Consider the following 72,089-nt stretch of genomic DNA (forward strand, 5'->3'; position numbering starts at 1 on the left):
AACTATTCAAGCATTACTTGTAAGTTGACACTCCCCTTGACTGCAGTCTGAATCCCAACACCCCCTCCTGAGATTTCCATGCTACCTCTCTGGTGTAGACCCTTAACATTTTCTATGCATTTGTGTGCCTCTGCATACACGTGATGGTGATGATGATGTTTTACAATAAGTACATCATCCTCTATATATCTTTCTGCATTTTTATTTTTTTTAGATTTTATTTATTTATTCATGAAAGACACACACACAGAGGCAGAAACATAGGCAGAGGGAGAAGCAGGGTCCTTACAGGGAACCCGATGTAGGACTCAGTCCTGGGCCGGGGTATCACTCCCTGAGCCAAAGGCAGATGCTCAACTGCTGAGCCACTCATGCATCCCTCTTTCTGCATTTTTAAATTTTGATTTAAAAGCACAACTTAGAACTATTTTTGTAGTAATATGTGTTCATTCACCTCAATCTACATGTATGAAGACATCATTATTTATTTAGACCCTTCTCCATTGTTGGACAACTGGCACCCATCCATTTGGTTTTGTCGATTATAGTAATGAGTCTGTTGTACCCGGTGCCAATATGGGGCTTTCAATGACTTTTCACTCAATAAATATGATGCAGAGATAACCCGTGGTGCTGGTCGTACTCATGCTGTATTTCTCTTGGGTACTTAGAATTGAGATTGCTGGGCCAGAGGTTATGAACATTTAAAATGTTAGTACAATCTGCCCAAATTGTCCTCTGTAGTGACTGGACCAGTTTCCGTCTCCTCTGTACTGCATGAAAGCAACAGCTTTCTTCTGTCCTATCCAACACTCAATGTTTCCAGCCCTCTGGAAATTGCTGATCTTATGAATCTAAAGTGGTCTCTGTTGTTTCAATATAAATTTTCTATTTACTTCTGGGATGATTGATGCTGTTATGTATTTTGTTATCAATTTACATTCTTTTTTTTCTTGTGATAATTGACTGTTCATCTCTTTTGCCCATTTTTTTCCATTAGATCTTTTATGCATTTCTCATTGATTTTCAGAATCTCTTATTTCTCCTCTCCCTTTCTCCTCTGTACTTAAATATTTTGTGACATCTTTGGTCACATAAGAATTTTGCCTTTTAAAAAATTATTTATTTAGGGGATCCCTGGGTGGCGTAGCGGTTTGGCGCCTGCCTTTGGCCCAGGGCGCGATCCTGGAGACCCGGGATCGAATCCCACATCAGGCTCCCGGTGCATGGAGCCTGCTTCTCCCTCTGCCTGTGTCTCTGCCTCTCTCTCTCTCTCTCTGTGACTATCATAAATAAATTTAAAAAAAAAATTAAAAAAAAATTATTTATTTATTTGAGAGGGAGAGAGAGCAAGCATAAACAGGGGGAATGGGAAGAGAAAGAAGAAGAAGCAGACCCTCCCCCCCCACTCGCTGAGCAGGGAGTAAGATGTGGGACTCAATCCCAGGACCCTGGAATCATGATCTGAGTTGAAGGCAGATGCTTAACTGACTGACCACCCAGGCACCCGGATTTTATCTCTTAATGTAGACAAATTGATTATGTGTCACTCTATGGACCACTGTCTTTTTTGTCTCAGTTATGAATCCTTTTCCTAGTCTAACATACTGAACATGTTTTTGTATTTGTCAAATAGTTTTTAGTTTTTTTTTCTTTTTTTTCTTCTATGAATAATATGAGATAGGGATATAGCAAATTGTTATAGGGATATAACTAAATTGTTAATTATTCTTTTGGAACATAATTGATCGGAATATCTTCTGCTTTCCCCACAAATTATCATGTACTAAAACCTATGGGGTGTTTCTGACTCTGTCTTAGATGTTGATCTACTTTTTATTCCAGTGCAATTATCATATTCTTTAAATATTATAAGAAAAAATATTTCAACTTTATTATTTTGAAATGTATTTTAGGACTGACAGTAATGATTTTATTTTTAAGTTTTTTCCATGTACTATATAAAAATATTACTATTGTTACCTCACTGCCAAAACTAGTTCCAATAAGTCAATCCATTTTTTGCAAATTGAATCTTTCCTAGAAATCACTGATGTTTGATTTCAGTCCCATTTATTTCTATATTTAAAGGCAAGATAGCAAATGGTATGCAAGGAAATCTTTCCCAACCTGTGTAAGACACAGAACAGTTGAAGTCTTCACAAAGTGTCCTGGGAGCATGAGCAAACTTTATGAATCCACAGGTAGTCTTGGATTCAAAAAATTATATGTAATTTCCTCAGTGGGCAAAACCTGAAATCTCCTCCTTGTTTAATTGATGATTTTCTAATAATCCAAACAATCTATCCTAAGTATAGCACTTACCTTGAACTTGAAAGGGATTAAGAAGAGTCATGTGCCCATGTCTGTGTGAATTTTGATTGTATCAATAAAAATGTCATAGATCCTTAGATCAACACCACTTAAAATTTAGTACATTGCTTTTTTGGGGGACAAAAGGAAAATTTGAGGACAATTACCAGAACATGCTGTTCCTCTTCTTCAAAGGCTCTAAAACCATGGCATATGCTAAACAGAAGAATTTAAGTTTATAAGTTAGATGACTATTACCAGCCTACATGAGAGAGTTACCATTTACATTTGTTATGTTATAATGGGAATTTATAGTGCTTCTTCATTCTCCAGAGGCCTGTTTTGGATAATAAATCCTATGACTGCCCTGTGCACGAGGTTAGTAAGCATGTTTGTATCCACTTGGGCCTGCAGTTTTGCTGGGTGAGGGAGTGAGGCCTCGCTGTTATATTCAGAGGTGTTTGAGGATTCATGCATGAAGTTGGGCATGAGCTCAGGGAAAATGTAGATACTAAGGATGCAAATCCATCATTTTTTGCTAAGAAAGGATATGGTAAAGGACAATAGGATTGTTGGGTTGTAGACATCTGCCTCAGGGGCTCTGTATTTGCAGGGAGTTTGGTGAGCACCACAGGCATGGAGACTTTAGAATAGAGAATCTGGGGCTTTGACATAGCAGGTAACTGTGCCAAGATCGGAAAGCATGGAACTTGACTCTTAGATCTGTCACCTACTAGCTATGTAACTTTAGGGATGCCATGAAGCCTTTTTGAACTTCTTTAAAATGGAAGAATAATGCCTACTTCACAGGATTGTGAGAATTAAGAGGTATAAATGTGTGTGGCGTGCACAAATGTACTTGCTGGAATTGTCCAATGAAGAAGGGAATGGAATGTCTGCCAGATGAGGACAAATGCAATGACTTAAAGCTTCAAAATATGCTTTGGAAATTAGTGTAAATCTCTCCAGCAGTTTTAATGTGGATTCTCTTTAAGTGTGGGGTGGAGGAGGGAGAAGGAGGAGAGATCTTTGTTACTGTGTCTAATTGCTTTGAAGAAAATGGACTGAAACACCCAAGTTTGACCTTGATATTTTTGTTTCTGAAAACACTTCAAACCCTACCGTTCTGGTTTGACAAATTCAATAAGCCTTACACAACACCTCATTGTTTGGTGACTGGAGAGAGTTGAAAGCTGGATATACAGAACACTCTCAACACAGAGAAGTCTGTGCACAGTGTAAGTGCTGGTCCGGGAGCATGATTCAGAGGGCCCTCCTGCAGGATAATAACAGAAGTGCCACTTGTGGTTCAAAGAAGACCATTGTAATTAAAAAGAAAAAAATAATTATATGTATAATCAAGTCTAGGGACTATATGCCATTCCTTGTCTGCCAGCAAATTTATCTGCTCAATGGGCACAATGAACAGCAATTATCTTCTTCAAGCTATGAAAACCCAATAGCAATTATCAGTGACAGTGGCATCCTACTGGCTCACAGTTTGAGGGAGCCTGTGACTGGTAATCTCATCAGGTCCCCTCCCTGGGTCAAGTTATGATTATGTTGCATCAGGTTTTCTTCTGCATCCGAAACATGATTCTCATAAAGGCCACAGCTTGCCGAACAGATGAACACATGGGCTTCCAGCCTCAATTCTGCTGGACCAGCCAGTTGTACGTTTGACCTTGCACCAAAGTAGGGCAAATTTTATGATGAGCCATTGCTTCAACTTCAAAACACCTAAACGATTACTGTGGCACAGGAGATTTATTTCTCTTCTGTGTGGATATGGCCCGAGGCAGGCTCTTTACCCTTTTCCTAAGCCCACTCCCAGCATTGCCCTTGATTCTAACCTCTCCATGTTGGGGGCAGGTCAATTTAAGAAAGAACAAGACAGCCTGCAGGAAGCAAAAGAGGTTTTCTTCCAATAATTGCATTTTTAAAGCCCTCATGGTACTGTTCTTCCCCTATGAATGGGCCTCAGTGAATGTTCTCAAACTTGATGAGTTTGATAGCCTTCCTCCCTGATTGTGGAATCAGAGAACAGCCCCATAGAAGATGCACCTTCTTCTAGATCAGAGCTTCCCAGCTGGTTCTGCAGTGGGTACACTCTGTTGAGATATTCATCCCTCAGGGTAAGAGGGACTCCTGGGCCTGGTTTTTGTTTTAACTGGCATATTTTACAAATACTATTTTCTCTATGAATCATAGCATGAAAACTCAGGGAAACTCTGTTCTAGCAAATATCGTCTAGCATTTTTGTTCTTTTCTTTGTCATCCTGCTTGTACTAACTTCCAGATCCAGTTTCAGTTAGGACGTTGTCCTGCCCACTTAGATTGGAAGATCTCTGGAATGTAAGAAGATCCTATAGTCTCCACCATGGAAACCTTCTCCAACCACACTCTGCCTTCATTTATCTATCTATCTATCTATCTATCTATCTATCTATCTATCTATCATCTATCTGTCTATTATCTATTTTTTTAATTTTTTAATTTTTAAATTTTTGTTATTATTATCTATTTCTTATAAAAAAAAACATGGGGACCCTAGATCAGCACTTTGAGAACTAATGACCCTTTGGTACTGATGCCCCATGTTTGTGAAATAGCTCAGGATCAAACATTACTCAAGTTTGCCCACAAAGCCTGCTCTGAAGTAAGCTGACTAGTTGCTTCTATTCCATTTGTTAATTTATACTCAACAGCATTATCAGTGTCCAGGCTCATAGACGTATAAAGTATACCAGATTTGAGTGACAACATTGCTCAAAATATATGTCAACCCTGAGGTTGGATGCCATGTTATGTAATGTGATAAAGCATATCCTTTACCAGCAGCTCATCTCAAAAATGAAATAGTTTCTCACCTTTCCACGGAGAAATCAGAGAACAAAAGGATCAATTTCTTTCCCCCTCAGAGACATTAAACCTGAGAGATACACAAAGTATCTTGTCTCCCATATGTCTCCCTGCTCAGCCCCCCGTTGGAAGAGTATGTCTGAGTGCCTGGTTAGAGTCTGTTCCTTTCTGGAAATTGTGGTCTAGATCTTCCTGCATTGAAATGGACACAAGGCCCCAGTCTTGAGAACTTAAAATCATCCACAACCACACAGTTCCTCTCTTTACTGGTACGATTTTATTCTTTGCATCGGCACAATTTCCTATTCCAGGAAACTTCCAAGAAACTCTTATGTAGGAAGATGAAGTTGCCAGTGACTTTATGGCTTATATTAAGATCTTCCCTAAAATCTATTTATTTGAAGAATAGACCAGTCAATTAGTCCTCATTATCCCCCTCTTGGCCAATAGATTTCTTACCTCCTCTCATCACGCAAGTCTTTTCTCACCAAACAATTGCATATCTTTATGACTCTCTTTTTTTTCCTTTCTATGTCCACCAATTTTAACCTGTAACAAATGAACTTAATCCAATGCGATGACCAATGCACCCCCATTAACATTTAAACATTTAACATTGACATTTATTTTAAAACACCACTCCAGCCAAAACCTTTGCCCTCCTCTCAAATGCTCCTAAGACACCGTCAGAACTACGTAGTAGATTCTCTCACTGCCCTAAGCAATAAACTCAGCTTTACTTTGTCAATGGGTTATGTTAGTGGTCTTTTGGGAGAATTGGCAGTTGATGGTTTTACCCACAAAATATAGAAAATATAAATAGTTACCACATTCAAATGTTACTATCAAAGCAATTTGTAATCTAAATACCAAATTCCTTATATAATAATATTTCTCAGACATAACATTCCCAAAGCCCAATAAATAAAGTCATCTGGAAATTCTGGTCAACAATGAAAATCTCTGGACCCACGTAGATGAATTCTGATTCATTATGTCTGGGATGGGAATTGGGATTTTCAATTCCAACCTCATAGGTAACAGGCTGATGGTCCCTAGACCATTTTGGAGAAACAGTAATCAATACCCACATGGTTGTTTGCACCCACACACAATAACAGATAGTAAGTGTAACCTGGGGAAAGAAGTGAAGGGAATATATATATTTTCTTGTTTCAGCAAAATAGAATGTGAGTCACCCCCCTCTGGACACACTTAGGTTAATACTATGAACTTGAACTCAATGAAGAACATAATCTTCTATCAAATGGTTGATTGAGATCTTATGCTGCCATTTTCTGTGTGGCAGGGTTGGAGTTGGCATATCACCACTCATAAAGACTATTTTCCCTGAGTGGCATTTAAAAACATTTTTTTTCAAACATAATAAAGAAAAGTGCTACACTGACATGCATAGTTCTCAAATATTTCCCTTTCCAATCTCATATTCTCCTCGTATTTCTCTAAGTTCCGTTTTGCGCTCTAACATCCAGTATTGCCAAGCTCAATCAACTCTAGTCTCTGACAATGGACTTGACTCCACTTCCTACCTGAACTCCTAGCGGACAACATTCTCATCCTTGCATCCTGCATAGTTCTGGGTCCCGGTCTTTCTACATTTGTTCATTCTCTGGTAGGATGTCAAGGTTCTGTTGGTCATTGATAGTCAGATGCCTGCTTCCTTCTCAGGCATGAGGCGGGCCTTGGCATCTGCCTGACATAGAACACTTTCCTTTTGCCCCTTTGTGTTTGTTCTGGGCAGAGCATCCACCTCAGCGCTTTTATGACATGCACATTCTCAGTCTCAGGAGGTCTATGTGGGACAGACATGCTTATTGTTCAGTTGCTGGGCATTTAGCCACACGCACTACATCCCTTGCTTGAGGTACATCCATTTGTTCTGACACACTCTGTACTTGTCGCATGCCACCTCAGTGGTCACTGCGATTACATCGATGGGATCCGAGGCTGTCTGGTGCATTCTTTATGGTGCAGACCACACCCACCTTGCTTCCTTTGGGAGAGTGACTGCACAGCAGGTGTACTCACCACACCAAACACCTAACCCTGAGTCCTGAACTTACCTGGCTCATTTTGTGCCTTTCCCAACACAATCCACTCCTGGGAAGCCCCCTGATTCCTGAAGTCATCTTTACTATTCTTCCAGACGTTCCTTCTCAAATCTGCCAAATTTTAACTGCCACTTTGTGTGGTGCTCACTCAGAGTGACCAAGGAGACCAGTCCAGGGCCTTTTGCCCACAGGGCTGCATACGCATGAATGCCCTAGGTGGCACACACTGAAACTCAACTTATCCCCAGCTGATACATTATTTACATGTATAGAACTCCATCTCTTTGACATTTGGGTATGGGACTGGTTATTTATTTATGTGTTATCATTGTTTTGTGCAGCCTGTGAAGGCCACCCTGTGCCTTCCCAATTGGACAGATCTTTTAACCATGTGTAGGAACTGACTTATGTCAGGGGACCTTCTGGGGCTTTGGGATTTAATTCTACTATTACAATATACATCTTTGACTTAAAATACAGATACTAATTGGTTTGATAGGGAGCCTTTTCGGTCACTTGTATAAGTTAGCTTCTTCAGAAGCTGACCTTAGTAGGAGGGGTCATGAGCAGGTATTTAACAAGAAAGCACTCTCCAGGGAGATCCAAAAGGAGTGCAAGCAGCATGCCAGAGGGGCCTGGAACCAGTGTTTGGATCATGTCATTGGGGGGTGGGGGACATATGTCCTCTGACTGGGACAGTTGAATTGCCCAGACCCAGGATGCATCTTATGTGTTCTACTTGAACTCTGCCCTTTCATAATAAAAACCAATTACACGTTCTGCTGAAGAGAGGCACCTCAGCATAGATTACCTGGAGCTGAAGAAGGAGACTCTAGGAAAAATAGAACATAGAATATTCTGTGTCATTATTCCACTGTCCTCCAGGTAACATGGCCATTTTGTGTCTTTGAAATGGTGTGTGTATACTGGAAATGAATATATTCTTCTCCGAAATCCCTGAAATTATTAAACCTTTATAAAGCCTATAACTTCTAATTAGTTCTAAATCACCACTTCCCAAACTGTAATCTAGTACAATCTTCCATTTCCCATTTTGCTCTATTTTTATTAGAAAACATTTGGATTTTCCTAAAACATATTTACTGTTATTTATAATTTGTCTTTTTGATTGAGGATATTAATTTAACATGGCAACCCATCTAAGCTTTCCTATATTTTCACATCATTCTTTCTGCTAGATGTAATCTTTGTATTTACAATCTGCAAACTCATTTTACAGTTAAATATCTTGTCTCAAATTCTCTTCCTAATTGGGTTAGCATAACTGCAGTACTTGGTACAATTTTAATTCTGTTGATGAGGATGTTTTCATGATTATCTTTTGATACGTTTTGAAATTCTGCCGGCATTTTATCTGACCCAGAGTAGACCTTAACTCCAAGCACTCTGCCATCCTAAATTTCATTATCTCACTTTATTTATATTTTGCTAGAATTCACAGGATGCCAATGTTAGATATTTCCTGTAAGACTCTGAACTTGCAAAGGCTATCTCTTCTTACATTTTTCTCAAATCTATCTTTCATAATTGTCAGATAGAGTGAAAACAAAACAAAATGAAACAGAATAATATGTAAGAGAACTTTATGTGTCAGTTGGTGGTTTAAAAAAAATGGGAAGTACCCCAAGGATTTACTTGAATATTGCAACATATCATGTAATAGAAGCTCTTCCAAGTTCCTGTGTCACTAGCCAATGTGAAGAAAAAAGGAAGATTCACGGGAGAAATGAGTCACAAATTACAATTTTCACTGTGGAACAACAAAGTTATCAAATTCTTAGAGCAATCTCATATACCCAACCAGATTTCACAGGACATAGGAAACCAAAATAATCCTGTAATCATTAAAAATAAGAATCAGTAATTTAGAAATCTTCCTCCAAAGATAATAGTAGCTTCCAAAAGGGTAAGCCATGAGGTGAAGGGGTGAAAGGAAGGAGTGATCAGAATGTCTGGTGGGAGAGTGCAAGGAAGGGGTGCCTTCAGTGCCAGGGCTCTGAGGCAGGAGCATGCCCAGGGAGTCTGAGGGACAGTGAGGAAGCTGTAGGTCCTGGAGCAGAGTGACAAAGGGGGAGAATGGTGGGAGGTGACATCATGGGCCTTCTGGGAGGCACAGATCACATTAGCCCAAGAACTAACTTAGGAACCTTGTCATCATCTACAACATCTACAGTCCAGTTCCTGGATAAACCCCAGAGAAATGCAACCATGTGCACAAGGTGGCTGATCCCAGATACCTCCCACCTTGATGCTTGTAGCCAAGGAACTCCAGACACAGTCTAATGCCACCAGTAGGAAAGTGGGTCACTGAATCGTGGTGTCTTTACACAAGGGAATGTGATAGACTAGTCCTAGAGAGGCATATACCCACCTATCATTAACTGGCATGAGCGATGCCATTTATCTGAGTGTTGTTTAGCACTTTGTGTGCATGTGTGCATTTTTTACTAAAATTTTTAGAACCTTGAAAAGAAGGATGGAATTGATTGCAGGGAGGTAAGGAAGAGATTTCAACTTCATGAGTTGCCTAAAAGGGCACAGGGTGTGTTGTGTCTCCCATCTCTATTAAGGACTCAGATTGGCTGAACTTCACTTCTTACTGCCAGAAATCAAAGTTATGTCTCAGTGGGTTTAAAAAAGACAATTTTAAGGCTTTCTGGGCCCCTACGATGTTATTAATCTCTGGGTTGGGGAGCTAGCAGAGTGATTGTCCATCTTCCCCTCTTCTTCCGTCATTACTAAATGTCTTTCAGCTGCGAAGATTGTTGGGGGATCCTCAGAAAGAGCTAGAAGAATTATGTCGTTTATTCTATATGCCCAGATAGCTGCTGAGAATGGAGACCCAGAGGACCTGGATCACGTGCTTTGATGTTGAGCACGTGGTATATGCCACGTGCATGTTCAGAGTAAGGGCGGGGGGGTCACCGTGTAGATGAACTAGAGAAGAACGACACCTCTCAGATTTAGGCTGGGGGATTTTATTTATGTAAATTTTTGCATTTCTTAAGCTGATTTTCTAATTGTTTGGGGGCTTTGTGCCACAGACAGTGCTAGGGTAACTTCACCTCCTTCATGCACAGCCACGTGGCCATTTCTCAGAGACCTAGTCTTTTTCTCCTGTCTCTCTTCCACTCTTGTCCTCTATGGGCCCTTGTCCCCAGCCACCCTCCTGGCCACACTCACAAGCCCACCACCACAGTAGTTGGTTCAGAGAATTTGACAAAATCCCTCATGAACAAATCATGTGTCAAAATGACCTGAAGGAAAACCTGCTAAGGGGGGAAGAGGGAGGGAAAAGGCTCTAAAAACTAAACTTCTACATACACTTTAATTGTATCAATAGCTTCTTACCGTTCAGCATTCCCACCCACAACACTGCATCTCAGGCATCCAAATCCATGTAGTTCTAAAGCCAAATCCAAATGAAACAAAGATCAAAAATTTTTTAAATGACTTTTGTCTTCGAAACTCACCTGATGACAAAGTACCTCCTCTTCTTGCAAGACCCGTTTGTATAAATACCCAGGCTTTACTGGAGGTATGAATGCATTTCATCACAAGGTGCAGCCCCCAGATATTGAGGGGCTCCCAAACTTGCTTTCTTACAATCTAAAACATACTGAATTCTAAAACAAATCTGGCTGAAGCATTTCTGTAAGAGAACTTATCAGCTCCCCATTCTGTCTACATTAGCACGTTCTTTCTTGCTTCCTGTACTCCAAACACTAGCATGGAACACTGTCTTTTTGTAGCAAAAACAAAACAAAACAAAACAAAACAAACCCTGATGTATTAGTACTCCACTGTACTCAAATCTTATAAAGGACTATGGTGTGGGATGCCTGGCTCAGTCGGTTGAGCGTCTGACAATTGATTTCAGTTCAGGTCATGATGTCAGGGTCATGGGATAGAGCCCTGAGTTGGGCTCTGAGCTGCATGAGGAACCTGCTTGGGATTCTCTCTCTGCCTCTCCCCATGCCCCATCCCCACTCTCTCTCTTTCTTTAAATTAAATTCAATTTAATTTAAAAAGACTACAGTGCACTGAATGGTTTCGAACAAGTTGCCGTTACATAGGATCTCTTTATTTGAAGTATTTGGCAAATTTCAGCTGTGAATGTTTAGAGTTTTAGTTAATCTTCTCACACTGGAGTACATAATTATTAAGCATGATGGATTATTTCACATTCAGCTTAAATGATTTAGACTAGCTAGCACATTCAATAGTGCTAAATGGTAGGCAACTTGACTTTCAAAATGATGGTACACATTTCTGAAAATAACTTTTTACTTTAAATTGTAGTTCACTATTTTCCATTCCAAAAGCAGAAGAAAAATGTGAAGAGGCCGTTGTGAGCTCCAGGTAGCAATGGGGATTGTTTCACTTATATTGTAAATCACACCTGCAGGCGAAGGGTGAAGAGCACTTACGTAAATGTCTCGAGAAGTTGTTTTGAAGTAACCAAATCAAAATTTTATAGTGAATCCACAGTTTTACTTGCTTCTAAACAAGACAAATTTTATATGGAGTGTCCTCTTCAGAGAAGGCAAAAGTCACAGCCCTTACTGGACTGATAAAAAACTAAGAGTTGGCCACAGTGGGTAGGGTAGGCATTTTTAAAGCAACCACTTGCCGTGGGAGGAACAATCCAAAGTGGAGTTTCAGTTTTAAATAAAAAATGCTAAGAGATCCATACAGTGTGCATATAAAAGGCAAGATCTCCCATTTGCTGCACCTGGAGAGAAGAGAGAGCGTTTGCTTCAGATACAAGAGTGAAAAGAACGAGTCTTTGATTCAGGAGCAAGGGTGCCCTGGAAAGGCTCGTGGTGAAGGGAGGCGGTAGGAGCTCCGGCTCAGCCTGAATCCACAACTTGCAGGGCTCCTTGGAGCGAGAATAATGTTAATAATCATAACGTCTGCAACCGATGCAGTGCCTATTATGTGCCAGGCAGGGACACGTCTCATTTAATTCTTGCAGGATGGCCTCCGTTGTGGAGAAGTACCTAATGCTTAGGCGGGGGTGCCAGTGGGATGGCCAAGAGCAGCATAGCTGTCTCTGACTCTCACTCTAGCATGTCTTTGGCCCAAAGTCTATTTGAGAGATTGTGTCAGAGTGCCCACCATCTCCCTCCTACCTTCCCCCACCCCCAGTAATCTTACTTTCAAGTATTTTTAAAAAAAAATTTTAAAGATTTTATTTATTCAAGACAGACAGAGAGAGAGAGAGGCAGAGACACAGGCAGAGGGAGAAGCAGGCTCCATGTAGGGAGCCCAACGTGGGCCTCGATCCGGGGTCCCCAGGATCACACCCCCGGCTGAAGGCAGGTGCCAACCCGCTGGGCCATCGGGGTGCCCACTTTCAAGTATTTGATAATGTGTATGTGCAGACTTGTACTTGCTGTGGCCCAGTGATACCAACTAACAGCAATGGCAACAAATCCTTGACATTTCTTTTAAAAGTAAGATGATAATGACCTACAATTAATTGAATAAATACTAATTTATTAGATTCTTATAATGGGCCAGGTTTACATTTCATAGAGATCAAACCCAGATATGGTCCCCACCATCATGGAACCGCCGGAGAGTGAAAGATATTAGTTAGATATTCACCTTAACAGGCACATAATACAGACAAATCGGGTGATTGTAATCCCAGGAACTGTGGTTGGGAGGCGGCGGGAGGAAGGGGGTGTGCAGGATGGGGGAAGGCTGGGGGAGAAGCCGCGTGGGCCGAGCGTCCCCACTGGGCCGGCATCCGCGGAGGGGCCTCGGGGCACAGGCGCTGGCGGAGGGTCCCCAGTGGAGGGACATCGCGGAGGGTCCCCGGTGGAGGGACATCGCGGAGGGTCCCCGGTGGAGGGACATCGCGGAGGGTCCCCAATGGAGGGACATCGTGGAGGCTCCCCACTGGAGGGACATCCACGGAAGGTCCCCACTGGAGGGACATCGCGGAGGGTCCCCAGTGGAGGGACATCGGGGAGGGTCCCCAGTGGAGGGACATCGCGGAGGGTCCCCGGTGGAGGGACATCGGGAAGGGTCCCCGGTGGAGGGACATCAGCAGGGATTCCCCACAGGAGGGACATCCACGGAGGGTCACCGGTGGAGGGACATCGCGGAGGGTCCCCAATGGAGGGACATCACGGAGGGTCCCCATTGGAGGGACATCGCGGAGGGTCCCCGGTGGAGGGACATCCGCGGGGATTCCCCACAGGAGGGACATCCACAGAGGGTCCCCAGTGGAGAGACATCAGCGAAGGTTCAAAAGCAAAAGAGAGAAAAAGAAAACAAACAAACAAACAAACAAACCCAGAGATTTCATTTGTTGCAAATTGCAATTTCAAGGGTATCGATTTTTTGCATGACTTTCAGAGAAATAGAGTAAAATGATAGGAGAATAGCATCCCCTGTTTGTTTACTGACTCTAAATAAGGTAAGTGCATTAAAGTTTAACAAGAGGAGGTATAGGAAGTGTCAACATGAATAAAATCTCGAGTAGAAAAGCCAAGAGAAGCCTCTACTACGAAAGCCATCTATTTGGCCAGTAACACTGAGCGTGAGAGGAGAAAAGGAGTCAGGAGTCAGAAGAGAACCCCATAACATGTCCGAGGACACGAGCTCATTGTAGGAAAGAGGTGTATGTGTGTGTGTGTGTCTTGTGCGTGAGTGTGTCTGTATGGATATAATGTGTTAGGTTGATTACCTCCGTGCTCGACACACAATAAGCCCCTAAAAAGTACTAACTGTCACACACACACATAGCTAGGGGGCCTGACGCCCCGCTGCGTGGGCTCTGGCACCTTCTTTTTTAATCAAATTGCTCCCTAAGACAGACCCTACTCTAGCAAATGCACCAACTGAAAAAGTTAAACCAAAGTTTTTTTTTTTTTTTCCTTTCGATGACTCAAAGAGAAATAAAATCAAAGAAAAAAAAGAGTGAGATTTCAAAATGGCTAAGCTACTGAAAAAACTTAAGAACCTCCGGTATCCACCCTGAATAAAAACTTATTTTCCCAAATAGTGTCTTCAAAAACTGGGAACACCCACAGCAGTGAGATTGAGGCCCACAGCCTGGCACTGTCTACGGGTGCGCTCTGTGTATGATGTGGTGTCATACAGGAAAGCGGGTTTCTAGAATTCTTGCCACGTGAGAGGTACTTTCCTTGGCGTCCTTTGTTCTGCAGAAAGAGTTGCTAGGAATGAATCAGGACGTGCATATCTGAGTAGGTGAAAGTCCTGGGTTCCTGCCATCCAGAGTGTGGCCCTGGCACCTGCAGAAATCCCTCTCCACTATGGGGGAGCCCAGTGCTGCCCCAGAACTGGGACAGGAAGCCCAGACACTGTTCCGCGTGCTCTCAATTGAACAGGTGTCTCAGAGCGGGTCAAATCAATGTCCTATCTCACCTGCGTGAGAGTGTTCTGGAGAAGAGGGCATTTCCGTCTCCTCCCACCGCTTTCCACAGCTGCCCCAAGGTCAGGCCTAGGCTTAGCGCCTGCTGAAAACTCATCTTAGTCCTTCCACCAGTGACGGCTCCTCATGGAGCGAACCCCGGGGAGAGAACCATCAATGCCTGTGGCCTCTGGGCCCAAGAAACTGCTCCTTCAGGCTGAGGAGCAGGGCTGAGGAAGGACCCTGTGGCCTCCCCAGCCATCAGTGGGAGGGTGGTCCTGCAGCACTCTGCCCTTTGTGCATCCAGTAGGCTCAAGAGAGATTGGAAAGGGGTTGATGGCTGAGGAAGCTTAAAAAAATGTTTGATATATTGTGAAATAGATAGAACCCCATTGAATTCCATTGACACTTTTTGAGTTGAGGGAATTCGTGTTGTCACAATTAGCATGACTGTTTCTGGTCGTGTTTAGGTTTGTATTTGCAAGAACACTAACTGATTCGGTTGACAGAGCCAACTGATACCTGGGAGGCGCTTATGTGGTTGAGCACAAGATTATTCAGCTCGCTGTGCCCCTTTACCTGCACGCACGTCATTCCTACTTCTGAAATACTAATGGTGAATGGTGCGGGCATGGAAAAGTTCTACTTCAGGATTGGATTGTATCCGAGAAAGGCCCAGTGGAGGACACAAACATAGGTGACTGTGAAGATCACTGTATTAGTCTTAATTTTAATTGAAATAGGCTACCGTGGGGGCTGCTTGAGGACCGCATCTGTGAAAAACAGAGTGAAAGGAACGCCCAAACTTGGCTCATGGGTCCTGGGTCTCTCAGCACAAAAGAGCACCGGTTCCTCCCCTCCCACGTCCTCACACCTGTTATAAGCCTCAGTGGCCCCAATTCTCCAGCCTGTAGCGGGAAAGGCACACAGGAAATGTGTTCGGGAGATGGGTGGGCAGCAAAGAGTGGACTCATGGAGAAGAAAGAGAACTATCCAGTCAGTCTGGGTCCTCAATATAGGTCAAATTTTCAGACATCCAGGCTATTCTAAATGGATAGTAATCTGGCCATTATCCAATTTTAAGGATCAAAGAAGTGAAGTCCCTTCTATCAGTCTATATTTGCACAGTGCTTTATGATATGAGAAGTATTTTCATCTACCTTCTATGATTTGATTTTTCCCAAACCTTGTAAAATGGATGTGATTTGCAAATGTAACATTGGTGGAAATAACCGAGGCTTAGAGAGTACACTTCTTTTATCTAAGCCAGAACTAAACCCAGGTTTTATGATTTTAAATCTATTCACTTAAAGCATAATTACCACCTAAAGAGAACACATCCACTCTAACGATTCTTTGATCAAAGTGAGGACAACTTGTAATTACTCAGTCTGCCTTTTTACCATTTTTTTTTTTAAAGAAATAACATCTTGGTAAATCATCCCGATCCTGTTTCAGATGCTAAAAACTGGTCACCAGGTCCCTGCCTCAGGGAAGCCTGGCTCTATGCATTCGTGTGTGTCTTCTCCTTTGAGACAAGTCCTCAGACATCCAGCTTGAATGGAAGTGCCTGAGAGCCATACGCACCATGCAGTCCTCTGCTCTGCCTCTTTACAGTGAAGTGACCAGAAGGTCTTCAGGGATCGAGCTCAACAAAACCTCATATCCCTTGTGTAGCGTATCTCTTGGTGCTGCACGGCCTTGCTGTTGACTTAGTCTGTACCACATCAAAGCCCCCATGAATGTAGACTCTAGAGATTGTGTTTGATAATTGTTCAATAAGCCTTGAATTTTACTTCAAATCTATTTATGGAGAAGGATCCTGCTAAAGAAATCAGTTAAGCATGTTTCTGGAGAGTATTTATACACACAGCTTCCAAAAAAGATTATTCTTTATAATTAGCAAGGTAGCTTTTTCATGTTAACTCAAGAATTCAGTTCAGCATCATGACCCAAGTCGACATGCAGAACTCTCTAAAATCAAATAGAGTTATGATCTAATCAGGGGAACCGGGCTGAGGTTTCCTAACCTGTCCCATGGCCTAAGTTCTACCTGCCGATGTGTAATCGGAAATAAAGCAATCCTTTTCTGAAATCCCACAACACCCGTGTTTGCCCCAGACTTCCCAGAAATAGATGCCAAGGAGGCTTAAACATGCAAGAAAGTTATTGAGGGAGAGATTAAGACAAAATGAAGAGAGAGTCAGGAGAGGCTGAGAGAGCCCTTTAGAACACATGCCAGTCGGACCTTGAGTAGAGGAGAGAGGGACAAAGGAACATAGATTGGAAGGAAGTGTCTTGAGTGGCCATGAAGTTCTCAGGGAAGTTCAGCCAAGTTGTCAACAGTCCTGGAGTCAAAGGTATCATATATCAGAGGAGTCCCGCGTCCCCTGAAAGGACCATCCTTGGTATCCCTGTCACGTGCAGACATTGCTAGGAGATGGGAGCTTGGCCTTGCAGTGATGATTACAGGTGACAGCAGCTGGATCCTTGGTCATTTGGAGACAGGAGACCTACATTCTCGAGGCCACCATCGTACCTTTCTGATAAAACAATCATGTAAATGATGTGTGGCTGCCTGAATAACCCCACACACACTCCAAGATGTCCACATAATAGTCCCTAAAACCTGTGAATGTCACCTTATGTGGTAAAGTGGGCTTGGCACATGTGATTGAGGCAAGGACCTAGAGATAGGAGGACTTTGCTGCATTATCTGGGTTGGACCAATTTAGTCACAAGGGCCCTAGTAACAGGGAGGCAGGAGGATCAAGTCGGAGTAAGAGATCAGAGAGAGCAAGGTTAGAAGAGGCCCACTGCTGGCTTTGAAGGTGGAGAAAGGAGGCAGAGCCGAGGAGAGCAGGAAGTCTCTAGAAGCTGGGTTAGGCAAGGAAGTGGATTCTCCCACAGGGTGTTCAGACTGTTGACTTCAGCCTGGTGAAACCCACTTCTGACATCTGAGCTCCAGAACTGGAAGACAGCAAATTTACACTGTTTTAAGTTGCTAAATTCTTGATAATCTGTTACAGCAACAACAGGGAGCTAGGGCAGATTTCATGACATATCATTCACTAAAACAAGCAAGCCAGAGGAGACGCACATGGTGCTGTGGAGTTCTGGTAGAGACGAGCCCCATGCAGTCAGGGCCAAGACAAAGGTCAGGACCTCATGACCCAGAAAGACCTAAATTCTAATTCTCACTCTGTGGCCTCGGACAAGCCACATCACCATTCTGCAGGGCAGGTTCCTTATAGGTAGAAGGGGATTTTTAGGGGCTGTGGTGAGAACTAGACGTTCAAAGGTATGATAATAATATGGAAGGATCTCAGGAAATTAGCTCTGTTTGTAGTACAGCTAGAAGTCATAATCATATCATTTTTTGTTTGATCAGGCTAAATGGTTGTTATTAATTTATTTAGCCAAGACTTTGTTAACGATCTCTTCTAGGCCAAGCGCTGGGCTAGGTATTGCGGATAAATTTGGTGAATAACAAAAAGCTCCAATCCTGGGAAACATGCATGCTAGCAATTAAAAGGAAATTAAATTTTTTAAAAAGATTTTATTTATTTATTCAAAAGAGAGAGAGAGAGAGAGAGAAAGAGAGAGAGAGGAAATGGGAGAGAGATTCTGAAGCAGACTGAATGCTGAGTGCAGAGCCCAATATGGAGCTCAATCCCATTACCTAGAGAGCAAACCTGAGCCAAAACCAAGAGTCAGCTGCTTAACCAACTGAGCCACCCAGAATCCCCTGGAAATTATTTTTTTTTTGATGGAGGACTATGACATCTGTTGAATATGCAATAACACCTAGGTCCAAGACGACTGAAAGGTGCCTTTTCACAAAACTCATCTCTACGTTTTCTTCCCTATAGCCTCCAGGCTATCTTTCACTGACTTGAACTGGCTATATTTCTTTCTAGCCCCTGAATCTTTGTATTTGCCAGTTCCCTCTGCCTGAAATAGTGTCCTCAATCTCACTCATGACCTGGTTAATTTCTTATTATCCTTTCCTGGGCATCTGATGGCTCTCCTTCAAAGGCTTTTTCTGACTACTCATGTTCTAAATGGCTCTTGCTCCATCAGTGTCTATCTCTGCCATGGTCCTTTTGAAATTTTATTTTATTTTATATTTCTATTTATTTTGTTGAAGAACAGTTAATATACAATGTTACATGAATCTCAAGTGTACAACATATTATTTGACAATTCTGTACATTATGCATTGCCCATCATTATAAGTGTAGTTATCATCTGTCACCATGCAATCTTACTACAATATGATTGAATATATTCCCTCTGTGGTACTTTTCATCCTCCTGACTTACTTATTTCAGAACTGGAAGTTTGTACCTCTTAATTCCCATCATCTATTTTGCCACCCCCCGCCTTGTCCCCTCTGACAACAACCAGTTCTCTGTATTTTTATCTGTTTATTCATTTGTTTTGTTTTGATTCCACTTATAAGTGATATGATGTTTGGGGTGCCTGGGTGGCTCAGTGGTTGAGTCTCTGCCTTTGGCTCAGGTCTTAATCCTGAGGTCCTGGGATTGAGTCCTGAATCAGGCTCCCCATAGGGAGCCTACCTCTCCCTTTGCCTGTGTCTCTGCCTCTCTCTGTCTCTCATGAATAAATAAACAAAATGTTTTTAAAAAATTAGTGATATAATGTTTGTCTTTCCCTGACTTATTTCACCTAGTATAATATCCTCTAGGTCCATCCATGTTGGCATGAATGGCAAGATTTCATTCTTTTTATGGCTGAGTAATATTCCATTGCATGTATATATCACATCTTCTTTATCCATTCAACAGTCAATGGACACTTGGGTTGGTTCTATGTCTTGACTATTGTGAATAATGCTGCAATAAGCATAAAGATATCAGATATCTTTTCAAAATAGTGTTTTCATTTTCTTTGGGTAAATACCCACTATTGGAATTACTGGATCATAGGGGTAGCTCTGTTTTTATTTTGAGGACCCTCCATACTGTTTTCCAGAGTGGCTGCACCAGTTTGTATTCCCACCAGCAGTGCACAGGGTTCCCTTTTCCTCCACATCCCCACAACACTTGTTTTTTCTTGTCCTTTTGATACCAGCCATTCGGAACCCTTTGTTCTTTCATTTTGGCATTTAGCACAACTTAATTTCTTTAATTTATTTGTGTGATCACTTGTGTTTGCTGCTCTCCTGGGTCCATGCGCTTCAAAGAATAATGACAACGTCTGGCACGTCCAGCATTGAATGTCTACACGTGGGACAGTGCTTGGACCATTGTGGGTGCTCAGTGCATATTTATTTTGTCTATGAAGAAAGTGAGGCTGTTATTGGGAGTGCTTGAGTTATTTTCAGTATTTAAAAACATCAACTAGAAATAACAAGACCTGAATTTTATTAAGCACTTGCTCTCAGAAATAACTCATGATAAAGCAACGTAGACTACAATACTGACAAAGAAAATTACTTATAGTCAATTCTCATTATTTGCAGTAGTTATGTTCTACAAAGTTATCGCAAATAATGAATTAGCAAATAACCGAACCATTGTTCCTGGGGGAAATACAAGGTTAGGTTCCTGACAGCCTCTAGTAACAGCATTTTTCACAACCGATCAATATATAATCTTGCTTGATGGGTGTTACTGTTTGAAGAAACCTTATTTAATGTACAGTATTCATTCATTAACATTGAACAGAACAGCACTAGACCTCGTGCCTGAATGAAGCTTACCTAATGCACCAATTTCCTCCCTAACGGCATCTTGCAGCCTTCTTGCACTCAGAAACACTAGACAGCACTTTGGCACATGGTTGTGGCTGATTTTAAGCAGCAAAATCATCAACAAAAAGCAACTAACAAAAAAAATGTGGAAAGTGTGACATAAAACAGACCATGAAAAGGACACTTGTCCACAGCGTGAACGTACAAACAGGAAGACAGAGTGTTGCTGTGTCCGGCCTGAGCTAGGAAAGTGCCCATGAGTCAAGGATGGTAGCCTCTGCATGTGTTGCTGAATGACCGTGAAAGACTTGCAGGGGACACACATATTTTAGTGAACAGTTAACATGGGCATTTCTGGAGGTTTCATATCTGGCACTTGAGTGTTTTGGATATTCAGCATTGGATGTGCTTGGCCACACCCGCAGGTGACGGCTGATGTTTACACTGCGGACCGGCAACCAGAAAGGCCTTTGGCTCCTGGCCGATCTCATCCCACTGCATCTCATTTCTTCCGTTGAAATAGATTTAAAAACTCTGCCTCCAAATAATTCATGGGTCCTTCTAGAAAACTACTCAAAAGATTTAGAGTTAGAAACGATGCAGAAAGACAGCATAATATCAGGGAGGTGTGGGCGACAAGGGCCAGAAATTCTACATGTTTCCTTCAGATTTGCTACAGGCCTCAGGCATGTTGTGGCCTCTGTGAAATTACAGACTCACTTCTTTGCAAAATGGGGACAATACTACCACCCCCTTTAAAAGATATTCTATTAGTGAAGTAATGAAAGTGTTTTATAAAGGGTCACAAAAATACACATGCGCACGTGTGCATCTGAGTGTGTGCACGTATAAAACGGAACATTTTTGTCTATCACGTCTTACATCACATTTGTCTCCCTTCTCCCAGTCTGGTTCTCTGAAAACCGGGGCATTATGTGAACATGTATCTGAAGGATGAATGGCTGTTGAGAAGCAGAGCCTGGAAGAGGCAGGCGTGGGCGGGGGCAGGTGCGAACACGAGGTACAGATAGGACGCGAGCGCTCTGTGTGGGAGGGTGGGGAGGATGTGGGCTGGGTGTCACTTGAGCAGGAGATGTCGGTGCCTGCTTGCCCTATACCCAGGGAGGGATGCAGGATCTCAGCCTTAACGTTTATTGTTTTCTGAGCTGAATCCAGTACACAGTGCACTCTTAGACGTGCCCTAAATTTCGCTCCCATATTCCGCAGAGGAAAGCTGTGGAGTCCCCGGCAGCCAGCGGCATGGGGGCTGCCAAGCAGGATCAGGATGGGATGTGTTCTCTGCACAGGTTGCTGGTCCCTGAGCTGCCAGCTGATTCTCTCAGGGAAATAGCGCTGAGTGATGTGAACCCGCCTCCTCAAAGCACTGAGGCCTCAAGAGCAGAATGTGTTCTGCGTGCACTTCAAACGCATCCCAACAAGGCCTGGGCCCCCAGTGCTCTGTCTTGGTTCCGAAGCAGATGGAGGTTGGGGGTGGGGGGGGGTCTGAAACCAGAGGCATGGGCTCTCCAGGCCCCAGTTGGCCCTGAAAGAGAAAATCTGTCACTGCCGGTGTTCACTCCCCCTTGACATGTGCAGAGCCCTCTGGAGAGTGTGAAGGATGAAACAAGGTGATTCAAAGAGAGGCAGAAACAGAAAATGCAGCCAGGAGCCTGCTTCTACTGCAGACTGTGGCTGCTTGGCCTCACTTGGGTAGATAGGACATTTGCTCATCCCACATTCAACAGGCAGAGGACAGGATTCAGGGTTGCTTTCCCGTAGGAGGTCCAGGCCTAACAAGTGGAGTCCCCCGAGGAATTCTCAGGTTGTCACACGCTCTTACTTCTCGTGGGTAATTGGTCAGTAGGTCGTAAGGACAGAACACTACTCATGGTCAATCTTTAGCAAAATAACTGAGAAAATCATTGAGGCTCACTGACCAGAGGGTAGTTCATGTATAAGAGTGACATTACAGAGGCTGAACGAAGGGAGTTGCTGTGAAGTGAAGAGACATAAAGATTAGAGAAAATTTGACACAACAGAACTAACTAAGCTTAGATAGGGTGGGAGGGAGGCTATTGGGTTGAAGGAGAGAAGATAGGTTAGGTTTTACCCATTTGGATTTGATGGGCCTGTGGGACTTCTAAGACAAGGGACTCGGTAGGGAGTTTGATACATAAGTCAAGAGCCCACAAGTGGCTGTGCTCTGGTATAGATGTTAGAGTCAACAACTAATTCATTTTAGCTGGAAATAAGTGGAGGAAAACAGAGAGAACACCCAGGGACAGCATTGCTGGAGGAGGACACTCACCTTCTGTGCCATATGGTTTATGTGAACGTCTCCCATACCCTATATCCTGAAGGCCAGGAATAGATTCTTTTTGGATTCCCATATCTTACGAGAATATCTGTATAATAATCTGTTGTCTATTCCCTCATTTATTCAATAAAATATTCATTGCATGCCTGCGATATACCAGGCTCTGATTTGATCAGTCTCTGGCAGTATCACAGTAAATGATACTTTAGAGGAAGAACAAATTAATATATGAATGAATGAATTCTGCATGGAGTTTTAGATTTGTATTAGTTAAATAAAATAATTTGATTGGACTTCTGTACGACTGCCCCATCGTGCTGCTGAATCTCTGGCAAAAAAACAGTTGGCCAGTAAGTACATGTTGATGTTCCCTGGAAAGTAACTTGGCCATAGTTTAGGCGGGATCTCAAGGTCCTGTCTACGGCAGAGTTGAGACTTGAGCAAGTGCATGAAGTGCCTTCGATGTATTCTCATACAGCTACATCTGGACATCCCTATTTTGTTTTTAATTTTTTTTTTTTGGACATCCCTATTGAAGTCTGTGGTGATAATGCAGGCTTTCTCTCTCTGAGGAAAAATACAACTTGAGTCTGGCCTTTGTTTCTCTTTTCTCTTTCTGCAAAGCCTTCCCGTCTCTGCTTTATTGTTTTATTTCATAATCTCCTGATTTTCAACTCCTCAGCCCTGTGTGCAGCTGTGTCTGGAATTGGCTCTGTATTGCACTGTTGCTGATGGGCCATAGCCACCAAAGACATCCACCAGCCTCAAGTTTTCAAGGGTGTCTGGTTGGTGGGGGCTGATACTAGTCTTAGGCAAAACCAGGGTTGAGGCCAAGTCATGGACAGCCAACACACATATGAGCAGGTCAGTCAACCAAGGTTTACTGGAAGACCTAAGGTGCTTCCTATGTGCAGGTTACATAAATGCCACGTCAGCGTGGAGTGCTTCTGAGGGAGGCTTATTGTTCTGATGAAAACTGTTCCATCGCTTCTTCCTCCATTCTTCACAGAAGGATCTTGGTTCTACCAACCTGGCTCACCTTATCAAACACCTTCCTCCACAAATAACCCCTTATCCAGATATGGGTGCCACCTGTTGTTTCTGCATAGATCTGTCTTCTTTGGACGGTTTGTGGTCAACTTTCTCTGCATCTTGAGTTGATCTCCATTAGGATAATGCTCATTCCGGGATTCACAATCTCGGGAGGTGAGGGTTCTAGAAGTGGAACTTAGGCCTGTGTCTCCTGCTGACATCAAACTCCAAATGTTAGAAATAGTCCACAGCTGCCTCCAGGTCCTAAGCTGCCCTCCATACAAACGTGTCCATATAATGCATCATTCAGCCAATTTTCTCTTGATCTTGTTATTGACTGGTATCAGGTCTCAGGAGAACAAGGTTACTGGTAAGATTCCACTCTAGAGAGTACTCCTGAGTTGTATGTGTGTGTGAGTATGTGAGTGTGTTGGGGATGGTGTTGTTGCTGTTATAATTTTAACTACTCAAACATTTTAAGATATGCCCCCTAGAACTAATGTTGGATTATTAATGAAAATTATTTTTATTGCAGTGCTGACACTTTACTCTTTCAAATAAGGTTTCTCTTTTAACCTTTTTTGACAACTAATCATATTAGTTGAGTCTATGTTTAATGAGATACAAAGGTCAATGACTAAGACTTAAAACATAAAGATTCTGGTCTAGTTTTGTGACTTACTGACTGTGTGATCTTGAGCAGGTCATAAAACCACTGAACCTTAATATTTTTTTTTTATTTGAAGAACAGCATCATGTCTGCCCAACTGTCACAGATATGTTAAAAAATAAATCATATAAAAATGTTCAAGTTATTTGTTAACTCTGTTAGACAGTATAAATGAAGGGCAATTGTGGTGTCACTGCCATCGTCTTTATAATTACTTAATTTTCTTGACCATGTAGTTGCCTTCCTGCAAACTTTCATGAAGACAGAGATCATATTTAAATGCATACGTTATACACAGTCATATTAAAATACCCAGCACAGTGTGTGACCCACAGAAGACCCACATGAATCTTAGGTGCAGAATGAATAGATCTTCTAGATGAGAGATTTTCAGAGAGTAGTAAGTTACTAGTGAATCATAAACTGAATTTAATGGAACATGGCTAGCATTTTTTTTTAAAAAGGCAGAACAAAATGAAAACAGAGAATCTTGGCACGGTGCAGCCAATAAAGTTGGGAACACCTGTGCTGCAGTTGTGACTTGCCTGTCATAGATGAAAGTGTATATTTGCATTTGTATGAATCCCAGGATATAATACATTCTTGCTACCTATCTGGAGACATGGTCAAAATGTGAAAAACAAAACAAAACAAACAAACAAAAAAACACCACTATGTCTCTAGACAAGAGGAATCCAGATTTTCAAATCTATGGAGCATTCCACAATAGACAATATGAGTGAAAAAAATTCTGTGTTGGAAGTGCTCAGGGTACATCCCAGGAGAAAGTATATCTACACAAGTCAGGCTCATTTCTTTTCTCCTCTCAGGAGATCTATGAAAGTAACAGGGAGAAGATAGAAAAAAAAAATAGTACCAACTCCACTTTTAGTTGAGTTTAGCCACACAGAAAATCCAAAGATTTCTAAAATATATATAAAACCTGTCAAAAAGAATCCAAGATCATGCAAAAACTCTGGCCTGAGGAGTGGAAGAGGAGAGGCCAGAACTAGTGGGAGATGCAGCAGGTGACCTTGGAATAGGCAGGAGGGTCACCCTGAAATGACAGTGTTTGCTGTGGGTGACAGCAATGATTTGGACACAAGTAAGAGCAGGGATGGTGGTGGGATAGTTTGTGGACCTAGTCTGAATCTGGGAAAAAGATAAAGTAGGACACAGAATGGTCCCCACATTTTATTAGAAGGAAACTGTTTGTTTCTGTGGCAGCAGAAACTATAGAGCCTTTGAGCTTTGAACTTTGCTTTGCTACCCTGCTGTACTAGTCTTTCTCCAATGCCCATCACTCTCAGAAATCGATGGTAGGATCTAAGAAGATCCAACCCATCCAATACTAAGAAGCAAAAAGGAAGACACAACAGAGACACAGATACATAAGAAATTAATGCAAAAAACCTGGCAGCACATGATTGCTTGTCAGAAAAAGTGTTGCCATGTAGCAATGAAAAATTTCCCAGTTATTTCCCTGATAAAAACAACAGTAGCAGCAACACAAAAGGCATTGAAATAGTTAACTCTGAGAGGAAAGATCACAATTCAGAAGTGTAAGACTGAAGGAAGAAACTGCAAGCTGGTGAGATCAACAGTGCTGGCATAACTCCAGAACAAAATGGAAGAAAAGAAACAAAAGCATCAAAAAAAAAAAAAAATGAAGTGTGGGAGAGTAGACACTTCACCTAGTCTACTAAGAGATAGGCAGTAAATGAGAGATGTGGGAAAAAAGTGAAAGGAAAACAAAGGATTAAAAAGGATAAAAAAGGGGGATCCCTGGGTGGCGCAGCGGTTTGGTGCCTGCCTTTGGCCCAGGGCGCGATCCTGGAAACCCAGGATCGAATCCCACATCGGGCTCCCGGTGCATGGAGCCTGCTTCTCCCTCTGCCTGTGTCTCTGCCTCTCTCTCTCTCTCTCTGTGACTATCATGAATAAATAAATAAAATCTTAAAAAAAAAAAAATAAAAAAATAAAAAGGATAAAAAAGAACAAGAGAGTTAATGAAAGACTAGAAAAATAATGGTAACACTCACATAATAGGAGTCCCCAGAGAAGCATCTGAACAGACTGGTGTACAACAAATATTTAAGGTGGCAAGGCAAAGCAGTCACTTTCCTGGAATGAAAGATTTGAATCTACATATTTAAAAGTCTCCATTTTGTGGAATGGAAAGTTGACAGACAATGGTCAACTTCCAGCTATACATGAATGACATTAATGGTTTTAAAGATAAAAAATCCCTTGGGCAGCTGGGCAAAAAGCCATTAATAAATTAGGATAAAAAGAATAGTTGGTCGGGATCCCTGGGTGGCGCAGCGGTTTGGCGCCTGCCTTTGGCCCAGGGCGCGGTCCTGGAGACCCGGGATCGAATCCCACGTCGGGCTCTCGGTGCATGGAGCCTGTTTCTCCCTCTGCCTATGTCCCTGCCTCTCTCTCTCTCTGTGACTGTCATAAATAAATAAAAATGTTTAAAAAAAAAAGAATAGTTGGTCCTAAATTCCTCACCCTCTTCAAACAACATGTTTCTCAAGAGAAAAATGAAGGATGAGTCTGTACCTTAAACCCTATACTAGTGTAATTTCAAAATCATCAGATATTAGAATATAAGAAATTAAACCATCAACATATGAAAAGAAGCAGAGGTATAGTGACCTAACAGCTTTGTATTGAAGAAAACCATTTTTATATGGCTCAAAATTTAAAAGTCATATGGGAAAATAGTGATAAATCTGACTATGTAAAAAAAATCTACAAAAATCCCCTTCTGCATAAGAATAGTCATAAAACAAAATCAAAAGTGAGAAAGCTAGAAAATGCTTATACTTCCTATACCAAAAGGACTGACACCTGTTATATATAAAGAACTCTAAGTGGGCAACTGGGTGGCTCAGTCAGTTAAGTGTCTGCCTTCAGCTCAGGTCATGACCCCAGCGTCCTGGGATGGAGCCCCACATGGAGGCCCACACTGGGCTCCCTGGTCAGCGAGGAGTCTATTTCTCCCTCTCCTTCTGATCCTCCCCCCTGCTCATGCTCCCTCTCACTCTCCCTCAAATAAATAAAATCTTAGGAAAAAAAAAAAAACTCTAAGAAACTTTTTATAAAATGACTAACGACACAGTAGAAACCCCAGAGAAGGGTAGGTGAGAGGACAGTTCAGGGGAACTACAAATGGCCCTCAAGCATGTAGAAAGGTGTTCAGCTCTTCTCATGCATGAGAAGAGCAACTAAAAACTACACCAAGCACCATTTCTGCCTCTGTGTTTCGTAAAAGTCAAGCATTTTGTCATACTGTTGTCAATCTGTACCAGTGGCCACGGTCAGACATAGATGACAGGATTGTAAATCATTAAAATCCTCTTGCAGGATAGTTCAGTAGTAGCTGTTGGAGTCGCACGTGCATGCAGCCTCAGACGGGGCTTCACACTTTTGAGGCTTCCGTGAGTATATCCACATTTATGTGAATGAGGGAGGGACAGCACTCTCTGCCACTGTGGAGTTCTGAAAACCGGTGGCATGCCCATCAGCAGGGGCTATTTGAATACCTGGTGCTGTCTCTATTCCTGAGAGTCTGTCCGGCTGTTAAAGAATATAATGATGGCCCTCTATTGGTACATGTAAATATATTCCACATACACTTCTGGAAAAAAGGAGAGAGACAAGTATGTATTTGTATTTTGTGCTTGAAGAGATTCTGGAAGGATACCCAGGGAACTTAGTGGTTCTCTGATTGTGTATGGGCCACCAGATGGAAGACTATATGCACCAAAACACATATTCCTTCTGATAAGCTTAAATCTAAAACATTGACACATATACACACTTGCAAAATCTGAATGGATGTAAGGATTCTGGAGGATAATTTGGAAATAAATTTCAAAAAATATAAAGCCTTAAAAATAAATATACCTCAAGGGCCCAACGATTCCATTTATAAGGAATTCCCATAAGTGCTAAAAACAAACTTTATAAGCCTTATGATTCCTTCTAAGTACATTAATGAATTGGAACAGAAAGCTATTTTCTTAAGTAATGACAGGTATCTCAAGTGAAAGGCCGGCATTTTTCTTACTGGGAAACACTAGAAGCATCATAGTTAAGATCAGCTGAAAAGCCAATAAATGAGGTTCTCATCACTGTCATTTAGCACAGAGTCACTCACTAGCAGCTCCAACTAGAGAAACAGTAAAAATATAACAAAAACAAATCAAAGGAATGAGCAAAACAATTTTTATTTGCAGGCATTAACTAATTTGTCTTAATTTGAGTACAACATTGGCAGGAATATGACCTTTTTCCCAGCTTTATGGCTTTGTCCTGACATTACTCATCGAATACCCTATCCCTTTGCCCATTTCTTGAAAGGACATATACATAGTCTGTTTATACCTTTATTTTGTTTCATCAGCCTATTTGTCAAGTTCTCTGTCAGTGCTCCTTTAGTTTCTATGTTTTTGTGCTATATTTTGATATTTAGTACTGCTCATCCTCTTCAAAATTAAAAAAAAAAATTTCCCATGTCTAAAATTACCATAAACTAAATGCAAAGAAAGAGAATATATTGATAAAATACTTAAATACCTAACAACAGCCAAATTAGGGACACTTGGGTGGCTCAGTAGTTGAGCGTCTGCCTTTGGCCCAGGGCGTGATCCTGGAGTGCTGGGATTGGATCCCACATCAGGCGTCCTGTATGGAGCCTGCTTCTTTCTCTGCCTATGTCTCTGCATCTCTCTCTCTCTGTGTCTCTCATGAATAAATAAAGTAAAATCTTAAAAAAAAAACAAACAACAGCCAAATTAGGTGATGCCTGACCCTCCTCTGTGTATTCAGCATTGCTCGCCGGGTGGGGAGGCAATGAGTATTAGCATAATTTGTTCATGGGAAGGAAACTTAGGCAAACATTACAAAGGGAATAATTTTCAACAATAATATATGAATTCTCTGTCTTTATCTTATTAATTGTTCAAACATCATCAGTCCATCAGCAAAACACCCAAACTGGTGCAATAACAATTACATTGAGTCATATTTGATATTCTGCTGAATTTTAGTTACACAAAAACCATATACTTTCAGACTATATTATGAAGTTTTACTTGTCAAGGTGGGCAAGTAAAATCTACTCTATTTAACAATTTCTTGGTTTGTTTTATAACTTTCAAATATTTTGACTGATGGGCCTCCCTCTGTATTCTTACCCTAGGCCCTGAAAATTGAGAGATGGGCCTCCCCATCACCTCCAGCATCTGTGAGGTCTGGAAGTGTCCCTGAGCTGGTGGTTTCACCTCTCTGAGCATCAGGGCAACCCCACCAGCCCTGTCACCCCCAGGATCTGCTTTTTTAGAAAGTGCCGTGCACACCAGAGGGTCCTCTGAGTTGAATTTGGTGGTCTTATTTCCAGAGCAGACTCTAGTTGCCTAACGACAGTGACCACAAGTTGTCTGACATTTCTCACATATCTAGCCTCAAGACTAGGCATGCAAGTGCCTCTTAGCCCCTTCTAGCTCCTGCACCATTCTGCAGAAGAGCCAAGAAGCTGAGAACATGATTTGAGGGTCTTCGACTCCAGGCCTTGCTGTTGTTATCCTGCAAGAAAGAGAGGACCAGTGGCCTTCGCCACCAGGCTGGCAGTCTTTGTGGCCATGAGGCTGGGAGGATGGACCTGACAACCCATTGTCTGAACCACTATCCTTATCTTGCCTCTCACTCCCTTATTCTGAATCTATGGACTACAGTGCACCTCCTTCTGGCCAAAGCCATCAAAGTGTGTTTCTATCAACGGAAATCTGGGCTAACATATCACATTCCCGCTCACTATACTTCTTTCCCTATAACTACCAAAAAGCCAAAAAGTATCCTCAGGAAAGTGCAGATGGGTAGTGATGGGAAGGACAGAGACCAGAAGAATCAAAGCTTATATGAGTGTGTACATTCTATGTGGAGATCTAACGTGAAGATCTTAGCTGTGCTGACATTCTGGAATCCCTGTGCTGAATCATTGCTGGTCAATTATTTCATGGAATTCTTTAGCAGGGGATCCCTGGGTGGCGCAGCGGTTTGGCGCCTGCCTTTGGCCCAGGGTGTGATCCTGGAGACCCGGGATCGAATCCCACATCGGGCTCCCGGTACATGGAGCCTGCTTCTCCCTCTGCCTGTGTCTCTGCCTCTCTCTCTCTCTCTCTCTCTCTCTGTGACTATCATAAATAAATAAAAATTTAAAAAAAAGGGAATTCTTTAGCAGAAATGGACTGGGAGCCATCTCTTCACTGCCAAGTTTTGTCCTGGATGACCCTCAGCTCCCAGGTGTGCAGACCAACCATCCCTGCCTCTTACACATCCCCATCCTGCTCGCCAACATGTATGCCCAACTAAGGCTCCTTCTCAGTCTGGAGAACAAAGCCATGCCCATTTAGATAGAAATTTGAGGGATATATGACCTTTATTTCTACATAAGTGTTGTTTGGTCATGGTTAAATAAAAGGAAGCATTTGCATTAGATAAGCTCCTTTATATCTCTTTTTTTAAAAAAATAAAGTCCTCTTCAGCATTTATCTTGGAGATCTAAAATTCTTTCAGACTAGAACACCAGTACTAGAGTTTACTTAGGGGTGCACTTGAGACTGCCTAATGCAAATCATCTTTTATTCAACGGGAAACTTTGTGATGCTGACAAATATCATATCCGAATAATGGTTTAAAGAGATGAGAACAAAAAAAAGCAAAAGCAGCTATGCTTAACAAGGTCCGGGAAATGATATTGACATTTCATCAGAATTATTATGTCGTCCAGAAGAAAACAAATATTCTAACGAGAGGAAGATTGAAGGAGGAATGATCAATATTTCTCTGGGCCACTGTGGAAGCCCATTGTTCAGGACCTTTCAGTGAGTAAATTGGTTTAATATGTGTATAGAAATAGTTCTCGGAGTTGGATTTTCTTAATATACAATTATAATAATTTCATAGGTTCAAATTCCGCCCCCCCCCCTTTTGCAAATAAAGCAATAAAAGGGAACATATGTAAGTTTTTAAAGAGGAATCTCCTGGGAAAAAAAAACCCAAGTCACCACGTCAATTTCATGCCTTTTTTTCCAAGTGTTTTGGACTGTAAAATAAGAGCATCTTCCAAAATCACATTAGTTGAAGCCTTGGGTGGTTGGGGAGTGGAGGCCAGGAGAAATGTTCCAGTGAATTTTGCTTTCCTGAAGCTGTTGTTGAATTACTCACAGCCCATCTGACTCATGTTCTACATTCTGAACTCACCACGAGGCCTTGGTGCACTCATGTTCCTCTGCATCACAGGCTAGAGATATTAGGGAGCCCACCAGGAGAAAAGAGACTATGCCAGCATTGGCTTTGAAGATTTTCCTAACACAAAGGACATTGAAGAATAGAGTGTTCCCTTTTTCCTCTTGTGGCCCCAGTATTTGGAGAAAAGAGCCAAGGCATAACTGCTAGGGGTAAGAAGGGGGTGCGGGGGGCAGAGAAGAACCCACACAGGTAAGATGGTGTTATGAGGGGCCTCAAGCGATCGGGGTGGTAGGTTCAACCAGGGATTCCCATGTTGTTTTACTATATCCCTAAACACAGAAAGAAAGCACAGGAGGACAGAACAAAATGCACAACTTCACATACAGAGTTTATTGCTTTATAAGTCAGAGTTGACATCCAGCAACACCAGGTCTCCCCCGGAGCTCTTCTCCAATTACTAGCACAACAATTAGGACCATTTTTCATGTAAAATCTTTATGCCTGTAATTCTTCATGAATTTTCCCAGGAAATTCACTGCATCAAATATTGCTAAGTGGTTTCTATTGACCCCATTTTCCCAAAAGGTCCAAGAATAGCTAAAATTTACTCAATCACCTGTCTACTACATGTTCATCATTTTTCTTGGCACTGAGAACACAGCAGCACACAGAAACCAAGACCTTACTTCTTTTACCATATGTCTCAGTGATGGGGGATAGTTAAGATAAATAAATTTAAAAAAAAAAGTGTGTGTGTGTGTGTGTGTGTGTGTGTGTTAGAGCTTAATAAATGTCAAGAGCTGAAATAAAGCAGGATAAAAGGAGAGGAAGTGATGTGGGTGCTGGCTTAATTAGGTTAGGCAGGCACGTTCTCTGATTAGATGGCCTTGGGAAGAGGCCTACAGGAGATGGAGAGCCATACAGATGTATGCAGGGAGTGGATTCCAGATGGAGCAGACAGCAGTGTAGGTCTGAGGAACATTCCAGAGGCCAGTGTGGCTGGAGCCATCAGTGAGGGGATACTGGTAAGTTGGTGGCTCCTGGTGAAAAGGTAGTTTGTAAGAAGGTAGTGTGTGCAACATTGAGTTATAAAATGATATTACGTAAGACTGATTAATAATTATATTCACAGAACTTATTAACTGAAAATTACTTTTAATAAAACAATAATTACAGAATTAAGAAACTTGGAGATCATATGAAATCAATAATTTTTCTAGTTATTGCAAAATTGCTTTAAGAAGACAAAAGCAATTTAGGGGCGCCTGGGTGGCTCCGTCTGTTACCCATCTGACTTTGATTTTGGCTCAAGTCATGATCTCAGGCTCCGCTCAGGTTCCATGCTCAGTGGGGAGTCTGCTTGGGATTCTCTCTCACTCGCCCCTCCCCCAACTCGCATATATGCTATTTCTCTATCTAAAAATAAATAAATCTTAGGAAAAAAAAGAAGACAATGAAGGAAATTTAAACAGAAAAATAATTGTGGAGGAAATTAACCAAGGCTCTCCAAAACAGGGCCTGTCTTTGCGCCTCAGATCCAATCACACCAGGCTTCTGGGATAACAGAATTCCATTAAAGGTCTAAGGGAGCATGAAGCTAAACTCTCTCGATAGAAGGCGCTGCAGACACATTGCAGGAAGAAGAGGCCTTCCCCAGAGGCTAGGAGGCCCTGACCTTGTGAGGCAAGGACCCCAGTAGGGCCAAGCCCTGCCACTAGCCCTTCCCACAGACCCTCTGTAATGTCACAGACTTGACTTGGCAGTGCCTTTCTGTGGCCCTCTTGACATGGAAACCAGAGACCTGCATGACCCTCCTGGTCTGTAGACCTCTAGTTAGGACAACATCAGAAAGCTCCTGTCCTGCATGTCCGTGGCAGCCTGGAGCCCAGAGGGCCATGCACAGGCCATTTGTTCCTGCTGCATCTCGCCTACCCCATGTTGGTCCCCTTTGTCTCCCAGAACAGCCCTCTATATCTGTGCCCACTACACAACTGAGGGTGACCTACCTACTGTCTGCTAAATGATCGTACACCAGCTCCTACCTGGCTAACCCGGACACTTTCTCTATATGCAGGGCCTAAAGTACACCTTCTTCAACAAAGTTTGAAACCCTTCCAAATTGTTTTCTTTCTTGGGTGCCCTGTCTCAGTCCTAAGATACCAAAGGGCATTTCCTTATATTTTATATCAGTTACTCTTTTCATAGTTAGTAATTCTTTATATTAAATTTCCCTCTGTCATCTGCTGTGTGGTTTCTGTCTCTGGATTGGACTGAGATTGCTACAGAGACCAAACTAGGCTATTTCTTTTTAAGATTTATGTATTTGAGAGAGAGGGAGAGAAGGAGGGTGGGAGAGAAAGAGATTACAAGCAGGGGAGAGAGAGGGGCAGAGGGAGAGGGAGAAGCATACTCTTCACTGAGCAGAGAGCCCAACATGGGGCTCAATCCCAGGACCCTGCTATCATGACCTGAGCCAAAGGCAGATGCTTAACTGACTGAGCTTTTAAAAAATAGGATTCTAAAAGCCTTTAACTTAGGTGATTTTATCTTTATGCAAACTCTTCCTGTATGTGTTTTCATAAAACTAGCATAAAAATGTAAAACTAAAAAAGCCAGACTATTCTCGCTGGTAAATGTTGGTGTTAAGTTATTGAACAAAACAACAACAAACAGCAGTATGCTAAGAAAAGATCATAGCATGTTGGTCAGTGTCACGTGTCAACTTGGCCAGGCTACAGTCCCCAGATATTCAGGGAGACATTCATCTCGGGGTTTCTGTAAAGGGATTTTGTAGTTGTGACTAAAGTCCACAATCCATTGAAATTAAGTAAGAGGAGACTATCTTAGATGCTCTGGGTGGGTCTAATTCAATCAGTTGAAAGGCCTAAGAGCAGAGTTGCATCTCCTCTGGAGAAGAAATCTCACCTAGCTTCATGCCATGCCTGATGGCCTGCTGTATGGGTCCAGAGTTCACCTGGCCAGTCCACAGAATGGCATCAATGATGTCCTTGCAGTCTGTCTTTTCTATCCAACAGGCTGATGTTTATTCTAGGGATGGAAAAAATTATTTTATGATCATGGGAATACTGGATTGCCATCAAGTCCTTACATCAAAATAAATGATTAATGGATTTAAAAATAAAAATAAGTGGTTGTTAAGGAGTAGTAAAGTCTTTCTAAATATGATTCAAAACTGAAAAAGCCATATAGGAAATAAATTTGACCACATATAAATTTTTAAAAATCTGAATTTTGCAAAATATTCACAATATGAAGTTGAAAGTCAAAGACCAAAAGGGGACGTATGTACCAGAGGACAACTTATTTCCCTCCTGTGTAAATAACCAGCACAAATCAAAAAGAAAGAATTAAACAAACCGTAGCAAGCAGGCACAGATAGAAGGAGGCACAACTTGGAAGTGGAATGGTCAGTGACCGGGAAGCAAATCAGAAAGGACTTTCCTCACTGCCAATTCGAGAAATGAACAGAATCTTAGAAAGACTGATTGTAAATGATCTGGGTAAGGGTCCCAGGAAATAGAGATCCTCATACACTGTTGCTGAATATCAACTATTGGAGGAAAACAGACAGTATCCATTGTAGCGATTTTAGAATGGTCACAGCATCTGAATCAGCAGTTCTATTTTAGGAATTTATCCTAAGAACCAGTCACAGTGTTGTCCAACATCTATGTAAAATCACAATCATCATGTGTTTATAAGCAGTGAAAAATTCAGAAACCAACTGAATGTGTAGGTATGTTCACCTCTGACCCATACTAGTGGACCATAGGGCCCATTTGGTGCACAGTTGCCCACAGAGCTCTCCCTCCTTCTGAGGCAAGCAGGTCTCCAGAGCCACGTCCAGAATCACCAGAGTGATCCAAAATTCAGGAGAACTTCATTTTCCTGGTATTTTTTTTTTTATTCTCTTAGTTCCAACAATCTTCTTATCTTCACCAGAGAATCCTACCCATCCCTAGTCAAATCTTCTAGGATGTCTGTCCCAACCTACTTTTTCAGTCCCCTCTCTCCTCGATCTCCATATCAAAGTCTGTCATTCTGTCTCAGATCAAAGCAGACAGTGAAGCTGGTGCCAGATGCTTCTTTGGCCCACTTCCATTTCTTCTCCAGTCCTTGCTGCTTTCAGAGGTTGTTGCTTCAGGTGATTGGTGTTTGAGTGTCTCTCATTCCAGGAACCCTGGTCAAGTATGCAGCAGCCCCCTTCCCGGAGCATCCCCACACCAGCCATCCTGCTTTGTGCCAGGCAGATTCTGACCTGTGGGTCTCAGGGACATTCCTCAAGTCCTGGCACAACCCTCACTTTGTATATGGATGCTTCCATTTGGATACCTTGTTTGTGCCCTCCCTTACTGAGGTAACCAGGCTTGAAACTTAACAGATCTTCTTGGATATGGACTTCCAGCAAACCCTGTGCTCTGCTTTCACCCATGCCATCCATCTCCAAGCCTGGTTACAAGTTTGGGTGGGAAAGAAGGGGGAAATGATGGATGCCCTCTGATGATGTGTATACAACAAGACAGAAGAGTAAGAGAAGACTCCAGAACCCTCTGTGGGTTGAATTATGTCCCCAAGAAAGAGAAGTGGAAGTCTTAACTCCAAGGGCCTGTGAATGTGACCTTCTTTGGAAGTAGGCTTTTTGTAAATAGGATCAGTTAAGACGAGGACACACAGGAGTAGGGTGGTCCCTTCGTCCTGTGTGACCGGTGTCCTTGTAAGAAGAGGTGAACACACCAACAGGGAGAATGCCATGTGCTGATGAAGGCAGAGATTGGGTTGATGATGAAGGCAAGATTATTTGGTGTCTCTAAGACAAGGAAGGCAAGGATTGCCAGTCACCACTGGTAGCTGGAAGAGGCAAGGAAAGACCCTCCCCTCGAGGCTTTCAGAGACAGCCTGGCCTGGGGACATCCGGGTGAGAGACTTCTGATCCAAGAAAATACGTGTGTGTGATTTCAAACCCTCCAGTCTGGGTACTCGGCTGCAGCAGGAGACCGAGCCAATCCTGGAGCATCCCTTCTTCTAGCTCTGCAGGGTTTTCCTTTAGATTCAGGTCATTCATCTAAAGAGACTGTAAGCTGCTTAGAGACAAATTATTTTGTTTTTTCGGTCTTTGGGTTTCCTAGAGCAAAGGTTAGCCAGCAACGGCCTGAGGGCCAACCTAACCCACTGCCTGATTTTGTCAATATTGGCACCTAGTCACGCCCACTTGGTCCCCGGCAGTTGGTGGCTGCCTGCCAGCCCCAGAGAGGAGTCATCAGAGACCATGTGGCCCACAAAACATTGACTCCTTGACCTTTTGAGAGAAGATTTGCCAGGCCCTACCCTAGGCCATAATAAACATTCTTCACATTTTTAGACAAGTGAAATAAATTGAATGGATTCACGCCTGTAAGATTACCCCATCAACTGGGTTCCAGCGGTGATGAGGTGTGAGACAAGGCCCCTTCTCTGCAGCTCGGCCAGGGAAGATGGCATAAGCTCCTCGCAGGATTTACAAGAGGGAAACTGCACGGTGATTAGGATGGATTTTCCAAGCTTTAGAAAAGCTTAGCTTTGTTTGAAAGAAAGAATTATTTGTGGTGGAGGAGAAGGCAGCCTGCCAAGAGAGGAGAGATTCCTCTTTTCTAAACAAAAGGGTTTCAAAGTGAAACCTGAGACAGGAGAGCATGGCTTTTGTATGGTCCTCTGAAGGCCGATTGGGAGGCCCGGAGCAGAGCCCGGACTCCGCGGCTCACCACATGGGTGGCCCTGGGAAACTTTTGCCAATGTCTCTGGGTCTTACTCTTCTCAATTATAAAATAAAAGATTTCAATAAGGGGCTAAACCAAGGCATGGATCAGAATAACCTGGGCAGCTTGTTGGAACATGGATCCCCAAGTATCTCCTTGGAGACTGCCATTCCACGATTCTGAAAGAGAACCCAGGGATTGGACTCCTTAAGGAGCAGGGGGGGCTACTGAGAGGCAGCCCGTTATCAGGCCTCCACGGGCTGACATAGGCCATCTCTGAATTAGTCGAACAGTCTTTCCAATTCAATGACTTTGCTGGCTCTTGATAACTCAATAACCTGACCCAGCTTTTCTTCACACTGCACACTACCCAACCCCCTTCTTGTGTCCATTTCTAGGGAACCACCCCTCGACACATGCACACGCACACACGCACACACCCCATTAAGCTTCTTCTTTCCTGATGTTCTGGCTTTCTACATTGATGGAGGGAAAATGATGCAGTTTTAACTAAACTGGGCACATGGTATTCCAGAAGACACTCACCCCGAATTCATCTCAGCCACATGTTTCACTAAAATCAGAAGCCGCCTCATTTGTGGGGCGGCCACAGTCCCTGCTGACACAGGACCTGGGATGGAGCCAAAAGGTGAGTGGGAGCCACTGAGTTCTCTGTGCACCTGTGTTCAAACAATATCCAGAAACATATCGTGCTTTCTTAAATCAGCGAGCAATGAGAGCTGGCGGTTTCAACTCCAGGCCTTGGCATTCTCTGGTTTTGATTTTTGTTGTTGTTGTTGTTGTTGTTGGTTTATGTCTTGATGAATCAAGAAGGTGAATTACTTCTGATCAAGTTCGCTGTATTATTCCAAGGGGTCCAAACAGCTCAGAAGATTAATTTATTGCTTTCTACCAGTTGGAACAATCTGGCAATCCCTAATTTTCAAATGGGATTGAGTTGTGTTCCTTTGAACAGATTGTCATGCATTTTAGTAAGTAAGTAGAGGTTAGAGACACATGTGATTACATGGAATGAGGCGGTGAGTTAAGAAGCATGTATAAAAAAGAGGTTTAAACAGCAGACGTGAGCCATTCCCGCTGCACCTAGGGGGGGAGTTGGGAATACTGAGAACTGAGTCTGTTTTCTCTCCTCTCTTGTCTTTCTCTCTGAAGTGGTTACCCTGAATGTACAGACTACAGTTGCGTTACTTAGTCTGCTTTGTTTAATTAGTAAGATGATTCCATAAATAAAATCCATGCCGCGATACTGTCTGACTGTGTGTTCAGCAACTTACTTAATCTGCTTCTCTGGTACCTCAAAAGCAGCCAATAATTCTGGCCCCTCAGCTCTAGAGTTTTCCTAGCAGCCCCTGGGCAAACATCATCAGCTCTGTTCTGATGGGTCTCAGAGATAAGAATCCACTCCTGCGGCTCCCACCTGGCAGCGGGAGCAGGAACGTACTCTCTGTTTCCCCTTCTCACGTTTAACCTGGGGCGTCGTAAGTACCTGCTCACAATGCAGAAGGAAGGGAAATGAGACCAGGATCTGAAGAGCAGAGGTGGAAGGCGTGTTTCCTGGACTCAAGCACCTCGCACATTGATGGAGCAACAGATACGTAATGAAATAATTGAAATACGGAGTTATAAATGCCATGCAATGTAGGATTATCCTTAATAGTCTCTATTTTCCGCTGTGCATTGAGGTGTCCTCCCCAAGTTAGAAAGAGCAGTAAGGATGGTACCGGGGTGACCGATCCACTCTGCATTCTAACTCCTGTGAGACCCTGACACCCTTCCAGCAGCGTGGTGGTAGTGGTCAGAGGGACAGCAGGGATTCGGAAGTCTCTGCTCCCCCCTTCTAACCTTCCAGCGGTGCCTCCTTCAAGTTGTCCCCCCTCCAGAGTGCCACTGTGGGGCCTGAGGGCAATGACACGGCAAAGTGGTGATGCAGACAGCCTGGCTGCCCCATAACCATTCTTTTTATTCCTCTTTCAAAATACGGAGCAAGTTCCCTAAGGAGTTTGTCCCATTGTCCATCTTCACCAAGGTTCCCCTGAACGTGGCCTTAAGAGGAACGGACAAGGTTCACATCCTGGCTGCTCCCTCACCAGCTGTGTGTGCCAGTCTTGAGTTTCTGTTTCCTCACATATGTGCAAAATAGGGAGATAGTTGTGGCTCTCCGCTAGTGTCCTTGCGAAGCAGCATTGGGTCAGTGCGCAGGAAGAGCATGCGACAGTGCCCGGCACACGCCCGGCTCCATTGCTCGTAACCCCGGACACATCTGCGTGTTGCCTCTGTCTGCTGCCCAGATTGGCTTGATGGAGGACCGTCGGTCTTGGGGTAGAAAGGGGCCCACCCGTACCTTAGTCTTCCCTCGACCGGGGGAGCACAGTGGAATTCCATCAAGGCCACCGCGAGCCGTCCGGCCCTCACTGGACACACAGGGCTTCCTCTGGCAGAACTAGTAGAAGCCAAGGGGACCCACCCCCCACATTTCCTCTCTGGTGCTGGTGTACAAGCCTGTGACATATATGAAAAGGGGAAGGGCCCTTGGAGGCAGCCTGTCTACACCCTTCATTTTCTCAAGACAGGGTCAGAGACACGGAGATGGAGGAGGGATTTGTCTCTGGCTGCCCAACGTCAGGGCTTGGACTGGAATCTGGGAGCCCCAACCCTACCCCTGCTCATTTCTGGAATATGGTAAGAGGCAGCGTGGTGAGTGGAAAGAACAAGAACTTAGCGAGTCATGGGGCCAGGTCCAAATCTTGGCTCCTCTGACGCGTCACCTGACCGTCTTTATCAAATAAAGGAAGATATTAACTCCTTTCTCACAGAGTGGCTGTGAGGATTAAAACAAGGGTCTGTGTGTGAAAGCACCTGGCTCGAAGCAGGTGCTTAATGAATGTTAGTTTCTTCCTATTGCAGTAGAACTTGGATATTTATAGATGCCTGGAAACAGGAGAGAGACCCAGAACTAACAAAGGCTTCTGACAGAGCAGCTGGCCCGGCGCCTTGCTCAGAGGTGTGCACAGGTGAGTGCCTTTAGGCGCCGACCTGAGCAGAGGCTGAGAGTTAGAGCAGAGCGCAGTGGGAGCCCTTTTTTTTCCAGGAACACAGATTAACTGGCTCAGACGCTGTGGGAAAGGGAAGGTAGGTTGTGCAACGCGCAGGTGGCCCTGGGCACAGCAGTGACCAGCGTCAATGTCAAGGCTGTTTTCCTCTGGGCTGTGCCCCCCGCCGGGTTCGCGGGGCCCGTGGCCAAGTCAAACAGGGCTGCCCACGCTCAGGGCAGGCTGCACTGGCTCCGGGCGCTCCCAGGGACCAGAGCATCAGACTCTCAGGTCAAACGTTCGCCCCCCGTCACCGGGAGCAGCGCACCTGTGTGCCTATCACGCGCCAGCTGAGAAGCCAGCCCCTCTGTTCCTCCAAAAAAAAAAAAAAAGCTCCCGGGTTTGCATTTTCTTTAAAGCATCAAGCACTAACCGAACGCCAAGGCCTCAGCCAAGTCTAAACATTTGCCTTGGCACCGGGCCACCCTAACACAAGGCCTTAACGCCGGCCCGGGCCGAAGCGCCTTAAAAGAGATCCGCATGTTGAAATTCAGCAGGATCAGAAATGTGCCAGGTAGACAGTTGAATCTGAAGATTAGAATCAAAGGGTGAGTCACTAAATCTGAGGCGGAGTCAGGAAATGGCAAAGCAGTCTTAGGGCGTCCTGGAAGCCCCTGGCACAGAGGACGCCTCCCCGCCACCGAGGGCGGCCCTGGGCCCCGGCCCCACTGGGCCCCCTGCTCAGCCTTAGCAACCACTGATCCTTCCTAGGACTGTGCTGCTGGTGCAAACTGAGGCTCACAGGTGAGAGGCGACTAAGCACAAGTCACAGGGCTTAGGTGTGATGGAGGCTGATATTAAATCAAGGTTGGTTTAACCAAAAACCAAAAAACAACAACAAAAAAAAAAAAGAGAGAGAGAGAGAGAGAGAGCGAGAGAGAGAGAGCTCACATTTTTTTTTCTACCATATCCTGTTAGGAACCCAGAGTGAATGAAAAAGAAATGAGATATCCTCGTGATATAAGAGGCTTAACAAAAATTAACCCGAGTGTGGATTTCTTCGTTAGCTGGCCGCAAACAAACTCTGAGAGCCTTGGCAAGGCCAGGACACGTAAGTTCAGGCTTCAGCTGGCTGCCTGTGGCTCTTCTTCAATGTTCTGTGCCCAACCCAAGTGGAGTCCTTTCCATGACGCACCCCGAGGGGTTTCTCGTTGCCGGTGCCTTGCTGTTCCTTCTGCAGAGCATGCCTCTCAGAGCTCTGGTTTCTGAAAGCCTACCGACCCCCCACCCCCACCCCCCTGCCTGCAGGACTGGTCTCTGGCTCTCCCAGGTCAGAGAAGGACACGCTGCAGCTCTGGGTGCTGGGTACAATGCAGAGTCCTGGGTCCTGCCTTGGGGAAGTCTAGCATGGACCCCCAGAATATCAGCTTGAACAAACATCTAGATGATGGTGATGCAGAAGATGCATGGGGTGTATCTAGAGGAACATAGGCCTACATTTATGTGGGTTCCGCCCCATTAGAAACCTTCTTGGTATGCTATATGTTGGCACACCAAACTCTAATAAAAGAAATATACAAAAAAAAAAAAAATTTAAAGGAAGTAGAAAATCTAAAAAAAAAAAAAAAAGAAACCTTATTTGTTCTTGTTCATATTTGCTTGTTTCCATATGTTTATTCCTACGTCTTTAGCGTCTTTAGGTTTCATGCAGGCGGTGTGCCTTGTCCATTTTTATTTTTAATTCTTCTAGTGTCAGACACTTCATAGAGATTCTACAAATATTTACTGAGCTGAATAGCTACTATCTTTTTAATTGAAAAAAATAAAATAAAAAATCTGGGCAGCCTGGGTGGCTCGGTGGTGTAACACCACCTTTGGCCCAGGGCGTGATCCTGGAGACCTGGGATCGAGTCCTACGTTGGGCTCCCTACATGGAGCCTGCTTCTCCCTCTGCCTGTGTCTCTGCCTCTCTCTCTATCTGTGTCTCTCATGGATAAATAAATAAAATCTTAAAAAAAAAAAAAAAAACTCTGGGGTGCCTGGGTGGCTCAGTAGGTTAAGCATCCATCTTTAGCTCAGGTCATAATCTCAGGGTCCTGGAATCAAACTCAATGTTGGGCTTCCTGCTCACTGGGGAGTCTGATTCTCTCTCTCTATCTCTCAATCTCTCTCTGTGTCCCTCTGCCACTCCCCACTGCTCATTCTCTCTCTTAAATTAATAAATAAAACCTTTAAAACTTTTTAAAAATTAAAAAAAAAGCTATTTGATAAATATTATTTTTGTGTTTTTTTTTTTTTCTCGTTGCAGGTAGAAAGTAAATCTGGGGAGGGATGGCGGGAATAAATAGCAGGTGTGGAGAGACAGGAGAACGAGGATGCTGGGAGGATGTGCCTAAATGAGGCTGTGCCTTGTGAACATGAACCTCCCAGCGGTGGAATGAGGGGGTCTCCTCACAACCTTCGTGTTCTGAGGGAAAATTGAAGAGGTCCCAGGATACAAGATTTAGTTCTCTTTTTCAACTCCAGTTGACTTTGGAAGACAACCTTTTGAGAGCCCAGCTATACAGACAGGAGAGTCTGAGTTACACGGATTCCTCTAGCCCTTGGGACTCTAGCTACATGAGATAGAACCAGTTGGGTCTCTTGAAAGTCAATACATCTACATTTCAGATAAATTAACGTAGCTGCAAAAGGCCTCAAATATGATAACCTGTGTGTGTCCCCAGCTCAAAACACACATGCATTTAAACTCACTCAATTCAAAGATCATAAGGGAATCTAAGGCTTGGCCAAAGTGAGAACGTATTGTAGGATTTGGAATCCAGTGTCTTCACAGTGGACTCTAGGAACCTTAACTTGAATCCTCGGGACAGCCTCCCCTGCTCCCATCCTCTTCACCTGGAGCCCAGATCTGTAGACCATTCTGGTTTGTGTGTGTTGTGTTCATCTCTTGCAGGAAGTTTCCTTTCTTTTACCTTTTGCAGACCCAGGGAGATGTTCCTTAACTCAGTGGCTTGGCTCTCTTCTCCCTCTCCCCCATCTTTCTGTTGCTCCTAGAATGCCTGTTGAATTATAACCTTAGAGGCAAACTCAAATTCTCTTTATATCCCATACAATTATTCCATAAGGAGGTTTGAGTGAGGTTGTTGCTAAGAATTCATTTGTAGCATGCACTATCAGGTGGATCATATCACAACCTCATTTATTTACTCGATGTGAAAGAGGACTATAATGTCACATTTTATATTTCTTAACCATTTAACAAGACAGTCTTTTTTTTTTTTTTTTTTGGAAACAACTTTTACTATATCACTGGATACCAGGGATTTTGGGGGCAGATCTGGGAAACACTGCTTTGAATATTTAGGCATTTACAGCTTTCAGATCTACCTTGAGATTCTTTTAGGTGGATGTGGCCATGCCACAACTCAAAGATTATTTTCAGTCCTCTACTCATTAAATAAGAACAAATTAAAAAAAATCACCACCTATTATGTGCCAAGCACTTTTCAAAGGGCTGGGAAATATGATCTTCACTCTTTAAGGATTCACAGCCTAGGGATGCCTGGATGGCTCAGTAGTTGAGCATCTGCCATTGGCTCAGGTCGTGACCCCAGGGTCCTGGGATTGAGTCCTGTGTTGGGCTCCCCACAGGGAAGCTGTTTCTCCCTCTGCCTATGTCTCTGCCTCCCTCTCTGTGTCTCTTATGAATAAGTAAATGAAATATATATATATATATATATATATATATTCTCTCTCTCTCTCTCTCTCTCTCTCTATATATATATATATATATATATATATATATATATATATATGCTCATAGGCTACTAGGCAAAACCTAAAAAAAAAATGAATGAAAACAGACAATTTTGATAAAACCAGGTAATTGCTCCAAAGGAGATGTGAATAAGGTTGATGAGGCCAAGGTGAAGGACTCTGTACAAATCCCTGACCTGACTGTGGGAGCACAGTTTCTGAGCACAGATCATCTGGATTTGAATCCAGACTCTGTTTTTCCCTCTTTGACCTTGAAGTAGTCACTTCTTTCTGTATCTGTGTCTCTACCTATATGTTTGTATGTATATACTTCCTCATCTGAACTTTGAGGTCAGTAATAGCACCTACCACATAGGGCTGTGTTAAGGATACATGAGTTGACATTTGGAAACTACTTAGAGGAGTGCAAGGTGTATTTTAATTCCTTTTGTGAATTCATAATAATATCTAGTTTCAGCATAAATGTCTATGAACAGCATTTCACCAGCACCATACCTTTGTACTTCCTATTCAATCTTGACACTAAATGAATGTGACTGGCCATGTGAAATACAGTGATGACCATTAGCAAGGTAGTGCTTCATCTTAACAGTTTCTCATTTAGTTCATCAAAAAATTAATAAGCCCCATCATCCAATGGGGGTATGGCTCTTGGCTAAGAGAGAGGGGTATTAAGATCATCAAAGAACTTTCTTGTTTTAAAGTGAGCTCAAAGTTTAGTAGGACAGACAGGCATATGGCTCCAATGGACAATTATAATATGAACATTAACGTAACATGTCAGGAGAGTACAGTTGGTTCACCTAAGCCACCTTGAGGGTCTCAGGAAGCTTCCCAGGGCAAGGCACACCTGAGCCAAGTTCTCAAGGGTGAATCGAAGCTGATGGGGCAAAGTTATGATGGGAAACATCAGTTTGGTGAGGAGATAATGGGAAGCTCCAGTGTGGTCCAGTTGGGCATAGGCAGGGCCAGGAAAACATGGGAAGGTACACTGGGAAGGGACTTCCTGGAGGCATGGCAAATAGGGAAAACATTTGTCAGCGGTGTGTTATTTGAATCTCTGAAGTAAAGTGACTTTCCCAGGATGACATCATGAAGAGCTGAGGCAGCAAAACCGGGCTGTCCTCCCAGAACAATATGAGGTGAACACAAAAGCCCATTCCAGGCTCAGAAAGGTAAATCAGCCCGGCCACTTCTCCATCAGCTGCTTTCAGGGATGTGCAAGCTCACTCTCAGTCTGGGTCAGGCCGGGGGCTTTTGTAATGGCCTGGAAGAACTTGACAGGCTGGCCTCTCTTCTGCTAGCCTTCCTTCTAGGCCCCAAGGCAGCTCACTTAGAGTAGCTCCTTTCTTTATATATCCAACCTTAGGAAAAAAAGAAAAAAAAAATCTCAAAGCTCTGTTCTCCAAATACCTTAGGCTACTTTTTTCTACTATAGTTCTACACGAAAATGTTGGGCCCATCAAATGCTCCGAAGCAGGCATGAGAACAGTCAGTGTACAACATGTATGGAGAATGGGGTCTTGCTAACAAAGTTGAGGTTGAGTGGTTTATGGGGATTATTTATATCCTACCACAGAAATTTTGAGTATCACCAATACTGAAGATGAAACCTGACTTTGCAAAAACATTTGCATGCATGTTGATAAAAAAAAAAAAGATTGAAAATATGATAAAACAATATCTGCTTTTGTCCTTCTCAGGCAGACAAAAACTTCCGGGCCTCATGTTCTGCCTTTGGGCACGTGCTGAGTCTTCCCTAATCGGATGTTGCAGAGGAAGGCTAATTATTTCCTGAAGGTCTCTGTTTACTAAAGTCAGCATCAAGCCAGATCACAAGTATCGGGAAATGTTCATAGACCAGAATAAAGCACTGGATAGCAGGTCCTGTTTGGTTATTTTCAAAATGTCTGATGTGCATCCTCTGTCATGTGGTCCTCAAAGAAAACTTGGGAAATAGGCTGAAGATGTCATCCTAGTGTAGACTTTATGGATGTGGGGGATATTTGAGTTCCATACAGTCTGACAGCTGCCAAATGGTGTTTGTATCTTTGGACCACAAATAAAAAAATTCTACCCACTGAACCATGAGGAAGGTGGTTGAGTATCACCAACCTGTTTTGAGTTAGATGTAGCCAAGTGCAACGTTGGCCAAGCTATAACCTCTGGACATCTGGATCTCTCATCTGTAAGATGAGATAAAAGGAACTGTCTTGTGGGACTATTGCAGGGTTACATGGGGCGGCGGTATCTGAAATGCTAAACATGACACCAAAAACAGAAATTTCAGTGATTTTTTTTCTTAAGACATTAATACGTAAATTCCTTTTTCCTATCACAATTTTAAAGGATCTTTTCTTCTTTGTCATACAAAGTAGATTTTTTTAACTTAAAAAAAAATCTCTGTCTTGTTTCTGTTGTAGGAGAGACTCATGAATGTCATTTTCATTTTTGAAAAGTTGAACTGACCCAGGTTAGTTACTTCACTGAGGGATTTGGTGCGTAGGGAGCAAAAGCTCCCTGCTTCCTGGTCACTGGTCCTTGAAGTGTACTTACAAGTAGGCTGTTGAGGAGACTGAAGATGTGGCCTTGCTAATGCCATTTTCCTTTGAGAGAAGCCAAAGGCAATGGACAGCTCTGGCCCTCTCTTCACCTGAGGAGGATTCACTTTGTCCTCTTTCTTTGAGACCAACATGGAGGATTCAATGTTACTTTGATTTTGCCTCTAAATCAGGTTGTACCCTAGTTACCCCTCCAAGCTGACGTATTGCATATCCAAGCAGAGCCTGCCAAATCCAGAATGATGTTCCTCCACAGATCTGACCATTCTAGAATCTATGAAATTGTTCAAAAGCCCTTACTTGTTTTACAGAAGAAAACCGAAGTCACTGGCTTGGGATTCACGATCTGATCACTAGTTCCTTTCCTGTCCTGTCTCACCTCCCACCAGTGTTCAGACATGCTCAAATCGTAAGTTGAACAGTAACCCAGTGGATATTTTGTATATGTTGCTCTGAAGTGCACAAACCTACAGTTTCTTCACTGTTCATTCTTGGGGTTTCGTTTCTGGGCGGTCTCCTCAGACCCTCAGGATCCTTTGATCTGGTCTCCTTTAAGCTCTCGTGACTCCATGTATGACTCACTGTACCCTCTCTTCTACTGAACTATCTGACACATCTTTCCTCACTTGGGAAGAAGCTTGAGGCAATCGGCTCATCATTGCTGCACGCCATGTCCTCACAGTGTGGAACCCACAGGAGATGCCTGTTAGTACTTGTTGAACCAGTAAACCTGGCTTCCTTCTTGACCTCACGAGCTTAATAACCGCAATGCATGTTTAGTGCCTACTATGTGCCATGTGCTGTTCTAAATGCTTGGGGTATGTGAGGGAGCAAAAAAAAGGGCTTCAAGACACCCCAACCTCTGGAGCTTACATTCCAGCAGAATTGTGACTAGGCTCCTTCCACTTCTCTTTCTGTCAAAAGAGATTTTATTCACATATTCCTTCCCCCCCCCCCTTCCTTCTTTCATCTTTCCTTCACACACATATCAGAAATGAACATGCCTTTACCATGCATCAGGTGTTTTAAGGGAGGATTCCTGGTGTGCAATGTAATGTGGTTTTTACAAAATAATTTACAAAAATTCTATGAGGCAGCCATCATTTTGTTTCTCCTTATGGAAAAACTGAGACTCAAGTTAGTTAACTACTCTGCTAGGATCCTTTTGACTGTGGGCAATAAAACACTGGCTTATCATGGATTAAACAACAGGCAATTTTTAAAATCTCAAATAACTAACTTCGGAGAGAGGAGAAACTTCAGGGTTGGTTGTTGGTGTTTTCAGCTTACAGATAAGGCTCGAGTTCTTTCTAGGTCTCTGCTCTCCTGTCCATGTTACTGACTTTTGTCTTCCCCTCATCAACCTTTCTTATTCTAAACACAGCTGCCAGAAACCAGGGCCCTGCTGCCTCGTTCAGATCCAGTGGAAGAGGGAGAGTGATACACACACACACACACACACACACAAGCACACACAGTGTGAAAGAGAGACTGTAGACTTTCTTAAGAACCCTCTCAATTTTTTCCTTGCAATTTGCCTGAAATTTGTCACATGCCCATTATGCATCAGCTAATTGGCAAAAGAGATGGCACTACTCTTAACACTAATTATTCCCACAGCTCGATCTGAGCTCAGTTCTCCAACTTGCATTGTGTCCAGGAAACACAAGAATAGATGTCGGGGAGTCAACCGCAGTATCCCCCCCGCCCCCACAGACGGCAGCAGGAGTGGGAAGAACCAGAATGTTGCTACATGTCTGAGGGGCACCACGAGTCAAAGCTGGCGAGGTGGATCTTGTCATCGCTGGAAGAAACAAAACAGCTCAGATGTGAGTGAAGAAGCCAAATTTTCAGGATCTGGAAAGAGGAAATAATGTGGAAGAGCAAGGAGCACGGAAAAGCCCAAGAGCTGAGGATGACTGGTAGGGCACAGACTACCAGCCTCTTGCTTAGAGACCTGGAGGGACCCGGAGTGGGGATGCGGTCAGACTGCTGGAGGGAAGGGAGCTGTGCCACAAATGTCCAGTTTTTATCATAGGCTAAATTTTTGACGGGGAGCGGAATGTTTTTGCTAGGCTCACTCGTGCTGGGGATAGGGCACACAGGCATTTGGACGTAGAAACTATAAATGATATTTTTTCACTTTGAAAATAGAATATGCTAAAAAAATAGAAAGATATTTTTTGATTCTCTTCTTTTATTCACTTTCAAAATTTTGGTTCTCAACTGAATATGCATATTTTTCAAACATTTTAAGCCACTAAAATACTATGGTGAAAAGGTTGATACATTAGGCTTCAGTGGGAGCATAACAGGTACAATTTTTTAGGCGTTTTATGATATTGACAATTAAAGCTGAACACTTGCAGCCCTGTCACCAAGTATACACCTAGCATAGCCAACAGGAAGGTATGCAACCGTTTACAGATGACATGTGCAAGGATGGTTGCAAAAGCCCTATTTCATAACAGTGCCAAACCTGAAATTACCCAAATATCCACCAATAATAGAGGAGAGAAGGTGAGACTTCCAGAATGACCAGGCAAGGAGCTCGGAGCTCAGCAGGACATCTCTCCAGCAATGTAACAACTAACTGGCTAAAATCATGTCAGAAAATAATCATGTGAACTTTCTGGAAGTTGTCCTAAGCACACACACATACAGCAAATAGGGAAAAATTAATTCAAGAAAATCTACTAAATCTCTATGTAAACAGTGAGAGCCTGTGGCATTTAAGCCACTACCTACTTCACTAACCTCCTTCCCCCAGCTCTGTGCTACAGAAGCTCTCCTGTGGGCCAGTGTGAGAAGGGGGTTCCCTCTCCCCCAGCTCCTAGTCTGGGCTATGGTTTCCTTCCAAGAGGGGCAGGCAGCAGTGTTTCTCATCATCCCCAACCCCTGTGTTGCAGAAGCTCTGTTCCAGACAAACGGGGCAAAGATGACCCATCTGTCTTCCCCTACTCACTGAGGTAGATGAGACTACTGGAACTTCTTTGGCCCTTGTCCCAGCCTCCTCATAGGGAAAGGGCTTCACATCTGGAAGGGCAAGCCAAGAAAACCAGAGCTTGCCCTTCCCAAGTGCCCAATGTAGAGAGAGGCTTCACTCTGAGAGAAGTGAATTCCTGTGCAGAATGTTGGTTCAGTGATGCAGGGGCTCTGCCTTTGGGGAAAGGCAGGTTGTAAGGAAGAAGAGCTGTGTAGCTCTACCTCAGGAAGCTAATTAGAACAGGATGAGATAAATCCATTCCTTTTTTTTTTTTTTTTTTTTTTTGAGAAATCCATTCCTAAGGGTATTGTTGTTGAAAAGAATGGAGATCCTGGTGGAGAGTAATGAAAAGTAGGCTAGTAGTTCCAAGATACATGGAAAATGGCAGAACAGTCAGTTTAGTAGGAAGAACCGGGAAATGAGATGGTTAAGAAGAGCTCTCTCAGCATCAGAGGCAACGCTGAGGTCAGGAAAGCTTGGGAGCATGTGCTAGATTACCTCCAGTCAGAAGCGATCAAAGTAGGACATGGTGTAGACTTGCAGGCATCCCCCTCAAGGCATTAGAGACCCTTCAACAAACAGCAGAGAAGCCTCATTGGCAAAGTGGCTTAAACACAAGCTCTGCCCAAATACTGATGGAACTAGAGTCTGACCAGGGACTACAGCTAGAAAGCCAGGCTTAAAATTAAAATCTCAGTCCTGGCAGCCTACAAGGTTATGCATAAGTCCAAAGCTGCATTATCTCAGGGATTATCATAGAAGGAATCTCCAAGCGACCAGCCCTCGGAAGAGCATAGGGCAAAAAATCCAAACTCCCTAAATTCATAGTCACCTCAAAGCATACACTTATCCAATGATCAAGGGTGAAAATATAACTGGCTGGGGGACTTAAACCAACCTTTGACCAATAAGGAGTTTATGCAGACCTAGAAGTGAAGTTGCTAGATAGCAAGGCTAAAGGAATTTTAAAAATGGGGGAAAAAAATCTGAGTAGGAACAAGAGAAACTGCTTTGCAAAGGAAGTGGGTGTAATAGATTTAGTTTCAACCAAGTCCATAAAGAAATAAACAAATGACCAGGCAAAGAGCATCCACCCCTGAGAGGGAAGATTAGTATTGAGAATGACTGCAATATGTTACATAGAATAATCAGTTCCCAACCAAAATTATAAGACATACAAATAAATAGGAATGTGTGATCCACACACAGATCCACACACAGGAGAAAAGGCAGGCATTTCAAAACTGCCTTTGAAGGTGAACTTGACAGAGAAAGACTTCAAAGCAGCTATTATAAATATCTTCAGGAATCTATGCTTTAAAAATTAAAGGGGGATCCCTGGGTGGCGCAGCGGTTTGGCGCCTGCCTTTGGCCCAGGGCGCGGTCCTGGAGACCCGGGATTGAATCCCACATCGGGCTCCCGGTGCATGGAGCCTGCTTCTCCCTCTGCCTGTGTCTCTGCCTCTCTCTCTCTCTCTCTCTCTCTCTCTGTGACTATCATAAATAAATAAAAAAAATTAAAAATTAAAGGAAAGTAAGATGACACTGATATTGGATATCAATAAAAAGAAATTATAGAAAGACCAAGAGTTGAAAAGTATAATGAAATAAATAAAAAATTTCACTAATGATCAAGAATAAGACAAGGCTGCCCACTCTTGCAATTTCTATTTTACATTTTACTGGAGGTTCTAGTCAGGGCAATTACACAATTAAAAAAAAAAAAAGACACCCTGATTGGAAAAGAAAAAGTCAAACTCTTTCTTGTCTCAGATGACATGATATTGTAAATAGAAAATCCTAAAGAATCCACTAAAAATCTATTAATAAACTAATAAAAATTCAGCAATACTGCAGGATACAAAATCAATATGCAAAACTCAGTTTCACTTCTGTACACTAGCAATGAATGTTCCTAAAATAAAATTAAGATAGTGATACCATTTATGATAGCATCAATAGGAATAAAATAAAACTTAACAAAAGGAGTGTAAGTCCTGTATACTAGCACTATAAAACAGTAAGGGACTAAATTAAAGATCCAATAAGAGGAAAACATCCACATTAGAAAACTTAATATTGTCAATATGGCAAGACTCCCAAAATAGATCTACAGATTCAACGGAACCTTTCAAAATCCCAGCTGCCATATTTGCAAAAATTGACAAGCTTTTCCTAAAATTTATATGGAAATGTGCAGGACCCAGAATAGCCAAAACAATCTTGAAAAAGAACAAAGTTGGAAGACTCAAAATTACTGATTTCAAAACTCAGAACAAAAACAGAGTAGTCAAGATAGTGTGGCACTGGCATAAGGACAGACACGTAATCAAGGAGACAGAACTGAGAATCAAGAAATAAACCTCTATTTCTATGGTCAAGTGATTTAGCATAAGGATTCTCAGACCATTTATTTGGGAAAAATCATCTCTTCAACAAATAAAATCAGGAAAACTGGGTATCTACACATAAAGAATGACTTTGGACTCTCACCTCACATCATTCGAAAAATTATGAACTTAAAATAGATCACAAATGTAAAAACTAAAACTATAAAATTCTTATAAAATATAACTAAACACTAGTGACCTTGGATTACATAATGATTTCTTAAGTGTGACACCAAGGCAAGAGTGATGAAAGTGAAAATAGTTAAATTAGGTTACATAAAAACTAAAAGTTTTTGTGATCGAGATAATCCATCAAGAAGATGAGAAAACAACCCATAAAATGGGAGAAAATATTTGAAAATCATTAACTGCTAAGGGATTTGTAAACAGAATACATAAAGGACTCACAGTAACAAGTGAATTTTTAAAAGACAACCCAGTCTTTACAATGAGTAAAGGATTTGAATAGATGTCTCTCCAAAGAGTGTATACAAATGGCCAATGAATATATTAAAGATATTCCACACCATTAGTTATTGTAGGAAAAGGCGAATCAGTAGCACAAAGAAAGACCACTTCACACCCACCAGAAGGGCTATAATTCAAAGGAAAGAGAATAACAGGTGTTGGTTGGGAGATGGACAAATCAAAAACCCACGTACATCACCGGCGGTTTGGAAGATTGTTCAACCACTTTGGAAAACAGTTTAGCAGTTCCTCAGAGTTTGTCACAGGGTCACCACTTCTCATTAGTTCTACTTCGAGATATATCCTTGAGAGATGAAAATACACATCCATACATGTCTGCACATGCCTATTACAGCATCCTTCATAATAGCCAAGACGTGGAAACAACCCAAATGTTCATCAACTGATGAACAAATCAATAAGAAATGGCCCATCTGTATAATGGAATATATTCAGTGATTAAAATAAATGAAGCACTGATCCATGCTACAGTAGACTGAAATCATCATGTTATGTGAGAAAAGCCGCTCACAAAACACCACATGTTGTACAATTCTATTTACACATAATCCAGAATAGGTGAGTATATGGCTTATAGAAAGCAGGTAAGTGGTTGCTTAGGGCTAAAGGGGAGAAGAGTGCATGGGGAAATGGACATCAAGTCTCTGGGTTTCTTTTAGGGAGAACAAAAACAGTTCCAAAATGATTATTAGATTATGGTGATGGTGGCACACAGCCTGTTAATACACTAAAAATCATCGAATTGTACGCTTTAAATGGGTGAATCATATGCTATGTGATTTCTCAGTAACATCATTTTTAAAGGACTAAAACAGATAAATTGTGATTGATTTGTATGTTAATTACAGAAATGAGGACGAACAAATTTATACACGAAACACAGGTGTATCTTACAAAGATAGTTGAGCAAAAGAAGCCAGACACAAAAGAGCACGGGCTGTTTGATTCTGTCTCCATAAAAGCACTAATGTGTGCAATGGAATGAGAGATGGGGTTGCCTTTGGGAAGGGGGAGCGGATGGGGGAGGGTGCTGGACAGGGTGGGCCTCTGACCCACTACTAGTAATTCACATTTCCTCCATCTGGGTGCTGGTTTCGTGGTTGCATTCCCTTTGTGAAGTTCATGGAGCTGAGCCCTGTTAGTTTTGTGTGGCTTTTCTACATGCATGTTCTATTTCAGTAAAAAAAAAAAAAAAAAAAAAGATTTTTAAACACTCTATACATCTTGTCTTTTTTTTTTTTTTTTTTTTTTTTTTTGTACACCCAAGTTCAGAGTTCTGGTGAAGAAGCAGCCAAGTGCACAAGATTCTCAGTTTGGCAACCGGTTCTCTGTTGGTTCAGCGTGATATCTAAGAACCACACGCAGAGCCTTTGAAAAGGGCCTAGGTTTCTGGATCACGAAAGTGGACTGAACATTGCAACTGCTTTCTTGTTCCCCAGGTTCCCATGGAATTATCAGAAAACACGTTGCTTTGCTTAAAAATAAGAAGAGGAGCCAGCAGTGGGCCAGATATTTTGAGATATCTTGGGAAACAAAACACAGATTAGATTGGATCGATGGAAAAGAAGAAAGGAACCATAGAGGTAGGGTGTGGATGTCATCCAAGGCCACCCCAGAAGAGTCTCAGATTTATAGCCACATAGAGCTGAGTGATCACAGACTGACTTTGATGTGGAAAAGAATGGAGAGGTGCATTCGGCGCAGCTGGGCTAAGGAAACACAGGACAGCGAGCTCCTGCTACCGTGGCCCTCCACACCACGTGCTGAGGGCCTGCAAGGAAGGCAGCTCCCCCGCAGCGAGAGCAACACTACGGATTCTTCATCCTTGTCCCTCCATTGGCCTTGAGAGATACTCTAAGAGCTCACTACTCAAGCTGTGGGCTGAGGAGCAGCAGGGGCAGGGGGTGGGCGGGTGTTGGGTGGGGGGAAGGCGCTGGTTGGAAATGCAGAGCCTCAGCCCTGCCCAGCACCTACCAGATGAGTCTTCATTTTAATCACCTTGGGCTGGGGAGGAGGGGTTAAATGCACATGAAACATTGAGAAACTTACCTGCTGATACTTTCGAATCTACTATAACAGCATCGTTAGCATACATTTCAGTAATTACTGTGTGTTCTAGACTCGCTAGAGAAATTTCCCTCAAACCTCAGTGCTAAAAAGCGAATTCACTCATCGTGTCAGTGGCTGTTCCCCAGAGATGCAGAACCGATAGGATGCACATGTATCTACACGTAGAGAAAGAGATTTATTATAAGGAATTTGCTCATAGGGTTTACGAAGGAGAGTCCTGAGTTCTGCAGGGTGAGACTTCACTGGGTATTTATTGAGTTATGTGTCAAGGACTGTGAAAAGTGTTGGGAGGTGAGGGGACAGCAGTGAGCAGAGTAAATCCTCAAAGAGTCTGTAGTTGATCCCATAAATAATCCAAACCTTGTAAGGGGCATATCTTCCCATTGCTTTAGTTGTGAGGGACTTAGAATGATGGAGGCTACTATCCGTAATTATGTAAAATCCCTCAGCGTTACTTTTTCTGTACTACAGTCATTCATTTCACAGTCTTATTTTACTATTTTCCTTTCTTTTCACTTCACTCAGATTTTTAAAAATATTTTATTTATTTATTCATGAGAGACACACACAGAGAGAGAGAGAGAGAGAGAGAGAGAGGCAGAGACACAGGCAGAGGTAGAGGGAGAGGGAGAGGGAGAAGAAGGCTCCATGCAGGGAGATCAATCCCGGGTCTCCAGGATCAGCCCTGGGCTGAAGGCGGCACTAAACTGCTGAGCCACCCGGGCTGCCCTTCACTCAGATTTTTCATACTTCTTTTTGGTTGTTCCATATATATATGTTTTTGTTATCTTCTTGCTCTCTCCCCAGTACAGTGTGGCACAGTTGCCCAATGAGGATGTGCGAACGCCTCCTGCTGACCACGGGGACTTGGGATGCCTCTGCCAGCACACAGGCTAGCCCTGAGAGGAGGGATTTAGGGTACAGTGCCTGAGTGGATTAGGACTCCCGTCCTATCCCATCTCACCTCATGTGGTGCTTTGTTAGCTAGTGCCCATCGCCTTCTGGTTTGGAAAGAATTATGTCTCCCCCCACCCCCCACCGACTGCAAAGGTCATGTATTGAAACCCTAACCCCTAAGGTGACAATATTTGGAGATAGGGTTTTTAAGGAGGTAATTAAGGTTGAATGAGGTCCCGAGGGTAGAATGGATCTGATTCTGTATACAACAGATTTCTTATTTTAACTCCGATTAATTAAAAAAAATTAAGAACCAGATCTTAATCCAAGATAGCCAATGTCCCTCTAAGAAGAGGAAGAGATACCTGTTAGGTACGTACGCAGAGTAAAGGCCATGTCAGAACACAGGGAGAAGGCAGCACTGCTGGTACCTTGATCTTGGATGTCCAGCCTCCAGAACTGTGAGCGATAAATTACATTTATTACACCACACAGTCTGGTATTTTATATAACAACGCTCTAGATCAATATACCTTTGTTTGGCTTGGGCCAGATGGATGCCTAATCTCTTCCCTGCAGCCCAGGACTAAAGCGCATCCTCCAGCGCCCTTCAGCTGCTCACCTCTTGGTCTGGCTGAGCTTATCTATTTTCCTTGAGTAGCAGAGAGAGGCATTGCTCCTGCACTAATTCAAGGGCAAAAGAAGAGGGGGCAGAGAGGATTGAGGGATGATGTCTGTTGTCCATTCTGAATTTCCTTGAGGCCTAACAACATGGTCCACCCAACTTCTAGCTATCATGCATTTCTTCTCACATCCCCACATCATCGGCATGATGATGAGTACAGAAGTTGGGGAAGTTCCCTTGGAATTAGCTGGGGAAGGTAAAGTCTTCTGCAAAGTCCTCCCTGCCTTTCTCACCACAGAATATACAGGATGAGCTCTGGATCCAGTGGGTCCACATATTATTGATGGACCAATATCCTATATGTATACTATACCTGTCAAGTGCCACTGTTATGCATAGTTGAGACAAGACTGGGACAGAACCAGACAACAGGAACATCAATCTCTTTTCCTCCACATGAACCTGCCCGGTGATGTCTCATGAGTCATGCTAGTTCATTTTGTTTGGCTCTTTTGTCCAATTTCCTTTTTCCTATTGCAGTGGTTTTCAAGCCCAACGAGCTTCAGATTCCCCTATAGCACTTGTTAAAGGACAGCTCCTGAACCTTTCTGGGATCCCAACCCCAGAGTTTCTGGTTCAGCAGGTCTAGGATGGGAGCTGGGAACTTGCATGTCTGACAGATTCCTGAGTGATGCTCCTGCAGCTGGTCAGGGGGACCTCTTTGAGAACCACTGCTATACTGTGACCCAGAGGGGAGGAGAGGGGCTTCTGGGTGATTACTGACTTTGGATCTGAAACATCCACACCTTGAGAGGATGGCAGGCTGCAGACCCAATGGTTAGAGGAAGCTACTGCCAAGTGAAACTTCAGAGCCAGCCACACCTCTGCCAACTATTTAGGCTCTGAGTCAAAGTTCAGGACAGCCATGGGAAATGTGGTTTTTAGCAGCATCGCTGAAACCCAAAACTGCCCAATTTTAAGTGTCAAAAGCCTACATCAAGCACTGGCTCTGCTTCTTTTCTTCTGGAGGAGTCTCTGCTATTCTGTATGTGAAAGTTTCAGCTGCTATAGTACATGGGGCTTGGCAGGGAGGGACATTCCACAATAATGAGATGACTGTGTCCTAGAGGGCTTGACAATGCTGAATCTGTGTATGTGGTGATTCCTTCCATCAGCCAAGCTCCATGGAGTCTCCCTCCCCGAGACTGACATGCCTCCCTTCCGAGGTTCTGAGTCAGGAAGCCCCTTATAGAAGCATCTTAAATGATGTCATGCCCTCATACGGCCACATCTAGCCAAGATATGCCACTGAATCCATCAAAAGAAAGTCTTATGGGAAACATATTACTGTCACAAAGCTCATGCATTTTACTGTATTAGTGTAAGAGAATCTTTTTTTTTAAGATTTTATGTATTTATTCATGAGAGAGAGGCAGAAACACAGGCAGAGGGAGAAGCAGGCTCCATGCAGGGAGCCTGATGTGCGACTCGATCTCGGGACTCCAGGATCACACCCTGAGCCAAAGGCAGGCACTAAACTGCTGAGCCACCCAGGGATCCCCAGTGTAAGAGAATCTTGCAGGGGGATACCAGTGTAAGAGAATCTTGCAGGGGGATACATAGCCAGATAATTATTATAAAGTCATGAATAGTGTCTATTAATATATTAATAGCCATCGTTAGTGACCGAAGGTAGCAGAAGGAGTACATAGAAGAGCTGTACAAATATGAAAGAACTCCATGAGAACAACAGTCCGGGCCAGATGAGGTGAAATTTATTCCTTTCAGTTTACTATCTCTGAGGGCACTAGAGGGCATGACCTAGTGGATGTAACATTCTAAGCTCACCTAGATGGCTGAGAACTATATGAAGCCTCAGCCAGGTTCAATGTTCTCAATTTAGGAAGGTTAAGATGTGTATACCGTATGTTATTAAGATTTCCAGAGAATGATAGAGGGACCATCAAGCAGTGTTCAAAAGTCCAGACTTTGGGCTGAATTTGAATACTGAATCCTCCACTTGTAAGTGGTGCAATCTTAGATAATTTACTGGATGTCTCTGGGCTTCAGTGTCCTCATCAGTAGAATAAGAATAATGATAGTAACTATATGATGTGGTTATTAAAATTCAATGTATGTAATGTGCTTGGAATAGTCCATAGCAGAATATATTGCTTATGACATAAGTAATCTTCATAAGTTCATGAAGTACTTGGTATTGTTTATTAAATGAAAATGGGATTTTAGACATGTTGTGCTTGTAATCATAAAGTTTGGTCACGAACAGAATTTCTATGGTGGAGAAGCTCCTTATTTTCTGATTCTTGTGGGTAAGTGAGATGCCTTGGCTATCCATGTCTTAGAAAAAGGCATTCTGGAAGTGGAGAAAGGCTGGACTTCAGAGTACAACAGACTTAGGTACAAATCCTGGATGTGTCAGTTCTCATCGATGACCTTGGGCAAGACCATCAACCTCTCTGAATTCCAGTCTCTTCTTTTATGAATAAATGTCCATGACTTATCCAAAGCACCTCATAAAAGCTGAACCACTGAGTAGGCCCTCCCTCAAAGGTGGAAGCCCGTGATTGTGGGTGCGTGCGGCAGGGAGAACATGGCACAGCAACACACTCCAACAGAACTTGGGAGTGCATGGGCTACAAAGGCAGATGACAGCAAGTTAGCCAGGCTGCCACTGCCCCCCTACCTCATCCACCTGGCAGCCTGTTACCATGTCTTCATGGTGTTCCATGAAATCAGGAGCAGAGAAAACACTCGTGAGAAGTACCAAGACACTCTTGCCCCATCTCTTTTATTAACTGAATACAAACTCGAGTCCCTCTCCCTTTCCGAGACTCAGGTCTCCTGTCTGTAAAATACAGAGCCTGAAGCACCTCATTGCTCCGAATCCATTGCAATCAACAGTGACATTCCGCAGGGTCCTGACTGAGCCCAAACGATGATGCGGTCAGCTGTCCTGTTCTTACTGTTTGTTCTGTTTGCTGGCTCACGGATCTTCACCCACAGCCTGTTGGTTCTCTAGCCATGCTGTCTTCATAAGCCCTTGCCTTCAGAGACCGGCACCCGACGATATTGTCCTCTCTCTATGCCAACCGCAACTCCTCTTGCCAGTTTCCAGAATGTTTATATCAACGGGGAGTTGAAAAACTGCAAATACTTGAGAGAACAAAGGAAAATTCGGGTATGGCAAATCGTATCTGACAAACATACTTCAAAAGGACATGTCAAAAGGCAGCCACGTGGTAGATAGAGAACGCCTGGGCTTCGGACCTTTAGGCATGACTTCACCCATTCCCTGCACCTCACCCTCACCATCAGTGAAACGGAGACAAGTGAGAGCCAGGCTGCAGAAGCCATGTGAAGCTGAAGGTACCAATTCATAGTTTCTAGTGCAATGCTTGGCACCAGAGTTAACAAATGTTATTATCTGCTCTCTATAAGTTTTTGCTTTGCTTAAATATCAGTATAAATTAAAAGATGAAATCGAGTGTGGAAGAGGAACTCATAAAGCGCTTCATAGTGAGGAGGCTGTGCCGTGGTAGGACACCAGGGACAGGTCTTTATGTGCCTGTAGTGGGGACCAGCTGGGCCGGTCCCTCCCCTCCCCAGGGAAGGTTCTGGGGCCTGGGGAGAGCACTGGGCCTGGGCTGGGGAGAGGTGGCTGGAGTCCTGGTCCCGCACTTGTCACCTGCGGGGCCTCCACCAGCTCTCCTGACACTGGGGAAGCCGTCTCTGAGGAAGGCTGGCCCCTCACGGGTGCTCATTCACCCCTTCCTGGGTGACAATGAACAGGTCACCGCGAGCGCCCTGCCATGTGATTCCCACACAGAGTATGGGTTTTCCTTGGCATGTTGAGGTGTCTGCTCTTTCCATTATTTTCAGTATTTGGGAGAAAAAGCACAAGTCCTTAGGGGAGTTGTCAATGCTTCTGGCAGTCTTTGCCATAGCTCTTATTTTTGCGTTTAAAATGTGTTGCTGACATAATTTAATTTTCCCTCACCAGCCGAGTTCAAGCAACGCCTAGGTGCAAAATGTTTAAATGCAGTCCCCCTCACTGGCAACTGCAGAGCTGCGGCTAGTGAAGGGAAAGGACGACCTCACCTGAGGTTTTTTTTTTTAATTATTTTTTTTATTTTTTTTATGATAGTCACAGAGAGAGAGAGAGAGAGAGAGGCAGAGACACAGGCAGAGGGAGAAGCAGGCTCCATGCACCGGGAGCCCGATGTGGGATTCGATCCCGGGTCTCCAGGATCGCACCCTGGGCCAAAGACAGGCGCTAAACCGCTGCGCCACCCAGGGATCCCTCACCTGAGGTTTTAACTCTTTGTCATCTCATGAATTTTTTTTCAGGACTTCACAATGGGTCTTCTATTTCTCCATCTTTGAGCAAACAGAACAGTTGGCAGATGTGAGGCTCCACCTCACTGAGTCACAGCCAAGTTCCCTTTTCATCCTTTTCTGCCCAAGTGTCTTAGCTTTGGCCTTGAACATTGACACATCACGGGTGATGTGCTTTTCGGGGAATTAATTCGAGGTCTCCATGTCTCCTGCATAGGATAGTTTGCAGGGTTATGCAGCTCTCTGCTTGGACCAAATAAAAACAGTGACACGCAGGCCGATCGAAGCTCCGTGTTCCCCTTAGCTCTCTGCCCTGTGAAGTAGGAATTCAGTCATTTGCTCATCCGGGTATCGGTTGATCCTTCCAGTTAATAACCCCAAGTGATGGCCATATATGCAAGGCTCAGTGCGGAGCAGTGCATCAGGTGCAGAGTTAGCAGGGAAGGTCGCAGCGGGGCTACGTGCAGTTATGTGTGTGTCAGAATTAACCAAGCACTTTGGCTGCTTGGGCTCCCCTTGACCGAGGGATAATGTAGGTGAGGTGCACTCCTTCCTCCGGCTTTGGACTCGGCACTTGTCATAGACCAGTTCTCAGCCCTTGGCAGGCCCAGGCGGGGTGAGCGACAGATGAAGATGCAGCCATGCATGCTTCTGTGCGTGTGTGTAGCAGGAGTGTGTGTATGGTCTGTGTGCGGCATGAGCATGGGTGTGGAGTGCATGTGTGGTATGGTGGGCATATATGGGTATATGTGAATATGTGTCTGTGATGTGTGTGTGGTGTGCGTGTGGTATGTATGTGTGTGTAGTCTCTGCATCCGTACTGTGACTGCGGTGTGCCCATATATGGCATGAATGTGGGGCATGTGTTACATGTATCTGTGTGTATGTATGTGCCCATGGACACATGAGCTGTGTACGCATGTATGTGGTGTGTGTGGTATATATATGTATATGTGTGTGGCATGTGTGTGGTGTATGTATGTTTATGTAGTGTGTGTGGCACTGTGTGTATGTATGTGGTGTGTGTAGGCATGTGGTATGTGTGTATGCCTGTGGTGTGTGGCAGTATGTGGCGTGTCTATGTGTGCGGCCTGCACGTGTATACACGTGGTGTGCATGTGACGTGTGCAGTGGAGGGGAGCGCATGTTCTTGGTTTGGTCACCGTGGATGACTGCCGTACACCCCGAGCAGAGAGGGCTCCCCGACTGCGGATCCGGGAGGACGAGGGGTGAACCCCGGGGCGCCGGGGAGCTGCCCCCAGGCAGGGGTGAGGGCGGCAGGTGCAGCGGCCCCGGGGGCTGCCACGTGAGTCCTGCGCTGGGGTCCCGAGGCCTGGGTAGGACTGGCCGCACGCACCCCCGCCCACCCCTCGCCGGCACCCCCCCTGCATCACGCCGCACCCCGCCCACCCCAGCCCGCACCCCCGCACCCCTGCTCCCACCCCCCGCCCGCACCCCCCTGCACCTCCCCCCCCTCACCCCGCCCCCGCACCCCGGGGCCCACGGCCCAGGCGTCCGCAGCGGACCCGAGGCCTGTCGCCAGCGGCCTTATTTGGTGGCGAGCGCGGCTTGGCGGGGCGAATCCCGGGTCCGCGTCCTCAGAAGCCCCCGCCGCGCTGCTTCTCCGTCCGGGCTCCGCGGCCCCGAGGGCGAGGGACCGCCCCGCGCAGCCGCCGACCCCGAGGCTAACTCGGTCCTGGGGCCCCGCGGGGGGACATTCACCGGATCGCCCCGGAGCTGACCCAGCGCAGCCTGCGGACCCGGGGAGGGGGCTGCGGACCCGGGGAGGGGGCTGGGGACCGGGGGAGGGGGCCTGGGGATCCGGGGAGGGCGCTGGGGACCCAGGGAGGGGGCCTGGGGATCCGGGGACGGGGCTGGGGACCCAGAGAGGGGTTTTGGGGACCCGGGGAGAGGCCTGGGGACCCAGGGAGGGGGCTGGGGATCCGGGGAGGGGGCTGGGGACCGGGGGAGGGGGCCTGGGGATCCGGGGAGGGCGCTGGGGACCCAGGGAGGGGGCCTGGGGATCCGGGGACGGGGCCTGGGGACCCGGAGAGGGGTTTTGGGGACCCGGGGAGAGGCCTGGGGACCCGGGGAGGGGGCCTGGGGATCCGGGGAGGGAGCTGGGGACCCGGGGAGGGGGCTGGGGACCCGGAGAGGGGTTTTGGGGACCCGGGGACGGGGCTGGGGACCCGGAGAGGGGTTTTGGGGACCCGGGGAGAGGCCTGGGGACCCAGGGAGGGGGCCTGGGGATCCGGGGAGGGGGCTGGGGACCCGGGGAGGGGGCTGGGGACCCGGAGAGGGGTTTTGGGGACCCGGGGAGAGGCCTGGGGACCCGGGGAGGGGGCCTGGGGATCCGGGGAGGGGGCTGGGGACCCGGGGAGGGGGCTGGGGACCCGGGGAGGGGGCTGGGGACCCGGAGAGGGGTTTGGGGGACCCGGGGACGGGGCTGGGGACCCGGAGAGGGGTTTTGGGGACCCGGGGAGAGGCCTGGGGACCCAGGGAGGGGGCCTGGGGACCCGGGGAGGGGGCTGGGGACCCGGAGAGGGGTTTTGGGGACCCGGGGACGGGGCTGGGGACCCGGAGAGGGGGGCTGGGGACCCGGGGAGGGGGCTGGGGATCCGGGGAGGGGGCCTGGGGACCCGGGGAGGGGGCTGCGGACCCGGAGAGGGGTTTTGGGGACCCAGGGAGGGGGGCTGCGGACCCGGGGAGGGGCCTGGGGACCCGGGGAGGGGACCTGGGGAGGGGGAGGGGGAGCAAAAGGGGCCCGTTCCTTGGGGGAGCAGGAGACCTGCCTGGCCCTGGAAGCTTCTCCATCTCGGGGTGTCTGGGATTTCCCCCCCTTCCCCTGTCCTCCCTCGGTCCCTGGTCACCAGGCAGCAGCCCACGGAGACGCGGTGCTGTGTGCGAGGCAACATGGAGAAAAGTGACGGGGCCCTTGACCTGAGCAGGGAAGCTGCGCATCCTTGGGGGAAAGAAAGCAGGTCCTGCCACCTCTGATTACATCGGAAGCTAAACACATAATTTTCCCAGATTGCGACTAAATTTGATGCCAATGGCCTGTTAGGCAGAAAAATCTCGTTTTCAGACGTCTGTCCTTCAGTGGGCTTTTTCTGTCCATGGAGAGGGAGTCCCTGTTTTAGGTTTCGGAGCCACAGGATTTCTGAAGCTGTCATCGACTTCGCCCAGCAGTGAAAGGCAACCACAGAAAATGTGCAAGGCAGTGGGAGAAGCGGGGTTCCCCTAAGACTTCATTTACAAAATGAGGTCTCCTCGCTGGATTTAGCTTGTGACTCTAATTTGTCCACTTTTGCTTTAATTCATCACCAGATATTGAGTCAATGCCTACATTTTCTAGGCCCTGCAGAGACAGCAATGACCTCAAACACGGAATCATTGCCCCAGTCGTGTGCATATTTATGGGGAGAGAAACCAAAACTCCTAAATAATTATGCAATAAATGGCGGGTTGTGAGGTGGGGTATACAGAAAAGCAAAGCTGGGTAAGTGACAGTCTTAACATTTATTCAGACTCTTTATGTTCCAATCCTGCATTCAACCCTGTGAGGACAGGGACCTAGAACTGGTTTATTTTTATTTTTTTCCTGTACCCTACATCTCACTTCTTGAAACTGGCCAGTCCATCTAAATAAGAGAAAGAAACCAATGACATAACACTTTGAAAACAAGCAATGCAAGTGACTATTTGTGGATGATGTGATTATATTTCTGTATGAAAAATAGTAGCAACAGTAAGAAAATTTAGTTAATGTAGGGAGTATATGCAATATATAATTAAAGGGGGTTTGGTATGGCTTCCATTTGTGAATATATCTATTTACATGTATATATGTATATTTACACACACACACACACACAGTGGAAGAAATAAAGTGCATGAACAAAAACAACAAAACAAACCACTTAAGAATAAACTTAGGATATATGTGACCTACAACAGGAACATTTAAAAATATTTCTAAGCATCAGAAAAATGCAAGAATGTGACAAATGGAAATGAATATTATATTTTTTAAGAAGGCTCATCTTTATAAAGATATTAAAATTCCCAAGGACAAATGGTATATGTAATATAAATCCCTTTTTATTTGTATTTTTTTAAGGAAGGTAATTCTTGTTTGGAGAGGGACTTCTGTTTTGTGTTTTTCATTAGAGCTGGCTGATAATAAAACGGTTTCCTAACAAAGATACAGAACCTACTTTCACTCAGTACTGTCAATTTGATAGAAAAGTAGGAGAACGGAGAAGTTCCTAGCTCAGTCTGTGATTGATTAGGTTAGTTTTATTATTATTGTTGTTGTTGTTGTTGTTGTTATTGTTGTTTTCATTAGTAAAGAATGTAACTAGCTTCATCTATGGAGAATGGTATAGAAATTCTAAATAAAATTTCATTAAATTCAATCTGCACTTCATTAAAATGATCAAGTAGGGTGTATCTGAGTAACACATTGATGGCTTAATATCAAAATATCTACCAGCTTGATATGACATGGATTTGAAGGGGAAAATATCATTTTAATAGATGAAGAAATGATTTAGAAAATTTACTAAGCATTCTAGACTTTAAATTCTTTAGATATTGGATACAAAATGCAAGTGTCTTGTGTTTGTTTTTACTACAGAATGGCATCTATCACAAATCTGTAGTAAACATCATACTTACTGGTAAAGATAGAAAAATTTGCATTAAATTTAGGAAAAGATAAAAATTCTCATTATCACCAAAGTTTATTTTTCAACATTTTCTTCAGGTACCAGAAAATGCACTACAATGACAACAACAAAAAGAAATAAAATATCATATAAGAATTAGTAATATGGTAAGAAAAAAAAATTAAGATTTTTAAAAGATTTTATTTATTTTAGAGAGAGAGCAGAGGGAGAGGCTAAGGGAGAAGGAAAGAGAATCTCAAGCAGGCTCCAGACTCAACACGGAGCCCAATGTGGGGCTCAGTCTCAGGACTCTGACATCATGACCTGAACCCAAATCAAGAGTCAGATGCCCAAGTGACTAAGCCATCAAGGTGTCCCATAACAAAATCCTTATTTGCGGATAAAGTTGTCTACATACAAAATTTACGAAACTATAAAAACAAACTGTGAGACTTAGTGATAATTTAGCAAAGTTACTAGGTAAGTTAGTATCATATGAAAAATGATATGGTTTTCTTGCCCTCAAAGACAAATAAGATATAAAACAAATACACTAATTATAATAGTGACAAAACCATAAGATACATGGGACTCAGTCTATTTGATTCTTTCTTTCTTTCTTTCTTTCTTTCTTTCTTTCTTTCTTTCTTCCTTCCTTCCTTCCTTCCTTCCTTCCTTCCTTCCTTCCTTCCTTCCTAAATTCATTCCTTTCTTTCTTTCTTTCTTTCTTTCTTTCTTTCTTTCTTTCTTTCTTTCTTTCTTTTCTTTTCTTTTTTTGAAAATTTTTTTAAGCGAAACTCCACACTGGTGTGGAGCCCAACATAGAGCTTGAACTCATGATCCTGAGATCAAGACCTGAGCTGAAATCAAGAGCCAACACTTAAAGGATTGAGCCCCCCAGGCTCAATACTTTTCTTATGAAAAGTATTTTTATAAAAATTATGGATAAAGAGACTTTCAGTTCTAGAAATGGCAAGTTAGGGAATTAAATCCTTTCACAGAGGACAGCAGTCACAAAAATGCTGGATTAAATGTAAGAAAATTCTGAACACATCAAAGAGCTAGTAACATAATAAGAAATAACTGAGCTAAAAGCTAAGGGTAGACGATACTCTGACGAGGTAAGCCTTATACTCACATAGGCTTTTTCGTGTGGGCAACAGCTAATCAAGAAGAAACATCTGCAATAGCAACATTATGGGATGGAAAAATTAATGCTAAGTGTCTACCCAATGCCCAGCCATGCTTGAAGCTGGTATTCAGAGGGCTTCAACCACAAATTAAGTAGGAATCTGAAGTTAATCAGCCCTCGTGTGAGTGCCAGCCTGTGCTTGCAACTCTTGGGTCTTCCAGGAAATCTCAAACCTTGAATTTGGGATTAACGCATTCCTAGCAATATGGAATATGAAATACGGCTATTTCTCCCATAGCCATAGAAAGGAAAGGAAGATCTTCAGTTAAGAAATATTTGATTTTCATATACCTCAACTTTTTCCTAGAAATAGTCTTAAATATTACAATCAGCACACAAAAGTAAACAGGCACCCCACAAAACAAGGTGTGAGGAACGAGACTGTGATAAATCAACAGACAACAGAAATGCAGTTACACGGATAGGTAATGGACACAGCTTGAAGTAGTTATGTGTCCTATACTTAAAGGTCTAAGAGCAAAGGGAATGGTGACAATAGACTGATAAATTAGAGAACATCTTATAGGTTGCAAACTGTTAAAGAGGCAAGAAAAAAAAGTGGAACGATAAAAATAAAAATTCTCCATCAAACCAAAGAAGGCAAGAAAGGAGACAGAGAAGCAGAGAACAATTAGGTCACATAGCAAGGACAAAATAAAATGGTTAAGTTGACCCAAAATACAAAAGCAGAAAGAAGGTACTAAATTCTTCAATTAAAACAACAAAGATGATCTGAATGGATTTGAAAAAGAGGAAGTGACGAGCTTATACCTAAGGGCATTAGTTATTTGTGGCTGCAGAAAAATTACCCCAAACTCAGGAACTTAAAGCCACACGCTTTTGTCTTCTCATAGTTTCTGTGGATCCAGACATGGTTCTGCTGGGTCCTTTGCCTAGGATCTCGAAAGTGTGCCAACAAGATATTAACAGAGGCTGCACACTCTCTCTTCTGAAGGCCTGGCTGAGGAGGGGTCTGCGCCCAAGCTCACGTATGTGGTGACTGCTGCTATTCAGCTCCTTGGGGGAAATTTATCTGGTGGCCTCTGTCCCTCGACGGCCGCCCTCAGGTTCTCGCCTAACCATAGGGCAACTCACGACGTGACAGCTTGCTCCGTCAGAGCAAACACATGCAAAGGGCCCGAGAGAGTTTGAGTAAGGGAGAAGTCAGATTCTTTTATAACCTCATAACAGAAGCGATGTTCTATCACTTTTGCCCTATGTAATTTCTAACAATGAGTGACTAGTCAACACTCAAGGACTGAGGACCACATGGGATGTGAATTCCAGGGGCCGAGGACCTCAGAGGCCACACTGGAAGGCTGCCAGGCAAAGCTTGCTCTCTCTATCACAGCTCTGCAATTTTACCTCCCCACGTAACACTCAATGGGTTGCTTGTGTGTCTATCTGTTTGTTATGTGCGTCCACCCCCTTGAATAATATGCCCATGGGAGCAGACGCTGCACTTGTTACACACTAGGTGATCAATAATGCTTGTTGAATATGGGAATAAACACAATGCCTGACCTGAAAATACTTGAGAAGTTGGCTGACCTTCGTGGAGAACAGGAGGGCTGTTCTCCCTGGAGGAGATTCCAGAAACCAGGGCTCCTGGTGGATGCAGGAGGGGTGGACCAGGGTGTCTCTGATTTATTTTCTAGCAGACGTTCTTTCTGTTCTCTGACCTCTGTCTTGGGGACAGCAGTTTAGAAAATGAAAGGGTGGCAGCACATGATTATGCCACACACACATATTTAATTGAAGTGATCTCATTTGTAGCGGACATTGTAAACTGAGTGAGAGCCCTGAGAGGAAGCCCCTGCTGTCCTCCATGGGCTGTTCACCTGGACCCTGGGTTTCCCGGATCATCCTCTGTAAATCTCTCCCCTGCCTCCCTGGCTTTTCCTCTCATCATTTTCCCCCTGTGCCTTCAAGATGACTTGTCTCCCTCCTCCAGCAGTTGAAATTTGATCATCCCTTGTTTCAGGATCTCGTGGTATTCCATTTCTTCAACTTACACAAATTCTGGTTAAGGCTCTGATTTCAGTCATCCTCTGAAAAGACCGTGGAAGGATGGCCTATGCCCCTACCTCAGAGTCTACTTCTCCCCCTTGCTCACTTATATTCTTTAGCTCTAGATGGTCACGAAACTTGTATTGACATGCCTGTGCCCTGCAGTGGGTTCTCCTCAGCCTGGACACACAATAAACAAATTGGTAAAGGTAAAGATAATGCTCACTACCCTTTCTAGAATTTCTGTTTTCCGGACCCTGTGCTACTCTTTCATTAGCTATTTCTTATCCCTCTCCCCAAAGCATCCCTTGGACTATCAGCTAATCCAGGAAAAAAAAAAAAAAAAAAAGAAGAACTCATAACTTCGATAGTGGTTGTGAATTTCAATCACAGACACACAGAGATAATAAGTTTTTCTTTTAATGTAGTCAAAGATGTGCAAAGCACATCATTTTAGAATCCAGTAGCACAATGATGTTTGTAACAGATATGGGAGACCGGGTTCCACCACTGTCATTTCTATTCCTACCTCAAAGAGGTGGCCGTTTCAGCCCTTTTAGGTGATTTTTCCTGTGGGAGTGACCCACAGAGTTCTATAAAGCAACCATATGCTTCTATGTCTTGATTTTTTTTTCCATCTTAGCTGTTACCTATTGACTTCCTATTATGGGTAATAGGCCACTGATAACTACCCTGACCAGTGTAGACATGTACAGTCATAGATATGTCCACAACCTCCTTCCCCCCAAAATGATGACTTATGTGCATTATGATGATCATTCTCCTTCTTGTACATTTTGATTCATTTTGTTTTAATACTTTATTTCTTTACTCATTCATATTTCTAAGTATCCATAAATAATGCATTCTACACCTCCTTAACCAGAAGGTAAATCTTAGCACATTGAATTTTTCTTTTTTTCCAGGAAGACATTCATTAGGAGTCTTCTGTTGTTCCCTAACAAGCTAGATCTATGCCTAGCTATACCCATGAGAATTCCCCTTATAATTATCCTGGGAATTTGCCTATTTACTCTTTTTCCCCCCTTTGGGGTTAAGTTTTTCTCTCTTAAAATCCATCTTTCCTCTTTCATGGTTTAATTCTTCATTTATTTGAGTTCATCTTCCAACAAAAAGCACATGGAAAGTAAAATGTTGATTTATCATAAGACATTCTATACTTTTGCTTAATGGATGGTTTGAATACAAATAGGATCCTAGGTGAAAAATAACCTTTTCCATGATAATTTTAAACATATTGCTCATTTTCTTCTAGCTTCTTCTCTTGCTGTTGAAAAGTTCTATTTCAGGGATGTCTTGCTGAGTAGGAAACTGTCCCAGATCTCAGTGCTTATAATAATCATTTATCATTTATCATGATTCTCTGGTTTGGCTAGTGTTTCTCTTGCTGGACTTACATGGGCTACCTCATATGACAGCATCCAGCTGGGTCATAGCTTAGGACTGAGCTTAACTGGGATTTCCTCTCTTTGCAGTGTTTCATCTTTAAGGGGGCTGGGCTGTACTGGGCTGGGCTTCCTCACACGTGGCAGCAGTATTCCAGAAAAGCAAGACCCCCAACAAAGTGGCAACTTATTAAGCATTTGATTGCAACATATTCACTAATGCCTACCCATTGGAGGGAGTAAGTTTCATGGTCAAGTCCAGAGTGATTATACAAGGGTGTAGGTTTTGGGAGGTTTAACTCATTGGGCACCATTGGTGTATCAGCCTACAGCAGTCCATCCTCTTGCTCCAATGATTCACTTCTCTCCATATGCAAAACACACTCATTCCCTAATAAGACCTTCACCCAAACATTATCAGGTCACAACAATGAGTTGGAAGCTCATGATCTCATGATCTACATCCAGATGTGGAGTAGGCTGTGTGGATTCTTTTGTCTTTCACTCAGAGATTTGTGAATTAAAAATATATAATCTGCCTTTCACACATCTACACACAATGGTGATATGGGGACAAGATCACTGCAACAAAAACTCTGAAGAGGAAGAGTAGGGATAGGAAGCATATAGAGGTCACTGGCCCATAGCAATTCTGAAATCCAGCCGATCATGTCAGAGCCTGTGTCTGGCAGCAGGCTCCTTAATTGGGGCCAATTCTGCCTCTCAGAAGTAGTTCCCTCATTCATGATTTTTCACAGGATTCCATGGAAAATCCTCTGGGATTTTTCCTTCTGAAATATCTTTCTTTCCTAGAAGAAATAGCCCATGGGTTGAAGTTTCTTAGCCTCCTTCTTGCCTGTGAAAAGGTGAGAATCCCAGAGGTGTCTTTCTTTTTTCTTTTAATACAAACTTGTACAACCCTTGAAAAATTTTGATTCAAAATTTTACTGAATCTGGTTGTGATTCACTTCATGTCCCAGAAGACATGCCCTTAATTCTGTTTGAGTGAACACTCTCTACTTTGGTCTAAGTGTACGGCTGCAGTGAAGCAACACTTTTAAGATTCTTAGAAGTGCTTAATCCTACTTTAAGATGCCCTACTACACTAGGGTCTTAAAAAGGGTCTTGTGATCACATCCTTGATTTACTCTTTACCCCAAGGCCATTTCTTATTTTGAGAGTTTGTGTGAGCTGGTGAGCCTGAAAATGTGAAACAATTTTATTTTTCAACCTACTAAGTCTAGATTGGAAATTCTATTTGCATTGAATAGTTCTCTCTAGCTCATCTTCATCATTCTGTATCTTTTTTTTCTTAAGATTTTATTTATTTATTCATGAGAGACACACAGAGAGAGGCACAGACACAGGCAGAGGGAGAAACAGACTCCTTGCGGGTAACCCAAGGCAGGACTCAATCCCAGGACCCGAAGATCACGACCTGAGCCAAAGTCAGATGCTCAACCACTGAGCCACCCAGGCATCTCCATCATTCTGTATCTTATCATATACAACAGAAGCCATTTGGCACTTTTGTTATTCTACCTAGGCATTGTATCTGCATGCGTAGGTTAATTTGGTACATTTTTTTTTAATTTTTCAAATTACTGGGAATGGTAGTTTTGCCACTTATTTCATTATAGTAAAGCATGGCTTATCATCTTTTAAGCCTGAACTATCTATACTATCCATTTATCACTGCATGTCCAGTTTCTGCTATACCCCCAGCATCTCCAGCAACTACCCCATGACAAAGTGAACACTCCATGTTGTCTTTCTTACAGCAGGGCTCTGTTTCCAGACCACTTCCATTTTAGTTATCTATTGCTGCAAAACTAAGCATCCTAAAATGAGATGATGTAGTCTTTATGTCAGGCACCATATACACTTGGGAAATAATATTTTCATTATTATGTAAGAAGATATTCAACCTAAAGATATAACAGCTTCTGTGTTCTATGTGAATGGTAGAAAAGAGAGTGAACACCAAACCGATAACATTATTCACTGATTTTTAGAAATGTGACACCTGAAGTTCCAATAAGGGGCTTTCCATGTCTTTCATCTCAACAAAAGGTATGCTACACCAGAACTGAGGGGAAGAAAAAAACAACAGAGCATTTTATTTTAAGATGTGTTTTTAATTAGAGAGCCAACTGAAAATGCATTTATCTGGAACTTGGGAAAGGTGGCTTGGTTTG

At 43.6% G+C, this 72,089-nt stretch overlaps 2 long non-coding RNA genes across 3 annotated transcripts; one reads left to right on the forward strand and one right to left on the reverse strand.

The window, feature by feature from the left end:
• Positions 1-32,023: 32,023 nt before the first annotated feature.
• On the reverse strand, positions 32,024-37,520 carry LOC144281307 (uncharacterized). The gene is made up of 3 exons (XR_013349878.1): positions 37,079-37,520; positions 34,582-34,704; positions 32,024-32,696 (listed from the first exon to the last, which is right to left on the reverse strand). It is a non-coding gene; the product is annotated as an uncharacterized LOC144281307 (long non-coding RNA).
• Positions 37,521-37,590: 70 nt separating this feature from the next.
• On the forward strand, positions 37,591-54,558 carry LOC144281306 (uncharacterized). Of its 2 annotated transcripts, none has more exons than XR_013349877.1 (5): positions 37,591-38,058; positions 39,997-40,109; positions 45,943-46,123; positions 47,112-47,209; positions 54,105-54,558. It is a non-coding gene; the product is annotated as an uncharacterized LOC144281306 (long non-coding RNA). The 2 variants fall into 2 exon arrangements; XR_013349876.1 differs by having other exon boundaries at positions 40,001-40,109.
• The last annotated feature ends 17,531 nt before the right edge of the window (positions 54,559-72,089 follow it).

Source organism: Canis aureus, chromosome 12 (genome assembly GCF_053574225.1).
Source record: "Canis aureus isolate CA01 chromosome 12, VMU_Caureus_v.1.0, whole genome shotgun sequence".
In the NCBI taxonomy this organism is placed as follows: domain Eukaryota; kingdom Metazoa; phylum Chordata; class Mammalia; order Carnivora; family Canidae; genus Canis; species Canis aureus.